General features: G+C 38.5%; 4 protein-coding genes across 4 annotated transcripts in view; 3 read left to right on the forward strand and 1 right to left on the reverse strand.

Moving 5' to 3' along the window:
- Positions 1–7729: 7729 nt before the first annotated feature.
- LOC132543686 (mucin-2-like) lies at positions 7730–28670 on the forward strand. The gene is made up of 8 exons (XM_060207202.1): positions 7730–7772; positions 8236–8311; positions 10076–10557; positions 23012–23230; positions 25595–25828; positions 26036–26476; positions 27308–27396; positions 28584–28670. Exons 1-8 carry the CDS (start codon positions 7730–7732, stop codon positions 28668–28670), a joined length of 1671 nt encoding a protein of 556 aa, XP_060063185.1.
- Positions 28671–28915: 245 nt separating this feature from the next.
- Positions 28916–35303, forward strand: LOC132543694 (uncharacterized). The gene is made up of 14 exons (XM_060207213.1): positions 28916–28965; positions 29380–29558; positions 29934–30006; positions 30264–30280; positions 30751–30780; positions 31090–31187; positions 31785–31846; positions 32276–32445; positions 32790–32895; positions 33012–33028; positions 33265–33391; positions 34476–34642; positions 34799–34860; positions 35244–35303. The coding sequence occupies exons 1-14, from the start codon at positions 28916–28918 to the stop codon at positions 35301–35303; spliced, it is 1218 nt and encodes a 405-aa protein (XP_060063196.1).
- A 7899-nt stretch (positions 35304–43202) lies between these two features.
- Positions 43203–55280, reverse strand: LOC132543695 (mucin-2-like). The gene is made up of 17 exons (XM_060207214.1): positions 55259–55280; positions 54650–54739; positions 51812–53824; positions 50728–51187; positions 49895–50592; positions 49553–49858; positions 49342–49356; positions 48903–49018; positions 48600–48658; positions 47468–47637; positions 46809–46914; positions 46291–46307; positions 45858–45993; positions 45425–45603; positions 44877–44947; positions 44403–44453; positions 43203–43295 (listed from the first exon to the last, which is right to left on the reverse strand). Exons 1-17 carry the CDS (start codon positions 55278–55280, stop codon positions 43203–43205), a joined length of 4602 nt encoding a protein of 1533 aa, XP_060063197.1.
- Positions 55281–58772: 3492 nt separating this feature from the next.
- Positions 58773–72089, forward strand: part of LOC132543696 (carbohydrate sulfotransferase 15-like) — a 26399-nt gene continuing 13082 nt past the window's right edge. The window contains exon 1 of the mRNA XM_060207215.1: positions 58773–58897. Within this exon, the coding sequence (XP_060063198.1) occupies positions 58773–58897 (125 nt within the window). The remainder of the gene's footprint in view (positions 58898–72089) is intronic.

The raw sequence follows: 72089 nt of genomic DNA on the forward strand, positions 1-72089 counted from the left end.
TACTTTTCTCTGTAAGGAATCAGTTAATTACTTTTCTCTGTAAGGAATCTGTAGACTAATTTTCTCTGTAAGGAACAGGTAGATTACTTTTCTCTGTAAGGAATCTGTAGATTACTTTTCTCTGTAAGGAATCAGTAGATTACTTCTCTCTGTAAGGAATCAGTAGATTACTTTTCTCTGTAAGGAACAGGTAGATTACTTTTCTCTGTAAGGAACAGGTAGATTACTTTTCTCTGTAAGGAACAGGTAGATTACTTTTCTCTGTAAGGAATCAGTAGATTACTTTTCTCTGTAAGGAATCAGTAGATTACTTTTCTCTGTAAGGAACAGGTAGATTACTTTTCTCTGTAAGGAACAGGTAGATTACTTTTCTCTGTAAGGAATCAGTAGATTACTTTTCTCTGTAAGGAATCAGTAGATTACTTTTCTCTGTAAGGAATCAGTAGATTACTTTTCTTTGTAAGTAATCAGTAGATTGCTTCTCTTTGTAAGGAATCAGTAGATTACTTTTCTCTGTAAGGAAACAGGTAGATTACTTTTCTCTGTAAGGAATCAGTAGATTACTTTTCTCTGTAAGGAACAGGTAGATTACTTTTCTCTGTAAGGAATCAGTAGATTACTTTTCTCTGTAAGGAATCAGTAGATTACTTTTCTCTGTAAGGAATCAGGTAGATTACTTCTCTCTGTAAGGAACAGTAGATTACTTTCTCTCTGTAAGGAATCAGGTAGTAGATTACTTCTCTCTGTAAGGAATCAGTAGATTACTTTTCTTGTGAATCAGTAGATTAATCTCTGTAAGGTAGTAGATTACTTTTCTCTGTAAGGAATCAGTAGATTACTTTTCTCTGTAAGGAATCAGTAGATTACTTTTCTCTGTAAGGAATCAGTAGATTACTTTTCTCTGTAAGGAAACAGGTAGATTATTACAGGTAGATTTTTCTCTGTAAGGAATCAGGTAGATTACTTTTCTCTGTAAGGAATCAGTAGATTACTTTTCTCTGTAAGGAATCAGTAGATTACTTTTCTCAGTAGATTACTTTTCTCTGTAAGGAATCAGTAGATTACTTTTCTCTGTAAGGAATCAGTAGATTACTTTTCTCTGTAAGGAACAGGTAGATTACTTTTCTCTGTAAGGAATCAGTAGATTACTTTTCTCTGTAAGGAACAGGTAGATTACTTTTCTCTGTAAGGAATCAGTAGATTACTTTTCTCTGTAAGGAACAGGTAGATTACTTTTCTCTGTAAGGAATCAGTAGATTACTTTTCTCTGTAAGGAACAGGTAGATTACTTTTCTCTGTAAGGAACAGGTAGATTACTTTTCTCTGTAAGGAACAGGTAGATTACTTTTCTCTGTAAGAAAACAGGTAGATTACTTTTCTCTGTAAGGAATCAGTAGATTACTTTTCTCTGTAAGGAATCAGTAGATTATCGCTTTCAAGGAATTTAATCGGAGATTGAAGACAACCAACTTCTAAAAGTATTAAAGAGTCCGTTTTCCATTCTGATCTCACAGAGTTACCTGCCTTCGTTTCGCGTTGTCTGTATAGATGATAGAGCGATAAGCTTGACAGCCGATAGGGACCATGAATGGTCGTTTCTAGACGAAGACCCACGTCGGACAGTATTTCTTATGAAAACTGTGAAGATGGCCAGTTTTCTTCCTCCTGGAACCAATCAAATTATTTCGCTTGTGCTTTCAACGTTACAATGACTTGTTCAAGGAATGCAGAGAGCTAAAGTGATCTTAACCCCTGAAGTACCAAGAATACCGCGGAGCTAGAGATGATGGACGGAGTGGTAGATAGGTAGGTGAACTTGATAAACACTTGACTATTACAAAACACAAAAATAACATTAAAACTAACATTAAAGATGATACATGTAGTTGGAAAATGAGATTAGCTCGGGTTGACCTTATAAAGCAAATAAACATTAGACCGACAAGGAAATTTGTTAGCCATCTTGATAGTACCTCAATTTGACAAAACTTAAGTATTCATACCGATAGTAATGACAAAACTTTTTCACAAAGTCGAAACATTGGGAACACGCAATAGAAAATACACAACTGGAAAGCAAGTATTTTTCTATGCTGAAAATGAATGTTCATGACAGGAAAATAAAATCTATTGCATCCATTCATCACGATTATCTGCCACAAACAACATATTTTCAATCAGAAATTACGTAATTCTCGCTTATTCCCCACTGTATCGCATCTTCACGTTAGATGAGTCGAATTGCCTCCAATACATATTAATTACCATAAACTTGCACTGCCATTCATCTTTATTTGAAAGAAGACGAGAATTATAGCGTTTCTTTATATTAAACGTGGCTTGATATTAAACGGAGTGAATCCAATGGTCTTAAATGTTAATGTGGACAACAACAGCTCTAGCAACTGTAAAGACTTCCATTCATATAATGACTATTGGGCAAGGATATACTATTGATAAAAATGTATTATTACAACAGATCAGTAAGATTTTGCTATAAATTCATACATGATACAATGGGGACAAACTAAACATGCTGAATCAGTAATATGCTTTATAATGAACCAGTTAGAACAATTTGCATACATGTCTATACTAATGCCTGGTGATTATTTGAGTTATAAACAAACTTTGAATTATCTTTTATTTCATTCAGGGACGTATCAGTTCTGAATACAAACAATGGTTATAGTTTGTCGTTTTTATTTAGTTACATGTATCTCATTAACAGCCAACAGTATGGCGTTTAGGAGAGGATTATGCTTGAAAAGCTAAATTAATTGAACCTTGTCACACAGTTATCAGTGTAGATTATCTCCCCTTGGCTACCATGTTAGATATATGCCTTTCGATATGCTGTTTGTAAAGTATGGATTACTGTGTATATTTTGAGTCCATTCTACCTTGATGAACATTTGTAATTCAAAAGAAAAGTTGCAACTTAAAAGATATTAAAAGTAACATTTGTATATTTATTCAACTAATATCAATTTGATACCGAGTCGGATGCAATATTGAGCCCTGGCTTCGGATTACTAGGGACGTTAGGGTTGGGTAGGGGTGGCTTAAATCCTATCGGATCTGTCTACGGATAAAATACAATCTAATACATGTAAGAGTTCCCTCCCCTGACACAGTCGTGACATTTCTACTACCAAGATCTCTTTTCGTTTGTTCTTAACCTTGTTAGCATTTGAGAATGTGACATTGCTGATCTGGAAAGATCACACCAGATGTACCCAACATTGCGGCGGTCGTCGATGAGTCATAAGACGTTTACCGTTCCGGAACACCTTTACTTATTTATTATTATTTCATATCATAATTTTTGTATAGGATCTCATTTTTTTGTTCATGTTTAAACTCGATTAATTGGTTTTGAGTTTGGATTAAAGTTTTGTTAAATTACGATAATTTCCTGATTATATTATAATGCTTTGATTGATTTAAACATAGTTTACTATATCAGTAGCTGATAAATGAATCAGAGACAAGTTCTAGCAACTAATGAACTCTTCTTCATAAATAAAATTACAAATAATTAATATACTGCACGTTACACATATTCATGCTATAAATATGAAGATAAGTTATTCGTAGACGTAAAATTGTAAGTTTAAATGATTTCGTCAAAATGAGGAAAATATTAGATGATAGGATGGAAAGAAAAGAAAAAGAGATAGTATAGATGTAGATGTTGTATGAATTTTATATCAATTCAGTGCCGACTACAAACAGTTAATAATTAGGTAGTGTTAAAACGCTTTGTTTTATGAACTTTTGAACTAACAATATTACAATTAGTTACATATGAGTAAACATCACTGTCGCCCCATAAGATTATTATTTGTCTCTGCTCGTTTGCTATGTACAAAAGTATTGTGTCCCTTTTCATTGATTTCTTCTAGAATTTTTTTCTTTGGTTAATTTTATCGTTAGAACAATGCTTGTTTCACTTGTTCCAATCACCATTTGTTCTTTTAGCTAGATTTGAATTCATTGGTGAGCCACGAGTCACTCATTTGTATTGTATTTGACGTTTCCTGAAATATTTACTGTTTTGATATATCTGATGTCGAAGAAAACATCATATTGAGCCAAATGTAACTTTTTAATACTTTTTAAGAATTTTTATTTTTGGTTCGGGCTTAATTCAACTTTTAAATCAATTAAAAAACACTTACTATTCTTTTAAAGACCTATGTGCCCAATTTCTTCTTTTAGTCACATTTTCTTTTTGTTTTATGAAAGAATTTGAATAGAACCGTCACTGCAGGTAGTTTAAAGAACTAGCGTGCTACCGAGAAAGTTCTATTTTATCGTAGTTTGCATTTTCATTGCTGTTAACAGTAGGGACATAATTTAAGATGACATTTAAATTCATAGTCTGGTGTTTATTCTTTGAATACCATGACGTCTGTCGGGAAGAAAGAAAACACACCTAGACGTTCGACCATGCGTATCGGTTGGGTGTAACGCTTCACCATAACATTGCGAATGAAAGCATCATACCTGGATTCTGTTGGTTGTTTATACTTTGGCATCATAGAACACCCAGATGTTACGCATGGCTAGACGCCATGTCACGCCTACTCTCAAATCGGACATCTAACTTAGCATGAGCTACCAAACTTTAAACATAATTAAAGAAAATGTGTTAGGTGAACACTTTCGAGTTGCGTGTGTAGTTAGTAACAGCTTTGGGTTGATACAGAGTTGAACACGCGGATTATAGACTCCATCGTTGAAACGACATGTGTTGTTAAAGTTTTTCGAAGTTTTGTTTCAAAACAAAAATTCTGTTGCTGGAACAAAACAAAAACTCTGTTGCTGGAACATATACTCAACAAGAAGGTAAGTTAACGGTTTCAAATTGCACTATTCCATCTTTTTTAATGTCCATTTCAAGACCTTTCAAAAAACCATCTTATATGCCGTGCTGTTTTCAGGAATGTCTTGGACTGAAGAAGCTTTGTTACATTATTCATAGAAAACCATTTTGATTTTGACTTTAAGAAAACCCTAAAAACAGCGAAATGGTTTATTTTTTAAATACATAATAGTATTTCTATTGAAAATCTATAATGAGGCTTTCGCTTGCTTGTCAAAACAAGGTATGAATGCCCTGACTTACCTGATTCCTGAACACGTTCGGGTATTTCACTTTGTATGAAAACGGCAATATGCTGATTAATACGTACACGCAACATCACCAGACTGATATTCTACAGAGTAATGCTTTGCTGAATTTCACAAAACCGGGTCAAAATTGAATCGGACATTAAATGTTCAAATTCGGGGAAATACATTGTTTTTTCTAAACAGTTCATAATGCCTGAAAGCCAAAAGTACCAAACATACACAAAATATACAACTTGTATATACATCTACACTTTGATTGTCTTATGGATTTAAAAGCTTTGTCAATGGTAAATTAGAACATTTATGTGAAATTACGGATGAGGTAAAGCATTAGCACCACGCGCTAGGCTGTTGGTGTAAAACAGGTCAAAATTTTGCGAAATTGTCCGACATTTGCGATATGAAGCACTATTTTCGGACTATTAGCTCCTCGTCATAGTGTCCAATTTTTCGATCAGCTAAATCTTGTTAACTTTTATGAGCCTCGATATAGTTTCAGTTATTAGATAGACTTGTATTCTGCTGTGAAGTCATGTTATTCTAAACAGTATAGGGTTAGAGGGACCAACTTATGGGGCTGCTGCACCTCCCCGTCTAAATTTCGACTTTTTTTGATGATCACTTAGGATTTTCCTTAGTAGCCTCCTAAGCTTCAAACTTTAAGGCCTTAGCATCAATGGCAAGTCCTAAAAGGACGAAACAGCTGTATGATGCAGTTTAATTCATTGTTTGGCTCTACTGTATCTCTATCTAAATGGTGAAAATGTGCTTTTCTCTTGTGTGTCTTTTGTACAACTTTACTATATCAATGTGACCAGTCTCCACTGTAACATTTTTATATAAGTGGAATTTACATGTTGAAAATGTCTATATATAGGTGTCGTTCATATTGTCCGTAAGTGCCATCTGAATGACATTATATGCTCATATCTATCGTTTTCAATGTTTAACATCCCTGCATCCCCGACCTTTGATTTTTACATATCTCATTCGATTCGATATTTAAAGATTCTGTTCCCAATATAACGAGTTTTATCAACTGACGGACAAACTAATACTACGCGGTTTCAAAAGATGCAGGTTGATGAAAATCATGGATAAGTTTTGGGGTCGTCATATTTATTTCATTGCGAAATATTTCTTTAAACGATATGAAACTGGACATGTTTGATGCTCGTTAGTTTGCCTGTTGGTTTGAGAACGTGACACTACTTACTTGGACTGATCAAAATTTACATGGCGGTTTTCAGAAGTCTCCGTGTAAATCTTTCTTTTGTTCATATTTTGCGTTGGTTTTATTGTATTTGAGTTTAGATTATAATTATGTTGAGATGTTGGTATTTTCTTGGTTGTTTTGACCGAACTTTACAAGGTGGGTGACGTCGATGGATCAGAAGACGCTTACTCTTTGTATCTTTTGCAAGAGAGTTTATGTAAATCTTTGTTTTATATTTTGTTCTAGATTTATGGAATTTGAGTTTGAATCGTTTTTATGGTCACATTTTCCTTGGGGTTTTGTTTTACGGAAAGTCAACATCAATTTGTTTAGAGTAAGTAGTTGTAATATTCCTACTCCGTTGGCAGTTTATGATCTTGTAAAACACTGGTTAGGTTACATGGTAACGATGACCTACAACAATCCATATTAGATTATTGAATTAACGGATATAACTGACAAACGAAACAAATACCAAAGTTATCAACCTTTCATTGAAACAAAAATGTTACAATAAGATTAGTTCCCATCTCAGTTGTTACCAACCGAGTGCACTAAACACAATATCGCACATCAAATTATGACGCTTGTATCAGACAACCCGTGTCAATAAAATCGTGTGAACGTGAACCATGAGTCTGATTTCTTCTGCAGTGCATACAAATAACTGTCGATGTACAGTAAGCGTCTCGCACAACATTAACTTGTAGATATTAGGATTATATTTACAAGTTGTAAAGACCTATGTCACAGTGAATGTGGAGTCTTTGTCGATCGACAGTTATTTAGTTTAGCGTCTCAGCAGGCTTCACAGCAATAACAAACAACAGGTATAAAAATCCGTACATAACAAAACCGCCGGAAGTGAAGAGCGAGTATTATCATGGAGATAGAATTATAAAATATTTATCTGTCAGCTACGATACTTGTCGTCATCTGAAAGAAAGATAAATTTATCTATTTCTTCTGAAAATTCTGATCGGTAGATCGATCTATTTCGTACGAAATATACTGTAATAGGAAACTACGTGTAAAACTCCTTATGAAGAACCATAAACAGGAGTTTTGGTTTTATCATCACCGTTGGGAATTATGATAGAACTTCAAGAATTAGTTTTTCTCTGTGTATTCAGATGCCTCTCTGCATTTAACATGAATAATGAACGTAAACAATTTACGAGAATTTCTTTTCGTTTAAGCGAAACTTAATTATGAATCACACGGGTTTAGTCCGTGATTGAAGTATACATTTATCGGGGATGTTTTAGTTATCCTGGGGCAATTATTCCTCATATTGGGTTCAAAGATAAAGTTATATAAACGTCCCGGTTTAAAAAATAGTCTCAATTTTCTGATCCGATTTATAAAGCTATGAGGGACGGAAAGCCCATGGCGCGATCTGGCCAATATGCAGGCAATTGTCTTTCCTAACGGACCTATTTTAAACAAGTGTGATAAATTTATTTACAGTACATAAATAAGATATCGAGTTATCTAGTACTGAAATTTATCTAATACTGTGTATATTGTGACACACTATCTGATCCGTATAAATATATAGCATGCGATGGAGCTTTCAAGTCAGGTTTTACAATTAAAACGTCCAGACAAGAGAACGTTGGGTCGCCCATCATGGAGTATCGAGGATGCTCATAGCATGACGGATTAAGTCTTCCAACTGCGCGTCCATTACACCATAAACTGGTCATTCAATTGTTAAAATATCTATGTTTCATGCTTAGTGCCCACCCTCCAGTGTGCCCATTTACATAATCTGATGTAGTCGTTATTTAGCGTCTCATTAGGATAGCATCTTGTATTACTGTTTAATTGACATTTAAATTACATTAAACTGTTTTACATTGATATTATTTCAGATCCCAGCGATCTGGCTTCAATTACTCTTTTTCGGAGTACCTTGGACAAAAGAAGACAAAATACCAAGGAAGATCTGTAAGTCATACTGAAAACGTGCACCTCCCCATCTAGATTGACATTATTTGTAGGGTTCAAAGTTAAGGTCCGTAGCATCACTGACGAAACAGTTGCAAGATGAAATCTAAAGTTTGTATTTAAAACTGCTGTTTACTTCTGTGTCTTTTGTAAAATATTACCATCGTAACAAGTATTCCCACCAAAATTAAAACCAACTAAAGCAAACAAGTTACTACGCGTAAAAATTAAAACTGTATTCCGACATCATAAAATGCATGACCATATGCATAATTCTAGTACTGTTGAAAAGATCATAAATTTGTTTGTAGTTAAAAACACAAGGAGTGTCATTTAAGTGTTGTCGTTTAAAGTTATGTGTCTGTGTAAAATATTATGAAAAGTGATATGAAGCGTTGAAATGCGCTATTTTAGAGGGTAATGATTCACGCAATTTTTATCATACTTCTTGGATGAATGTACGAGGAATATCACTCGGTGATACTTCGGATTTTACAGAAACGATGTCATTAAAGGCACTAAGGTTACATTTCTCGGTATGGTGGCGTTTTATGACCAGTTACTTGTATAGTAAACCCTTATAGCGTTAAGGTCACAGAACCAGCGTCGGTCATTTTAGGATTTCGTTCATGTTCTGATTAAAATTCACACAGCGGTGTAAATATTCATAAATTGAGGATTTCCCTACTTGATCTAGGTTCGCCACGGTAAACTGCTCGTGCATTCATTAGTTCATATAAGACAGAAACATGGTAGAGTTTTTTTAATCAGGTGCGATATGTTTAAGGTTTAATCAACTGACATCGGAGCATACAGTGATACCTGATTCCAATTTACATATATACTAATAATATTATCTAATTTAAAGGACACCTTAAATATTGTTACACTGGTGGAAATAAAGGCCAGGTCAGAAAATCTACAAGTCGTGTCAAAGTCATTAAAATTACCTCGTGCTCGTTAATTGCTTGTCGCTCAGCATTGGATCGGATACAACAATCGAATTAGCAAATTTTACTGCAATGTGACCAGGTCGTGTGTTATGCTACGGAGTACAGTTTATGTATGATATTTCAGTGTGACGGCACTATATCACGATGTGCGTTAGTGGACTCGTCATCTGGACATCTCCTTAAAATGACTCTCGCTGTTATGTGAGAGTGAATTCCACAAACAAACAAATGGAGATCATTACGTAGTATTGATATTACCTCACGTCATCCAGAAACATATCACATGTCCAAAGATAAATGTGCCAATATTTCAGTAAACATCATGTAATTTAACCAATGTAACGACACGAACTAGAGTTTTCGGTGAATTTTAAGTGTGCGGTATCTAGATGTAGGCATGTTTAAACAAAATGGTTATCATTTTACCCTACACATAAACTCTGCAATATTAATACAACAATGTAATGTTTGGTAATGTTTGCTTTGGCGGGCATGTTTTCTTTGAAATTCTACCAGATCCTTCTTAGGTAATTTGATAAACACTTTTGCAGAGTGATAAATAAACATACCGAATTTTCGTATGTTTTGTTCACATAAATCACATGGAAATTAGATTCAGTTGACAAAATTGTCACGTATTAGAAATACAACCAAGGAGAAAAAATGCTAGGTAAAGTTCGGAGTGTCAGAAGGCGTTATGTAATAAACGTGTATTCAGCTGTCGTGTCGTATTTCTTATCACCTTGGATAGTGTTCGGATGTTAATGTCCCCAATACGACTATAGTCATAGGAAGATTGATGTCTTGTTAGGTTAAACGATACATCTTCACTGGACTGTTATGAGGATAGCAAATCAATTATACCCCAACCGCACAGTCATCACCTCTACCTCACTCCCATCTCATCCATCCCTTCTCCCGTCACCCCTACCCCTACTCCCGTCACCCCCACCCCTACTCCCGTCACCCCCACCCCTACTCCCGTCACCCACACCCCTACTCCCGTCACCCCCACCCCTACTCCCGTCACCCCTACCCCTACTCCCGTCACCCCTACCCCTACTCCCATCACCCCCACCCACTCCCGTCTCCTCCATCCCTACTCCCGTCACCCCTACCCCTACTCCCGTCACCCACACCCCTACTTCCGTCACCCACACCCCTACTTCCGTCACCCCCACCCTACTCCCGTCACCCCTACCCCTACTCCCATCACCCCCACCCCTACTTCCATCACCCCTACCCCTACTTCCATCACCCCACCCACCCTATCACCCCACCCTACTCTCCAGCGTAAGAATACACACAGTAAAAGCCTCATACACATACACTATGTAACATATAATTCAGGACTTAGGATGTATGTTTCTAACTTAACAAGGGTTGCAAAGTAAAATAGAAAACAAAAACTAAAAGCAAAACACAACAACAGAAATATTAGTTTCCCTAAGGTACCTGTAAGTCTAGTATCAGAAATCTTTCTCATCGCCGGTATTTGGTAAACTACCGTTTAGCAGCAGAAACTTCATAAATACGACCTTTATCCGAATTTCTATCAGTAACGTTACGTTTAATTCATCTTCAAAATCGACACTCAAAATTCCTCTTTTGTATTTTTGCGAGTTATTTTGTGTACAATGTACATGTTTGCAAGAAATGTTATGTGACTCGCCGTTTACCGGAGAGATTACGACGACAGTGTTTTAACTATTACACGGTAACTCTGGTAAAATTCATCGACATCTACATCCGTGCTCTGTATCTCCTCCATTAGGTAAATATGTCGGAAGCCCCGTGTAAGTGATTAATACAGTTCGCTCAACCACGAGAATCGCGAGGCTATCATAACACGCAACGTGTAGGACTTATCCGAGGGAGTTCCCAGGAAGATTTAGCTTGTTCCGCCCTTTATCCATCAGAGGGCAAGATGGCTTCCACGGGTTACTCCTGTTCTGTAAACTAACAGTCCAGACTTCACCACACCCAACGTAAACAAAAATTGTGTACTTAACATGGTTACCTTGAAAATGAACCAAAGGCCAGATTGACACAGAGATAATTCAACAACTTCTATTATTATTACTAAATCTGGCAAATCAAACGACAACATATCCTACAGATAACTACTGTATACACGTTCGTTAATGGAGAAAAGGTTTATTTCATTTCCAATATATAATAGTGTATACATTTCTTGGTCAAAGATCTTTTTACAAGAATGGAATTATCTTTTGTTAAAGTCTTACTTTTCTTTTCAGTAAACACATTTTTTAATTTGTTTAAATCATCGATCCTTTTTAGATTTTATTACAACAACTATTTACGCGTACTTGTAAACATTTAAATGTCATTTTACAGTAGGTTGGCGATACTATTCAAACAGTTTTACTACTTATTTCCGGGGAAAACTGACGTAAGAATGAAATAAAAAATCACGTCTGCATATTTTCTGTAAATTGATTAATATAAACTTATGGACCCTACTGTAGGATAACATATTTGTTTACCTTTGAAGCATTTATCTTCCATTTAAAATTCAGTTTTAAACCCCACCTTATCGCGTCACCTAAACACACTGAACAAGTAATAAATTCCGTCGCCTGTGCAATTGTTTCACAACAACTAAGCGCTTGGTCGAATATCTTTACGACAGAACGCGCCACACCCACCACGCCCATTGCGACAACAGTGTACTCCGATTTTAGTTTACCTGTATGGAAAAGACGATAGTCTGATCTCAAAGTTAAAAACAGAAACCTTCTTTTACTGTCCTTTTTTGACTGTCTGTTACTGTAATTGGTGATGTTACAACTTGTCTGATGTAATACATAAGACTAAGACTTGATGTACTGGAGCTGACTGTAACGTTCGTCATGTCATTCCATTATTATTGTACTTATCCAACGACACTGCTCACAAGAACAGAAAACTCTAGTACGAAAAAAAGACGGAATATTTTAACTCAGTCAAAACATACTCTAAAATAAACTTTTCACGGCCAGTGACGTCAGCCAGTCCTGTTTTTTAAGAAGGAATCGATCAAAAGATTATTACACTTACAAAAAAAAGTCTAGATATTTAGTTTTAAATCAGCTAGTTAATGTTTTGTTCTTTCGTCCTTCTAGAACTCGTCAGTGATACAAAGGGTTGGGTTGACATGACCTTGAACTCTGTGGATCCTCAAAAAGTGTCATACGTTTTACTGTAAAAAAAACAATGGATTGGCTACTGTTCTTAAGAATTTCTGCATTGGTTTCGATTTCTCCCTTTTTACACTTAATTTTTCCAAATATTATTGATGTATTTTAAAAATGATTTGTTATAGAAGCTGATGATAAAATAAGTAATGTACTAATTAATATTTATCTCATATCTACGTATCAGTGACAGAGGTCCACATTGGATTAATCTATTCTTCACCCGTATATAACATTAGAATTATATTACCGAAGATTTCTTCAAGCATTGAATCTGAAATGAGTATATACACGGTAGATCATGTCAATAAATATCTCCTGTATGCTCTATCATGGCTGACTGGCTTACAAGGCCACACCCAACTTAATTATTATCTATACAAAATTTTACCCATACTGTCAATAACTCAAACAAATTTTGTATCGGTAACACCAAACAGTGCGAATTTTGTTAATAATCATGAAAAGTCCCCTACGTGGTTTATCAAAGTTTATTCAAATTACAATTGAAGATCTTCATGTGAATTTAACACAATTTCCCTTACGGATAGTCTTACCTTTGAGGCCTTTAAAAAGGCTACGTTAGTATTCATCTTTATCACTAACAGCTGGTCCTGTACTTACCAAACTTGACCAAGCAAACAAACAACAAATAATTACACCAGTATATAAAATAAAAACATAACATACATTAATAGTACTCTTGGGGTGCAGGGCCGACTGAGAACATCTTTCACTGATGAAATATTCAATGTCTTTTTTCTATATTAAGGTCCTGTGGGGTTCCTAGGCCATTCCTGTCATTTATGATAAGGAGACTGAACCTTCAAGCTTCCGGTCTTATTTACATCCCTTTCACTTTGTCTCTTTCTTACTTAAGTAAAATCTGATCCGCAATGTCCTAACATCTACCTCAATCACTGATCCTTTCAACATTTGATGCATGTAATATTTATCAATTATACCAACTCATTTACTGAAAATCAATCGCGCGTAACCACTGAATCTCTCACTAATCTAATATTGAAATTTCTTTTTATTGAAAAAAACCCCAACGAATACACAAACATTGATATTGGATCAGCGGAATCAAATCCCAAAACGAGATAATGTTAGCATGGTTACCATCAGTGATGTTACCATGATTACAATTAGTGATGTTACTAGGGTTACCATCATTGTCATTATAATGGTTACCATAAGTGACGTTTACGACAGTTACCATCAATGATGTTACTATGGTTACCATTATTGAAGTTTAACATGGTTACTTGCAGTGATGTAACTATGGTTACCATTAGTGATGCTTAACATGGTTACTTTCAGCGATGTAACTATGGTTACCATTAGTGATGCTTAACATGGTTACTTTCAATGATGTAACTATGGTTACCATTAGTAATATTTAGTTTGTATAATAGCGATCCTGACCTCAGTGATTCCTATGAGATTGATAATAAATCAATTACATTGTATAAGCCGGCGAGGTAACACCAACAGCAATCAGATGATTTACAAGATAACATAAAAAAAGTAATATGGAATTTTGAAATGGTTTACTCCTAAAACAAACAAAACAGAGGATTGGACTGTTATTAATGTTGTTTCTTCGTACATATTAAATATTTTGCAGTGTGTTCAAATTAAGTTAAGCCAAAGCTCAGTTCCAAAATAATGTAACTTGGTAAAACATAGATCCACATAATCATCTTGCTTCTAAATTTTAAAACCTTATTTTTTTAAACCACATTCCGGAAAAGAGATTATTTTTCGGTTAGTGGACCTATTTATGTCTGAGGGACTTCAATGTCGAGTATAACACTTTTTTTTTTCAGTTGAAGAGATGACTACCCCCAGTATTCCTTTGTGTGTTCTCGTGTTGTGCTCTGTCTTTTTAAATGTCGGTAAGTTATCTCTTTCTATAGTCTTTAAAATGAAAGATGACAAAACTAAAGTATCATGGTCTTCATTTTAAATGTAACAACCCAAAGTAGTACAAGTATACCAAAACAGAAAATTTACGAACAAATCTTCGAACCCCATTTTTGACATATGAAAATTTTCAATTTATCTCTTGGTTCATAAACATGTGAAATCACTACAACTACTGATGCAGCTACAACCACTACTGATACTGTAACTACCACTACTGACACAGCCACTACCACTACTGATGCGGCAACTACCACTACTGATGCTGTAAATACCACTACTGTTGCGGCAACTACCACTACTGATACCGTAATTACCACTACTGATGCAGCAACTACCACTACTGATACCGTAATTACCACTACTGATGCAGCAACTACCACTACTGATGCAGCAACTACCACTACTGATGCAGCAACTACCACTACTGACGCAGCCACTACCACTACTGATGCGGCAACTACCACTATTGATACTGTAACTACCACTACTGTTCCGGCAACTACCACTACTGACGCAGCCACTACCACTACTGATGCAACCACTACCACTACTGACGCAGCCACTACCACTACAGATGCGGCAACTACCACTACTGATGCTGTAACTACCACTACTGTTGCAGCAACTACCATTACTGAGGCAGCCACTACCACTACTGGTGCAGCTACTTCCACTACTAACGCAGCCACTACCACTACTGACGCAGACACTACCACTACTGACGCAGCCACTACCACTACTGATTGGGCAACTACCACTACTGATATTGTAACTACCACTACTGTTGAGGCAACTACCACTACTTACGCAGCCACTACCACTACTGATGCAACCACTACCACTACTGACGCAGACACTACCACTACTGACGCAGCCACTACCACTACAGATGCGGCAACTACCACTACTGATGCTGTAACTACCACTACTGTTGCGACAACTTCCACTACTAACGCAGCCACTACCACTACTGACGCAGACACTACCACTACTGACGCAGCCACTACCACTACTGATGCGGCAACTACCACTACTGATGCTGTAACTACCACTACTGTTGCGGCAACTACCACTACAATTGAAGCAACTACCACTACTGACGCAGCCACTACCACTACTGATGCAACCACTACCACTACTGACGCAGGCACTACCACTACTGACGCAGCCACTACCACTAATGTTGCCGCAACTACCACTACTGATGTAGCCACTACCACTACTGATGCTGTAACTACCACTACTGATGCAGCTACTTCCCACTACCACTAACGCAGCCACTACCACTACTGACGCAGACACTACCACTACTGACGCAGCCACTACCACTACTGATTGGGCAACTACCACTACTGATATTGTAACTACCACTACTGTTGAGGCAACTACCACTACTGACGCAGCCACTACCACTACTGATGCAACCACTACCACTACTGACGCAGCCACTACCACTACTGACGCAGCCACTACCAGTACTGTTGCGGAAACTACCACTATTGATGCGATCACTACCACTACTGACGCAGCCACTACCACTACTGACGCAGACACTACCACTACTGACGCAGCCACTACCACTACTGATGCGGCAACTACCACTACTGATGCAGCTACTACCACTACTGACGCAGCCACTACCACTACTGATGCAACCACTACCACTACTGCCGCAGCCACTACCACTACTGACGCAGCCACTACCACTAATGTTGCCGCAACTACCACTACTGATGTAGCCACTACCACTACTGATGCTGTAACTACCACTACTGATGCAGCTACTTCCACTACTAACGCAGCCACTACCACTACTGACGCAGACACTACCACTACTGACGCAGCCACTACCACTACTGATTGGGCAACTACCACTACTGATGCTGTAACTACCACTACTGTTGCGGCAACTACCACTACTGACGTAGCCACTACCACTACTGATGCAACCACTACCACTACTGACGCAGCCACTACCACTACTGACGCAGCCACTACTACTACTGTTGCGGCGACTACCACTACTGACGCAGCCACTACCACTACTGATGGGGCAACTACCACTACTGATGTTGTAACTACCACTACTGTTGTGGCAACTACCACTACTGACGCAGCCACTACCACTACTGATGCAGCCACTACCACTATTGATGCAGCCACTACCACTACTGACGCAGCCACTTCCACTATTGACGTAGCCACTACCACTACTGATGCAACCACTACCACTACTGACGCAGCCACTACCACTACTGATGCAACTACTACCACTACTGACGCAGCCACTACCACTACTGATGCAGCCACTACCACTACTGTAACTACCACTACTGTTGCAGCAACTACCACTACTGACGCAGCCACTACCACTACTGATGCAACCACTACCACTACTGATGCAGCTACTACCACTACTGATGCTGTAGCTACCACTACTGTTGCAGCAACTACCACTACTGACGCAGCAACTACCACTACTGACGTAGCCACTACCACTACTGATGCAACCACTACCACTACTGACGCAGCCACTACCACTACTGATGCGGAAACTACAACTTCTGTCGCGGCAACTACCACTACTGACGCAGCCACTACCACTACTGATGCAACCATTACCACTACTGACGCAGCCACTACCAGTACTGTTGCGGAAACTACCACTATTGATGCAGCCACTACCACTACTCTTGCAGTAACTATCACTACTGAGGCAGCAACTACCACTACTGATGCAGCCACTACTACTGCTACTGATGCAGCCACTACTACTACTGATGCAGCCACTACCACTACTGACGCAGCCACTACCACTACTGATGCAGCAACTACCAGTACTCTTGCAGCAACTACAACTACTGATGCAGCAACCACCACTACACTTGCAGCCACTACCACTACTGACGCAGCCACTACCACTACTGTTGCCGCAACTACCACTACTGATGTGGCAACTACCACTACTGACGCAGCCACTACCACTACTGATGCAGCCACTACCACTACTGACGTAGCCACTACCACTACTGATGCGGCAACTACCACTACTGATGCAGCAACTACCACTACTGATGTTCCGACCACCACTACTCTTCCAGCAACTACCACTACTGATGCAGCCACTACCACTACTATAGCAGCAACTACCACTACTGATGCAGTCACTACCACTACAGATGCGGCAACTACCACTACTGATGCAGCAACTACCAGTACTGCGCAGCCACTACCACTACTGATGCAACCACTGACAGCCACTACCACTACTGATGTACCAGCCACTACCACTACTGATGCAGCCACTACCACTACTATTGCAGCAACTACCACTACTGATGCAGTAACTACACTACTGATGCAGTAACTACCACTACTGATGCAGAAACCACCACTACTGATGCAGCAACTACCAACTACCACTACTGATGCAGTAACTACCACTACTGTTGCAGCACTACCACTACTGACGCAGCCACTACCACTACTGATGCAGTACTACCACTACTATAACTGATCCAGCAACTACCACTACTGATGCAGCCACTACCACTACTATTGCAGCAACTACCACTACTGATGCTGTAACCACCACTACTGATGCTCCAACCACAACTACACTTGAAGCAACTACGACTACTGATGCAGCTACTACCACTGCAAATGCAATAACTACCACTACTGATGCAGCCACTACCACTACAGATGCGGCAACTACCACTACTGATGCAGCAACTACCAGTACTCTTGCAGCAACTACCACTACTTTTGCAGCAACTACCACTACTCTTGCAGCAACTACCACTACTGCCACTACCACTACTGATGCGGCAACTACCACTACTGATGCTGCAACTACCACTACTGATGCTGCAACTACCACTACTGATGCAGCAACTACCACTACTGATGCAGCTACTACCACTACTGACGCAGCCACTACCACTACTGATGCAGCCATTACCACTACTGACGCAGCCACTACCAGTACTGTTGCGGCAACTAGCACTACTGACACAGCCACTACCACTACAGATGCGGAAACTACAACTACTGATGCTGTAACTACGACTACTGATCCATCAACTACCACTACTGATGCAGCCACTACCACTACTGATGCGGCAACTACCACTATTGATGCGATCACTACCACTACTGACGCAGCCACTACCACTACAGATGCGGCAACTACAACTACTGATGCTGTAACTACCACTACTGATGCAGCAACTACCACTACTGATGCAGCAACTACCACTACTGACTACCACTACTGAGCAACTACCACTACTGATGCAGCACTACCACTACTGATGCAGCAACTACCACTACTGATGCAGCAACTACCTGACAGCATCTACTACTACTGATGCAGCAACTACCACTACTGATGCTCCGACCACCACTACTCTTCCAGCAACTACCACTACTGATGCAGCCACTACCACTACTGATGCAGCAACTACCACAACTGATGCAGCACTACTGATGCAGCAACTACCACAACTGATGCAGCAACTACCACAACTGATGCAGCAACTACCACTACTGATGCAGCAACTACCACTACTGATGCAGCAACTACCACAACTGATGCAGCAACTACCACTACTGATGCAGCAACTACCACTACTGATGCAGCAACTACCACTACTGATGCAGCAACTACCACTACTGATGCAGCCACTACACTACTGCAGCAACTACCACTACTGATGCAGCAACTACCACTACTGATGCAGCAACTACCACTACTGATGCAGCAACTACCACTACTGATGCAGCAACTACCACTACTGATGCAGCAACTACCACTACTGATGCAGCAACTACCACAACTGATGCAGCAACTACCACTACTGATGCAGCAACTACCACTACTGATGCAGCAACTACCACTACTGATGCAGCAACTACCACTACTGATGCAGCAACTACCACTACTGATGCAGCAACTACCACTACTGATGCAGCAACTACCACTACTGATGCAGCAACTACCACTACTGATGCAGCAACTACCACTACTGATGCAGCAACTACCACTACTGATGCAGCAACTACCACTACTGATGCAGCAACTACCACAACTGATGCAGCAACTACCACTACTGATGCAGCACCACTACTGTTGCCACTACTACTGATGCAGCAACTACCACTACTGATGCAGCTGATGCAGCAACTACCACTACTGATGCAGCAACTACCACTACTGATGCAGCAACTACCACTACTGATGCAGCAACTACCACTACTGATGCAGCAACTACCACAACTGATGCAGCAACTACCACTACTGATGCAGCAACTACGACTACTGATGCAGCAACTACCACAACTGATGCAGCAACTACCACAACTGATGCAGCAACTACCACTACTGATGCAGCAACTACCACTACTGATGCAGCAACTACCACTACTGATGCAGCAACTACCACTACTGATGCTGCAACTACCACTACTGATGCAGCAACTACCACTACTGATGCAGCAACTACCACTACTGATGCAGCAACTACCACTACTGATGCAGCAACTACCACTACTGATGCAGCAACTACCACTACTGATGCAGCAACTACCACTACTGATGCAGCAACTACCACTACTGATGCAGCAACTACCACTACTGATGCAGCAACTACCACAACTGATGCAGCAACTACCACTACTGATGCAGCAACTACCACTACTGATGCAGCAACTACCACTACTGATGCAGCAACTACCACTACTGATGCAGCAACTACCACTACTGATGCAGCAACTACCACTACTGATGCAGCAACTACCACTACTGATGCAGCAACTACCACTACTGATGCAGCAACTACCACTACTGATGCAGCAACTACCACAACTGATGCAGCAACTACCACTACTGATGCAGCAACTACCACAACTGATGCAGCAACTACCACTACTGATGCAGCAACTACCACAACTGATGCAGCAACTACCACTACTGATGCAGCAACTACCACAACTGATGCAGCAACTACCACAACTGATGCAGCAACTACCACTACTGATGCAGCAACTACCACTACTGATGCAGCAACTACCACTACTGATGCAGCAACTACCACTACTGATGCAGCAACTACCACAACTGATGCAGCAACTACGACTACTGATGCAGCAACTACCACAACTGATGCAGCAACTACCACTACTGATGCAGCAACTACCACTACTGATGCAGCAACTACCACTACTGATGCAGCAACTACCACAACTGATGCAGCAACTACCACTACTGATGCAGCAACTACCACTACTGATGCAGCAACTACCACTACTGATGCAGCAACTACCACTACTGATGCAGCAACTACCACTACTGATGCAGCAACTACCACAACTGATGCAGCAACTACCACTACTGATGCAGCAACTACGACTACTGATGCAGCAACTACCACTACTGATGCAGCAACTGCAGCAACTACCACTACTGATGCAGCAACTACTGATGCAGCACTACTGATGCAGCAACTACCACACCTGATGCAGCAACTACCACTACTGATGCAGCAACTACCACTACTGATGCAGCAACTACCACTACTGATGCAGCATCTACGACTACTGATGCAGCATCTACTACTACTGATGCAGCAACTACCACTACTGATGCAGCAACTACCACTACTGATGCAGCAACTACCACTACTGATGCAGCAACTACCACTACTGATGCAGCAACTACCACAACTGATGCAGCAACTACCACTACTGATGCAGCAACTACCACTACTGATGCAGCAACTACCACTACTGATGCAGCAACTACCACTACTGATGCAGCAACTACCACTACTGATGCAGCAACTACCACTACTGATGCAGCAACTACCACTACTGATGCAGCAACTACCACTACTGATGCAGCAACTACCACTACTGATGCAGCAACTACCACAACAGATGCAGCAACTACCACTACTGATGCAGCAACTACCACAACTGATGCAGCAACTACCACTACTGATGCAGCAACTACCACTACTGATGCAGCAACTACCACTACTACACAACTGATGCAGCAACTACCACTACTGATGCAGCAACTAGCACAACTGATGCAGCAACTACCACTACTGATGCAGCAACTACCACTACTGATGCAGCAACTACCACTACTGATGCAGCAACTACCACTACTGATGCAGCAACTACCACTACTGATGCAGCAACTACCACTACTGATGCAGCAACTACCACTACTGATGCAGCAACTACCACTACTGATGCAGCAACTACCACTACACTGATGCAGCAACTACCACTACTGATGCAGCAACTACTGATGCAGCAACTACTACTGATGCAGCAACTACCACTACTGATGCAGCAACTACCACTACTGATGCAGCAACTACCACTACTGATGCAGCAACTACCACTACTGATGCAGCAACTACCACTACTGATGCAGCAACTACCACTACTGATGCAGCAACTACACAGATGCAGCAACTACCACAACTTGCAGCAACTACCACTACTGATGCAGCAACTACCAGTACTCTTGCAGCAACTACCACTACTTTTGCAGCAACTACCACTACTCTTGCAGCAACTACCACTACTGAAGCAGCAACTACCACTACTGATGCAGCAACTACCACTACTGATGCAGCAACTACCACTACTGATGCAGCAACTACCACTACTGATGCAGCAACTACCACTACTGATGCAGCAACTACCACTACTGATGCAGCAACTACCACTACTGATGCAGCAACTACCACTACTGATGCAGCAACTACCACTACTGATGCAGCAACTACCACTACTGATGCAGCAACTACCACTACTGATGCAGCAACTAACAACTGATGCAGCAACTACCACTACTGATGCAGCAACTACGACTACTGATGCAGCAACTACCACTACTGATGCAGCAACTACCACAACTGATGCAGCAACTACCACTACTGATGCAGCAACTACCACTACTGATGCAGCAACTACCACTACTGATGCAGCAACTACCACAACTGATGCAGCAACTACCACTACTGACGCAGCCACCACCACTACTGATGCTGTAACTGCCACTACTGATGCTGTAACCACCACTACTGATGCAGCAACTACCACTACTGATGCAGCAACTACCACTACTGATGCAGCAACTACCACTACTGATGCAGCAACTACCACTACTCTTGCAGCAACTACCACTACTGATGCAGCAACTACCACTACTGATGCAGCAACTACCACTACTGATGCAGCCACTACCACTACTGATGCAACCACTACCAATACTGACGCAGCCACTACCACTACTGACGCAGCCACTACCACTACTGACGCAGACACTACCACTACTTACGCAGCCACTACCACTACTGATGCAGCAACTACCAGTACTCTTGCAGCAACTACCACTGCTGATGCAGCCACTACCACTACTGATGCAACCACTACCAATACTGTCGCAGCCACTACCACTACTGACGCAGCCACTACCACTACTGATGCAGCAACTACCAGTACTCTTGCAGCAACTACAACTACTGATGCAGCAACCACCACTACAGATGCAACAACAATAAAACATTCACAAACTACCACTACTGATGCAGCAACTACCAGTATTCTTGAAGCAACTACCACTACTGATACAGCAACAACCACTACTGATGCAGCAACTACCAGTACTCTTGCAGCAACTACCGCTACTAATGCAGCAACTACCACTACTGATGCAGCAACTACCAGTACTCTTGCAGCAACTACCACTACTGATGCAGCAACTACCAGTACACTTGCAGCAACTACCACTACTGTTGCAGCAACTACCAGTACACTTGCAGCAACTACCACTACTGATGCAGCAACTACCACTACTGATGCAGCCACTACCACTACTGATGCAGCAACTACCAGTACACTTGCAGCAACTACCACTACTGATGCAGCAACTACCAGTACACTTGCAGCAACTACCACTACTGATGCAGCAACTACCAGTACACTTGCAGCAACTACCACTACTGATGCAGCAACTACCAGTACTCTTGCAGCAACTACCACTACTGATGCAGCCACTACCACTACTGATGAAGCAACTACCACTACTGATGCAGCCACTACCACTACTGATGCAGCAACTACCAGTACACTTGCAGCAACTACCACTACTGATGCAGCAACTACAAGTACTCTTCCAGCAACTACCACTACTGATGCAGCAACTACCAGTACTCTTGCAGCAACTACCATTACTGATGCAGCAACCACCACTACTGATGCTCCAACCACAACTACACTTGCAGCAACTACCACTACTGATGCAGCAACTACCACTACTGATGCAGCAACAACCAGTACTCTTGCAGCAACTACCACTACTGATGCAGCAACTACCAGTACTCTTGAAGCAACTACCACTACTGATGCAGCAACTACCACTACTAATGCAGCAACTACCACTAATGATGCAGCAACTACCAGTACTCTTGAAGCAACTACCACTACTGATGCAGCAACCACCACTACTGATGCTCCAACCACCACTACACTTGCAGCAACTACCACTACTAATGCAGCAACTACCAGTACTCTTGCATTAACTACCACAACTGATGCAGCAACTACCACTACTGATGCTCCGACCACCACTACTCTTCCAGCAACTACCACTACTGATGCAGCAACTACCACTACTGAAGCAGCAACTACCACTACTGATGCAGCAACTACCACTACTGATACTCCAACCACCACTACACTTGCAGCAACTACCACTACTCTTGCAGCAACTACCACTACTGATGCAGCAACTACCAGTACTCTTGCAGCAACTACCACTACTGATGCAGCAACTACCAGTACTCTTGCAGCAACAACCACTACTGCTGCAGCAACTACCAGTACTCTTGCAGCAACTACCACTACTGATGCAGCAACTACCAGTACTCTTGCATTAACTTCCACAACTGATGCAGCAACTACCACTACTGATGCTCCGACCACCACTACTGATGCAGCCACTACCACTACTATTGCAGCAACTACCACTACTGATGCAGTAACCACCACTACTGATGCTCCAACCACAACTACACTTGCAGCAACTACCACTACTGATGCAGCAATTACCACTACTGATGCAGCAACTACCAGTACTCTTGCAGCAACTACCACTACTCTTGCATCAACTACCACTCCTGATGCAGCAACTACCACTACTGAAGCTTCAACCACCACTACTGATGCTCCAACCACCACTACACTTGCAGCAACTACCACTACTGATGCAGCAACTACCACTACTGATGCAGAAACTACCACTACTAATGCAGCAACTACCACCACTGATGCAGCAACTACCACTACTGATGCAGAAACTACCACTACTAATGCAGCAACTACCACCACTGATGCAGCAACTACCACTACTGATGCAGCAACTACCACTACTGATGCAGCAACTACCACTACTGATGCAGCAACTACCACTACTGATGCAGCAACCACCACTTCTGATGCAGCAACTACCAGTACTCTTCCAGCAACTACCACTACTGATGCATCAACCACCACTAATGATGCTCCAACCACCACTACACTTGCAGTAACTACCACTACTGATGCAGAAACTACCACTACTGATGCAGCAACTACCACTATTAATCCAGCAACTACCACCACTGATGCAGCAACTACCAGTACTCTTGCAGCAACTACCACTACTGATGCAGCAACCACCACTAATGATGCTCCAACCACCACTACACTTGCAGTAACTACCACTACTAATGCAGCAACCACCACTACTGATGCTCTAACCTCAACTACACTTGCAGCAACCACCACTACTGATGCAGCAACTACCACTACTGATGCAGCAACTACCACTACTCTTGCAGCAACTACCACTACTGATGCAGCAACTACCACTACTGACGCAGCCACTACCACTACTGATGCAGCAACTACCAGTACTCTTGCAGCAACTACAACTACTGATGCAGCAACCACCACTACAGATGCTCCAACCACCACTACACTTGCAGCCACTACCACTACTGATGCAGCAACTACCAGTACTCTTGCAGCAACTACCACTACTTTTGCAGCAACTACCACTACTAATGCAGCAACTACCACCACTGATGCAGCAACTACCACTACTGATGCAGCAACCACCACTTCTGATGCAGCAACTACCAGTACTCTTCCAGCAACTACCACTACTGATGCAGCAACCACCACTAATGATGCTCCAACCACAACTACACTTGCAGCAACTACCACAACTGATGCAGCAACTACCACTACTGACGCAGCCACCACCACTACTGATGCTGTAACTGCCACTACTGATGCTGTAACCACCACTACTGATGCTCCAACCACAACTACACTTGCAGCAACTACCACTACTGCTGCAGCAGGTACCAGTACTCTTGCAGCAACTACCACTACTCTTGCAGCAACTACCACTACTCTTGCAGCAACTACCACTACTGATGGAGCAACTACCAGTACTCTTGCAAGACCTACCACTACTGATGCAGCAACTACCACTACTGATGCAGCAAATACCAGTACTCTTGCAGCAACTACCACTACTCTTGCAGCAACTACCACTACTGATGCAGCAACTACCAGTACTCTTGCAGCAACTACCACTACTGATGCAGCAACCACCACTACTGATGCTCCAACCACCACTACATTTGCAGCAACTACCACCACTGATGTAGCAACTACCAGTACTTTTGCAGCAACTACCACTACTGATGCAGCAACCAGCACTACTGATGCTCCAACCACCGCTACACTTACAGCAACTACCACTACTGATGCAGCAACTACCAGTACTCTTGCAGCAACTACCACTACTGATGCAGCAACTACCAGTACTCTTGCAGCAACTACCACTACTCTTGCATCAGCTACCACTGCTGATGCAGCAACTACCATTACTCTTGCAGCAACTACCACTACTAATGCAGCAACTAACACCACTGATGCTGCAACTACTGTTGCTGTCACTTCCACTACTGATGCAGCTACTACCACTACTGTTACATCTAGAGGTAAGTATACTTTGACATGCCTTTGTAAAAAGAAGGAAACCACTCCTATGTCACATCCCAATATAACAAACATAACACTTCTATATCACATCCAACTCCAACAAACCTACCACTCCTATGTCACATCCCACTATAACAAACATAACACTGCTATATCACATCCTACTCCAACAAACCTACCACTGCTATATCACATCCCACTCCAACAAACTTAACACTGCTATATCACATCCTACTCCAACAAAACTTAGTACTGCTTTATCTCTTACCACTCTGATACACCTACTAAGTAGCACTACTACTTCTACCACTTCTATACCACTACCACATTTAACAGGCCTAACACTTCAACAGCCCCTTCCAATCTAACAACATTTACCGAAACAATAACACCATCTCTCCATTAACTTCATTACCTAGCATCCAACCGCCTTCCTATCCTTTTTGTAGTTCGAACCACTGTATCAACGCATAATTCCGAACTCTATCAGCATTCCGAGCACTTCCCACTCATCAGCGTCTCCTTGTCCACCAGTAATGTTTGCCGTTACTGTTACAACTCCTTTGCTAAGTCTACATCCAGAAAAGACTACTAGGATAATCTTCCTTGTTTAATGAATCCAATAAGTCTCATCGTCACGGTGAATAAATAGAAACCTATTTGAATGTTGATGTACTTTTCTATTTCAAAACATCTTGAGGATTTTGAACTTCTATCATTGTTTTATTTTGTTGTTTTTGATCAAATGCATCGAAACATTTATACCGCAATTTAAAAAAAATAATTATAAATCATTATAGCTGCACTACTAATGATTTGTTTTGTTTCAGCTGTCATAATAATCACGTTTGTGTTTAGAGGACCTTTTACAACAGACGACTGTGATAATGGTAATCTGAGTGTACGCATAGAGGCTGCGGTAAGTCAATTTCAGCATTTGCTAAAATTGGATCCTATGATAACTATACTTATTTAAACTATTCAAACTGTTTAGACATGCACATTCCCCCCTAAACTATTCAAACTGTTTAGACATACACATTTCCCCCCTAAACTATTCAAACTGTTTAGACATGCACATTCCCCCATAAACTATTCAAACTGTTTAGACATGCACATTCCCCCCATAAACTATTCAAACTGTTTAGACATGCACATTTCCCCCCTAAACTATTCAAGCTGTTTAGACATGCACATTCCCCCCATAAACTATTCAAACTGTTTAGACATGCACATTCCCCCCATAAACTATTCAAACTGTTTAGACATACACATTTCCCCCCTAAACTATTCAAACTGTTTAGACATGCACATTTCCCCCCTAAACTATTCAAACTGTTTAGACATGCACATTTCCCCCCTAAAATATTCAAACTGTTTAGACATGCACATTTCCCCCCTAAACTATTCAAACTGTTTAGACATGCACATTTCTCCCCTAAACTATTCAAACTGTTTAGACATACACATTTCCCCCCTAAACTATTCAAACTGTTTAGACATGCACATTCCCCCATAAACTATTCAAACTGTTTAGACATGCACATTTCTCCCCTAAACTATTCAAACTGTTTAGACATACACATTCCCCCATAAACTATTCAAACTGTTTAGACATGCACATTTCTCCCCTAAAATATTCAAACTGTTTAGACATGCACATTTCCCCCCTAAACTATTCAAACTGTTTAGACATGCACATTTCCCCCCTAAACTATTCAAACTGTTTAGACATGCACATTTCCCCCCTAAACTATTCAAACTGTTTAGACATGCACATTTCCCCCCTAAACTATTCAAACTGTTTAGACATACACATTTCCCCCCTAAACTATTCAAACTGTTTAGACATGCACATTCCCCCCATAAACTATTCAAACTGTTTAGACATGCACATTTCCCCCCTAAACTATTCAAACTGTTTAGACATGCACATTTCCCCCCTAAACTATTCCGCAGCAATATATTTTTGCAAACCTTACATTTATTGATTAATGCCTAAAATAATAGACATCATCGTCTTTAAATTTCGCTACTGTTTTGATACGAGAAGAAGTGCTTGCGAATTATCATTTAGCTTATCAATACATACGGACATGTTTTCAGCGAAGAGTTTTGCACACTTTCATATCTGCGAAGTTATGTACGAAAATTGGAATGAAAGACTTTACGATGTATCATGAGGTCGCCTAAATTTTAATCGATCTTGCGATGTTTGAATAATTGATGATTGTACAGGATGTAAAATTGAGCATAAAACCACATTACCATTAAAAATCTCGAGATTATTTAATTGATGTTCTTTCCCATTTTGGATCATGTAACGGGAATTTCTCTGCTTGTTACAAGCCCTTCAATAACAACGTTTTTGATAAAATATACGATGGCATGTTTATAACTAAATATATGCATTTTTAATTTTGTAGATCCGGCGGACTATGTTTGCAAGGATACTCAGATTAATTTTCATTCGGTTTCGACAATGCAGGTAAGTAATCTCAACTGAACGATAAAGTCATGTTGTATTGTAGAGATCGTGGTTTTTGAGAGGTTATATTTTTCTCGATTTTCGAATACATAGAAATTATGAAAATTAGAGAAAAACATTCAAAATAAAAAAATATGATAGCAACATTGAAAATAAAGCGGGGAAAACAAAAGAATAGTTGAAAATAAAAATAGAAATATTGAAAATGAAACAAGCAGAGAAATAAAAATGCTTTATGATTTGAGAATTTGTTAAAACCGCGAAAATTATGGTGTTTACAGTAAGAGCGTCTCACAGTGTCTTGTATCAGGTTAACTATTGTTACTCAAAAAAACTACATGTCTTGGTATGTCAATCCTCTTGATGGTTTTGATATGTTTACACGACCGTAATGCTTTATTGTTTTCCCCTCAGTCTGGCCAGCTTGTTCGTCACATTGGAATCAACGGTTCCTGACACTCCGGTAGCTTACCAAGAGTTCACGGAGTTTCTTTACGACCTATTTAACGGCATCACCAACATCACCGTTGGAACAACTGTCTTGCCTCTTAGGGAGATCAATGTGTTGAACCCCTCAGACGAATCATTGCAATGTTAGTATCGTGTTAATCCTTCAATGCTGTTTTCTTTAATTATGAACCGGCAGTAATAAAGGAAATATTATAACGACATATTTGTAGCTAAATAATTTGGTGAAATTTTTTATCGTAAACATGACAACAGCAATGATCATTGTTTTTGTAAAGACTCTAGATACACAGGGCAGATGCTTTAACAAGTATGTATTATTTTCGCATTAACGTACATATCTTTGATTATCAAATTCCTATGAAGACTAACTTTTCTTTTAATGAGAACATATTTTTTAAAATATCATGTCAGACTATAACAACAATTTATCATTGTTTCTGTTCTTTGCATTGATCCATCCAGAATACAGCAATAAAACCTTTTACTGTTTTATTTAGTAAACATAACAGCCTCCACGAGTCTCTGCACAATGTTCGAGAGCCTACACTCTAACAACAATTACACATGTCCGTAAGTACTACATTATTTTTCGATGATGTCATCAACCGTCCAAGATATCACTTCTTCGAAAAAAAAACATCAATTTTGCATTAAAGAATTTGGGTAAATGATCAAATTTTGAATCATTAAAAAATTAAAAAGATTTAGATAATGAAAGCGTAGCTTATAATGGTTCATTTGACTCGGTAGATATTTATTTGGTTGTCGGAATATTTAGATACATTTAAAAAAAAACATTAATCTTATTTTCCTTTTATGTTTTGCAGATTTAACGAAACTTTACGTAAGTGTTTTTGTATTTCTTCAAACTTTAATATTTAAATCAAGTTTACCTTTTTCCTATCATTGAATTCTTTTTGTTGATATTGAATAACATGAAGACTATAAGAAACTTGTAACAAAAATATGCTGGAAGAATACCATTGCAATATATCACGCGTTATAGTATGTCACCATTTTGAACTTGATTTTCCCTTCTACTGGCCAGAAATTATCATGAAATGTCAGCATTAAGCATATGCACATATATCATTACAAACATGCACCACTTTTTCACCATCATGAAAACTTTACTGAAAACATTCGAAATTCTTCAGCTATCTCGATATGATAGGTTCCCATTCCCGTTTTACTTGATCATGACTTCTATGGCTTCACAGTAATATGTTTTCCATAACGTCGATTTGATTCAATTCTTGTTTATTTATGTTCTTGGATGCGAACTTTCTTTTAATATAGTTATGTATGTTGTAGCCTCGCCGTTAATTCCTGCCTGCTTCAACGGTAAGTTTGCTATCTATTCTTTTCATTATTGTCCTATATCTTATGTTATTTCAGAAGTAGTTGAATCAAAAGGATAAGTTAACTATTTCGCACTAGCACTTATACAGACTGGACAGCTATCTAATAAGTATTCATGGATAAAGATATATTAAAATTTTAACTTTTTATCTTTTTTAATCATTTATGTTTGAGACTATTCCAATAAAATTCAGATGATGTATTTCATTCAAAATCAATATTTTTGTAAACATGTATATCTCAGATAAAATTATATAAACACTGATTTTGTTTGATTTGGTTACAATACAGCAGTAGCGCCTGATACAAGTACGCACGACATCAACATCATCTTCAATAGTTCAGAGACTGTACTAACATCTACACTGCAATTAGCTGTGTTGTATACGGTATGTAACAGAATGAAAACAATAATTTATACAGAAATATACGGTATCCCTATTGTTAATATCGTAACATGCTATAATAATCTAATTGACTTTTCGACATAATTGATAGCGTAACAGCTATCTGGCATTTCTGTGTTGATACTCTCGTGACATGATACCAAAATCAAATTGATTTAATACTAATTAATAACTAACCCAACAACTAATACCTATTCTACGACATATTTTGGTTATATATTATATTTATCATCATATACATAGGGTACGATTGAATTTATGTGAGGGAAAGAAAGTCAATTTCGAAAATTTGACCTCCTGGCTCCAGACGCTGAATAAATCTTCATTTTCTGAATATATGGAAATCCAACCTGAAGTCTTAGAAAAGAAATGAACTCCATGCAATGGAAATGCAGTCATGCTTTGAGGATGCTTTATTAATATAAGCAACAACTTTATCTTTAGAAAACGACTCGCGTAAAGGAAATGTAATTCTGTTATCATTATCATTATATCTTTCTTATTACTGTTACGTGTATAAATATGTTGCGATCATGAACTTACATTTTGCTATAAATTGCTTTTACATTTATGTTTCAGCTCCAAGACTATTTCAACAACAACACTGAGGGGTGTGCAAATTTGACAATAACAAACATATCGTAAGTGCAAAAACAATATATAAAAATATTTCTTGTGGTTGAGAGCACCAACTTTTCTGAAATAACAATTAAAATTGATAAGGAGGTGTCAGGTATGATGTTGATACATTATGATACGTTTTAATTGGTTTAATCATTGACACGGTAAGGAATATACACACGTTCTTAGATTATCATATATTCAAAACTTACAAAATCTATGGAATAATGTCGCTTGTGCACCTTCAAATTAAGATTTTGTCCTCTTCGATTTGCCTCTGTCGTCTCTAAGGTTTGATATTATTGACGAGTCAGTATGAACCAGGTGTAAGCTGCAGTTAACCGCTACTGTATCTAAAGTTTAGATTTACATTTAAAGGTGGTGATGCCTTGCTTGTGTATCTATCTATAATCTCTTAATTTGTCTACGATATTTTGACTTATTTTCAGTGTCTCCGACCTTTCTGTCCATCTATCTATGATGGTAAAATCTGGAGATATTACACAAACATCACTGGCCAGTGCGCTACTGAATCTCGCGAGGCTGAACGAGATACTGAATATACGTGGCAATCCAACACCTGTACGTCAAATTCGAATTATCAAACCGGATGGATCAGGTAGGTGGACCAACAAATTATTTTAAAGATGTTTATCTCTGATATTATAGTTTATATTATGTTATGAAATAAAAGATAAATTCTGTGCACGTAACATGCACTCAGCATTACACGAACATTAACACAAGGATCGCCTACACCGACATGAATACTATATACACCTCAGTGTGCTAATTTTACTTTTATAGCAAAATGTTATTTTACTAATTTGTGTTTTTAGTGTGTTGATTATCAAACAGAATAACTTGATTATTTTTATTCATTCTCCTGTATTTTCAATATATTTATATGTTGGTTTTTTCAATTTATCACACAATGTAGATATACATTTTCTATTCTTTTAGTGTTGACTGTAAACCCGGCAAGCAACCTCTGCACTGTCTTTGAACAAGTAAAATCTTGCGAAAGTAACTTTGTGTGTATTAACAGGAACAACAAAGCATCTTGTTTGTAAGTATATACATTGCCATGATCATTTCATTCTTTAATGTATAAGATCGACTTTGATCTTGACAAAGAATCCATAATACCATACTTAATCTCTTTTTTTTTATATTTTTCCACAGAATGTCTGATACAGGAGGTACGTATTTAGCATCATTCTAAACTCAATTTTATAAGAAAAATGCCAGATGTTTTTAGTACCTATTTATTTAATATATGGGACCACTATCTATTGCACTTCACTCATTTAAATACATTTGATCTAAGATTAACATCAATTTCAATGTTCGGATCCTGTCGTGTTATACTTTCGTCGCGTGTAGAATATAACATTTGTTTGTTATCACTATATTACGTTATTTTACCCCCACACAGACGATCTTGCCGTGATTATCGGCCTTGGTGTAGGTGTTCCTGTAATCTTACTTGTGATGGCACTGCTAACATTGATGATAATATACGCGAGACGACTGAAGAAAAGAAGATATCGTCGATATCAAAGGTTTGGTTTTTTTTAATCCATCATGATTGTGATTTTATTACATACTTACCTGTTGGCTGTGTAATAACAATATTACGTAAATTACAATATTATCAAACGTGTAATAATACCTGGCGTGAGTTTGCTTGTTAGAAGGTTCTGGATGTTTCCATTATGACGTCATAAAGTCATGGTGTCATATGCATTTTGTCGTTACCAAAGAAATGGATGTGGAATACAAATATCGCTTATGTAGATTTTATATCAGCGGAAAAAAATGTTTCGTTTCCATTTTTATCAAATTTATGAATCTTGGTTAGATATGTGAGAATCTTCATAAATCTCACATAATAGAGATTTACATAAAATCCTACATGTGATGAACACCAACCTACTTCTATTCAAAGTAGGGACGAATTTACATTCATTTTGATTTATCAACATTTCATGTAAGTAAAAACTTTAGCCATCTTTTGTGATATATGTTGGCAATTTAAGGCGTGATGAGCCGGGTTGAGATTATCGCTCAAGCATTACATCCCGTTCTGGAATCCCTGAAACAAAATGACAGAATATCTCTGAATTCATTGATTTACTGTATTTGATTGGTTACTTGAATACTGTTTTATTCCTGAACTATTTTTTTATGACTACGATGACAATCGCATCACTTACTCCTCTAATATATTATCACCACAATTAAGACACTTAGGTAAAGAGCAAAGCTGACTTAAACAAAGACATGTTTCTTACCGTTTGCAAAATAATAGCTGATGAGATAAAGAGGATCTTACTTTCGTGTAAGATATATGATATTGAAGTTTAGTGATCAGATTCGCTGTTTATTAAGTTTGAAAATTCATGTTAAACCCGCGTAGACGGAGTCTGTTTTCTTCTTTCTGTTTTTAGAGACATTTAAGACCTATTTATTGATCTGCTCAGTTTATTGTATTTCATATCACCTAATAAGATATGACTGTCCATAGCAATGCGACACAAGTTGATGCCCCTTTACTATACAATCAGAGAAATTGAAATTATAAGTAACTAATCATGGCACATGTCTTATTGAATTATCTCCCTTGCATTGTCGTTATTTGAACAGATCACCAGAGTACAGTGTGTTCACCACGGCTATCATACCGAAGTTCCATAGCGTGGGACGACAACCGTACCAGCATCCGGACCAATGGATGGACACGGAGTCTCTGTCCAGTGTCTCCAGCTCACCTAAGTCAACACGTAGGCTTGATGATGACACGTATCCAAAAGGTAAGTTTACATGGATTTAGGAATAGAGACAGTCAGTAACATGACGATTTCTTTGATTTTAACCGTTTAGAGTCGAATGATTTTAAATATTGTTTATGTTTAAGGTTTTGTCCATAAAAACACATTTAAAGTAGTGCACGCCATTGTTAATTTCAGGTCCAGCCTCTTCTCCATTTTATTTGTCATCCTGGGATATCGTACACAACACTGGTGACGAGGTTGGTAGAATTAATATAACAAAAGTTCGACGTGATATGTATTGGAATTCGTGATATATATCTGTACGAAATCCAAGGGTTTCACCTTCGATGTACATATCTCATCTATTCTATGATAAAATAGGGAAACCACTTGCATCAGGTAACTCGTCTCATTCATGGCTATATTTGTCTATATATATAATATTTATACAGATATTACCTGATAAAATACCTCAGATCCTTGAATCTATAGTCTACTCATTGTAACAATAGCTAAAGCATTGTCAACTCGTATCTGAATTCTAACTTATTTTCTGCATGTCTTGTGTCTTGTATCCTTTCCATCATGTTTGATGACCGGTTTACCTAAACACTAATTTGAAACATCATTTTGTTTACAGTTTAAGATCCGTCGCCCAAAGATACGACAAACACCTGATGAAGTTTATGTACGTTCTTAAATCATGATAAACAATAATTGATGAATAAATTCACCATACATAAAATCCAATAAACCTATATTGTTTTAAATAAAAATAATCTCTTTCTGTGTGGAACATCAATTGTAGATTTGATACATCCTGTTCGCATGTTTATACACACATAAATATATATAATTCCTTTTTTGTTTATATAAGTAAATAAGGATTTACGTATGAAACTTTTCTAATACATGATATCGATTTATATATCATCTAAGTCAATATTAATATAATTACAGGATTTATAACTTAATTGAAATCATACACCCGCGTCCATGTATGTAAATGTTTCGATAGGAAGTCGTGAAATTAATTTTTATTGTCTTTTATTGCAGTGATCTGGAGATGATGTACGTTGACATTTCGGGACAAAGCAACTCTAGTTTTGAATTAAGCATTAATTAGCTCATTAATTAAAGAAGATGGTTTTACTGTATATTTATTCAATACTTACCTATGGTGCTGTAACATTCACGCGATATTTATATTGGTATTTCAGTGAATGTTTTTTAAGGTTTTTAAAATTTAGGTAATTACTTGTGGTGTTGTGCAATATGTATAGCTATATTTATATATTACTTATAAAAATGCAATGGGTACTATATGAATTATATTACAATGGTGTTAGGTCCCAAACATACTATGCTATGAAATTTAAACTTCAAAGAATATATAATTAAATCCACCATGATGTATGAAATATTTCCTAAGGAAGTTGTAATATAGATGCTTTCGGGTGATTGCCATATGAAGATGATGCCAGTGAATGATGTGTCAATGTATGTTCACGCGATGATGTCATTTATTATGATAGTTATCAATACTGGGATGTTGCTAGAATTGTATAACCTTTACATGTACAGTTCATTCATAAATAAATGTGCCATATAGGGTTACAGATGGATATAAGGGTAACTCTATAAAGTTTCATACAACAAACGGAATGTAGAGTAATAACGTTGTTATACCATAACACTCCAAATAAAGCAGAGATGTCCCAAATACTCCACAAGATGTAGGATAAACACTGCGAAATCCTATATACTCCAGAATGTACTGGGTTACAACTAAGAGGGGCAATATAACTCACAATGTTTTTGGTTTTCACTGTGGAGTACCAAATAACCCACACGATGTAGGGGAACCACTGTGGAGTACTTTATAACCCAAACAATGTAGGGTAAACACTGTGGAGTCCCACATATTCCATACAAGGACTAACACTATGATGTTCCATATAACACACATTAAGTTTCGTTAACAATGTGAAATTCCATGTAACCCACCCTTTATTATATTTAGATATTGTGGGACTCTAAATACCTCATTAGATGAAGGGCTTCCATTGTAGGGTTCAATATACCCCAGATTATACAATGTTAACCCTGTGAGGATCCATATAAACCCAGCATGATGAAAGGTTATACTTCGGGGTTGTATATATTTCGCACCTCACTGGAATTACCCTCTGGGGTTCTATGTAACCCCGACTTATTGGGCTCAAACTCTCATGATACAGCGCATGAAAGGTTAATAATGTTGAGATGTATATACATCACAGTACATGAGGTATATACCGTTGGGGTTCAATATATCCCATACGATGTAGTATAAACATTGCAGTCTTTTACATACATATATGGAATGAACTACCCACCTGGTGTAATATAGATAGTTTGGAGTCCGATATGACCTACACAATATTGGTGAAAACGCTGTAGAGGTCTTCTTTTTCGATTAAACCAACTTTGTAGAACGAAGTTTAAACTGGAAGACTTTGTATCTAATGAGTTAAAGATAATGACAAATATGTAGGTTGATATTTGTATGTGAGAAAATTATATGGATACTTCCTGTAACAATTACCATGGAACGTTGTAAAAAAGAACTGTCTTATGTATCTACCATGTAGTTATAGTTAAATTAACAAATCACATGGAGATTTGTCAACGTTAACCCTTCTGTTAAGGCTACCACCTATAATAATGGCAATGAACATTGTGATATTCTGGGTAGTTACAGAATTAAGCTTTTATATGAAACCCAAAGCTAGTCAAACGGCGATGTTTTCTAAGAGGGAAACAATAGGGATGATTATCATTACGTGTTGAAAACAAACAGTAGGTGATGATATAGATATTTATTAAAAGAATTTGCTATAAATATTTATTGCATGTGGTCTTTCTTATTCCAATTTAATTGAGTGGTCAGAGCTGGTTCTCTGTAAAAAACATTTTATACTTCTTTTAATGGTATGCTTCTAATATGGAAATATCATTTAAGAAAGGCAAGCGTATATCTGTTGTAATAATGGAGAGTCTCTGTGTATTTTGTATCCGGTATATGTCACCATATTCTTGCGTTTGTTCATAATTTTGTAAAATGTTGACAAGTGCCTTCTTCTCTTTAAGATGAATCCTAATATCAACATGTAAAACTACGTTGATTTTTATTTCATTTTTGAGAAACATTCTTTTTAATTAGTCTGATGGGTTACGTTTCAAGTAACCAAAGTTATGAAATATGATGACATATATTTTTATGTTTTTTTCTGTTTTGAACGGTTTATGTTGATGTAAACAATCAATTATTACTTAAACAATCAATATGTAATCAGTTAATTATGATTCAGCGTTGATGCAATGTATAAAGTTAACACGGAATTTGTAACACATGGTCAATTTCAAATACTTTCGAATATAAATTTATTTTTTATTATTTGTCTGTGAAATAAAAAAACAAACAAACAGGAATATTTAACGTGGTGAAAATATTCACTAAAGAATTCAATGTACGTGTTAATTTAGCTTATACACGGATAGGAGCACGCAGGAATCAGTCAACTTTTATGTATTAAATTTAAAACTACATCAATTTATTCAACGTAAATACACGTATCAGTAAATTTTAGGACGTGGACTTTTTCATACATTGTTGATTTACATCGTAGATTTCACTTGGTAGATATTTTTCATAGAAACTCAAGATTGCCTTTGCAGAATGTTGGAAATAAGTCATTGTTGAAAACAATCATTTGTCTCTTGAGGACTATCTATGACATAAAGAAAAGTGATCTGTAGCGAAATAAAATAAGGTGTACATATTATATGTGTCATTTGTTTGTCATTTGTTTGTGTCCTATTGGATCTAAAAAGTATAAGTGTCATATTTATCATTTAATAGTTAGTTGTCTTTGGTGTAAAAATCGTCTTTGATATCGTTGGTATAATTGACGTCGTCGTTGTCGTTAGCGTAATTGTCGTTGTTGTCGTTGGTATAAATGACGTCGCTGATTTTGATGTAACTGTCAGTATTTGTCCTTGTTATTTTCATGGTCGTCGTCGTCGTCGTTTTGGATGTTTCTTTACCCAATTAGATACAATAGTATCCATTTATTTTCTGGAAGATAATATATGTATAAGCTTTTTCTTGCTCTTTCTGAATACCAGTCTTCATAAACAAGGGTTGGACTATAACTTGCCGGATACACCATGAAGGGAAGGGCATGACGTAATCAGTAAATTTCTTGTTCAAATGTCTGTTATCTCTCTAAGTATAAACAACCCCGCCCATGATTTCGCATAATTTATAGGCGTTGCTGTTTTCATATCACACATGCATTTACTACTCGATTGATTTAAAAAGTAAGATGACGAATAACTTTCAATTACCAACACAACAAAGGTACCAGATTTGTTCGTATCACCATGACATAGTAATAATACAAAATAAGAAAAAAATAATAAATGGTGCAAAAATGATTATATTTCACAGAGATTGAGCTTGAAAGCTATAAAGTTATATCATACTTTAATATAGTCTGATTTATTTCCACTTAAGACGTCGCTGATGCAATTTCTGTAGATGTCCAAAATGTTTCATGTTTCTCTACGTATTAAATAATGAATTAATCAATGTACTTTATTTTGAAAGCATAATGATAGATAAAAATGTAGATAATGTGGAAAAACTTGTCTATCCGTGCAATCTAACAACAGCTTTAAGATTTGTGCAGTCTCCGATGATAGAAGATTAATGGAGCGAGAGGAAGCTGCATTGAAAACGCCTACATTTAAAGGTCAATGGTTCCTCAGCTATACAGGAAGACACAAATACTATGTTGGTTTTGTTTGTCTATTTGTAAAGGCATAAACTCGATTTTCAACCTCAGTATATATATGTGTATTCTGAATCAGAAGAAAGGACCTTTGTTGTCTTCGTCTTCGTGTGATCATTTAATCATATACGTTAGTGTGAACATTCTTGTAAGAAAAATCAGATGAAAAAGTTGACATTGTTAGTACATGAGACTCTGGAAATTGCAAATTATAGCAAAATGTATATCCTCTTTATTTCTCAAAATACTGCATTTTTAAGTCATCGTAATCGATAGCATAAGCGGTATTCGTATACATAGGTCCATGTCATGTCTAAATACTGATGAATTGTAAAATATATACCAGGAGAAATCATAGCTTATAGTACTCACTGGAACATGACATTAATCTGAAAATCACTTTCCACGGGCGAAAGAGTAAATCGTCTGATATTTTACAATACGTGTTTTGCAATGATTATCGTTTAAAGACTGTCTTTATGGCTGATTATATTCACTTCGAAGATATACATTGCACTGGTTAAACTTTATGAGAGTCATTTATACCTTATTTACATATTTTGTCTCTGGTGTTTAGAATAAATGTAACGAGAAGAAGTTGCATTGAAGACGCCTACACATAAAGATTAATGGTTCCCTAGGCATTCAGGAAGGCACATATAATATGTTGGTTCTGGATGTCGTCGTTACAATCCTTTGTATATATGTATATATTTGATAGGTTCTGGTCTTCGCACTACAATGTAACTATATCCCTGGTTTGATTTGTACTTTATGAGAAACTGACATAAAACTTTAAAGGTTGAGCTTCTCAATATCCCTATCTTTCACAGTTGCTAGACCATACAAACTTGGCAGGTCATTTTTCCTCGATCGTGATATTAACTCAACACCTCTAGATTTACGTGACATGTATGTTATTGTGCCTGTTGATAAGACGTCCAATAACATTATCCTTGTCTGCGAACATTATAACATTTTCCTGTATATAAAAATAACTGGGCTTCCTTGATAACGAAAGAATCCCCACCTATATATTATGCAGTCTTCCAAAACACAAAATACTAGCCAAACATGCTTCGGTATTGCAATCATTTAGATTGCCTATTAATGATAAGGATACGGACCTCCCCCGTATATACTGGATCCCTAAGTTTTTTGGTTTTGACACTGTGATATACATTTATTTCTCGATATCTAATTAACGATTCTGTAGTTTGATTATATTTGACTTTACATTTAAAGTTTTCCGATTAAACGGAAATATGTAATGACATTTGAAAAAATTTGTTGTTGCGTTGAATTTGAGGTATACCGTTTTCTTCATATATTTTCTTATATATATATTTATATAAGTTACCTTCTTTTGTCAATGCCGTGGTATACAAAGCCCTATTGTTTTGTTTAGGTCATAGATATACTATCGTTGTGTGTTAACAGTGTGGTGTCTTTATGTACTATTTGATATGACATTGATGTCCTCAAGTGCTGATGCAATGATAGTTTTTTATTTTGTGTCCTCAGATGCATTATATTTTGTACTAGTGGTATGTTGAAGCTGTAAAACATTTTTCGTGACTATCGTATATTGTGAGTATTTACAGGGTAACATACTTCGTTATGCTGTGTTAACAGTATAGAGATACGTTCAAACTTTTATTTAGTTAATATCTTATAATTGCCGTCACTACAAGCATTTATTGGCTTCCTCTGAGTTCCCTTCAGTTTTTGTCTCACATTCGACATAAAGTTGCGAAAGCGAGAGTATGGGGTAACTTTCAGGTGGTGTCGGCGTGGTCGTGAACATTTCACTTTTGCATTAAGACCAAATTAAACCAAAATTCGGTATACAATTACATCATATAGCGCAAACCTCAACACATTCAACACGCAAAAAAACACATCCAAAAAATAACAATATGGCAACATAATTCGAACTCAAATACCATAAAACTATGGCAAAATATAAAGAAAAGAAAGATTTACATGGATAATCCTGAAAAAGTGCATGGAGAATAAAACCGTAATGTCACGTTCTTAAATGAGAACAAGGTATACAACAACGGTATCAACAGGCAAACTAAGCAGCATCACACACGTCCAGCGTCATGTCACACAAAGCAATAGTACATTTTTCAATAAGATCACTATGGCAACCATAAAACGTCCCCATATTTTCATCAACCTACATCTTTTAAAGGAAAAACAACACCAAACCAAACGAACAAACAAATAAATCCCTACTTTCACCTACAATCTATTTTACTGTCATGTCATAATCTACAATATTTCTAAATAAAAAAAAAGAAAAGAAAAGAAAAAAGGGACCCCTTGACCTTGCCCAAACATTGACCTAACAACCATGAAACTAAAACATAAGCGTGTGAAGTTCGAAAATAATCCCTTCATGTATAAAGAGGCTGTAACGCTGACAAATTTTCACATATGTAGGAAAGGACTGACGGACGGACGGACGGAGAGGAGAAATACCGCAATACACTCCGTTTCACAGTTTTGGGACCAAAGTAAACAGCCAATGCGGCGTGTTTCGCAGTAATTCTAACATTCCAAATACAAGGAACTGGTTTTAGTTATGTAAATAAGTAAAAGAAATCGCTTTCAATTGAAAAAAATATATTATCTCTTTATTAAAACATGATAAGATGATATAAAATATATAAAAAGATATTCATGTTTGCTGATATTTCATACTTAACCTAAAACAATAGTTTTATTACTAGATTATATCCATATCATAACACTCATTTGTAACACACTCACACTCATGTAATCACATTCACATCATTTACATCCATACACTTAACACTATTTAATGTGTATCACATATACTGGCCGATACCACACAATTTTAGAATTTCGGGACACTTTGTCTCCGAAGTGACTTCACGTCAGAAAATATATTCAGGTGCAAAAGTTCAGCACAAATATACGAGAAATCATAACAGAAGTAATGTATCTCTATTTCTTAGCACTGTTATTTGATATTATTATCAAAATACGCATTTTTTACCAAGTAATAATGATTTCCTATGTTGAAGCTAGGTTATCCTTCACTTCTGTGTTTACGTTGAAATCTTATCACACATTTAGCAGCAAATTAATAATTTGCTTGATTTCTGTTTATATCAATTTAATTACAAAGATGAATTTTACAGTTTTACAGTATATGCCCTCCTCAAACTTTTACACCATTGATATTCATAGAATATTAATAGCTTAATTGTCACACATCACACTTGCATAGATAACATAAATATTATGTTAAACATTCAACAAGTAGATTGAACTACTGCACACATTGAACACGTAATTTCACTTCTCCTAAAAACTCCCTAAAAACGTCCTTTCGGTTGTATTCACTAAGTCGATGCGACTTCATTCACTCCAAACCCGTCCAATAAAATTAACATATGCAATAATATGAATTCTGTTTTTTTTTTTTTTTTTTTTTTGTATTTCGAAATGAAAGTTAACACAAATATGCAAACAATGCTGGATCAATGATAAGGGAAATGTGCGTTTGGCGTTTGAGTATATCTACCTGATTTTTAACACATACTTAACATTTACTGAACATCCCTCCTAATGAACGTATAAAAGGTCACCAAACTCGGTCAATATTGTATTATATATATATGTAAATATTAAATACATATGTATATTGATAAATCCTATCTACTAGTACTGGCATTAGGAACACACTATATACAATACTGATTTTAATGTGAAAAATGAAATGACTATTTGTTATCACACATTGAGGTTTTGATTGGCAGTAGTGAAACTATGGCCGATTTGGGTGGCTGAAGTGAAACTAGAGCCGGTTTGATTGGCTGTAGGTAAACGTGTGTCGATTTGATTATGCAAATAAAACATACAACATAAACAAACAATCAATTGGTCGAAAATGAAATATCAATTGTACTACAATACAGCTTTCTCGATGAAATATCTTTTATAATTTAAGGTAAATGTCATGAGAATTAATGAGTTTAAAGGTAGTTTGAAGTACAAACAAACAACTAACAATAACACAATGCTGGTACTGTAGTGAAATGAGGAGTGAATAGATTTTCATCTAATTGTATGTTTAACAATATGAACACAATACATTTCATATTCACTTAAACAACTTCTTTTCTGTACAAAATATGCAAGACATGATAAAAGTTCTTCAGAAATATACATGAGACATATTTCTATTTCAACAAATAAATGTAGGTCAATATATTATGCATATGGGTTCCAGCCCAGGATAAGATGTACATGTAAACCTTTAAGTACCGAGGACTAAAGAAAACGGCACGGACAGCACAGACCATCCCTTCTTGAGCACGAAAAATCACTTCTTATAAAGCAACCAGTTTATCCCTTTTTCAGCACGAAATATTCTTTTCTCATAAGTTGTGTTCTTGCTTAGAAGAGTCTGTCTTGTTACAAGAAGATTTTTTCCTGTGAACTGGACGTGATTTTGCGTCAGTACTTGTTCACGTCCCTGCCATCTTACAGTAGCGACACTTGAAACAGTCGAAACAGACCTCTGAGCGTCCACTGGGAAATGTCCATAGTATATTTGGCAAGCCTTTACATTCTATAAACAGTGATATTTATGTTTTCTGTAAAGAGAAAAAATAATAAGAAAGGTTATGAAAATATCAAGCCTTTGTAAATATAGGTTAATGTTCAACAACACAAGTTTAAACATTTAATACCAAAAGTTGGACATTCTTATCACAACCAATGTTAATTCAATTACCGATTCTAATGATTCCAATGAATCGGGGTAAAATATCTCCAACACAAAGCCTTAACAATGGTATTATCAAATCAGGAACGATAGATATCTTATGTTGTCGTAATACCACGTCATACGATATTCACGATAGTACTGCTGGCCTAGCACAATGGATGTTAATCAACTGATTGTTTGTATTACTTACCACATACATAGGATTAGGCGATAACTCCGTATTAGGTCTCTGTATTTTATACTGAAATATACAACACAGGTATTATAAACATGAATATATCGCCCTAGAAAGGCGAACTCGATATCGATATATTGAAAGCTGTCAACAGATTTGACTGAAAGAAAGAGTAACACATTTACAAGGTCACCAATTAATGCCTTATTTATTTGATGTAAACAATTTTCATTATTAAATTATCTTCATCAAGATAATTTGAGGATGATACAGATGTCTTATGGTTAGATATAACAAGTTAAAATACGAACCTGTACTTTTATTTAAACTGCGCGACATTAAAAAGAATTAAAACCTAAAAAATATATATTTGCAAAGTTCTGTTTTGAAAATCTCGCATTCTTTTTAATAGCTTATGTTACTTAAGATGAAAATTCCTATGAGGCGGATATAGTTAGAAGGCGTGATGATGACGTCTTCATGGCTTACCTTTTGTTTAGGGTCTACATATTGGTACATAAAATCCCAGGAGAAATTTGAAGTGTCTGGATTATCGTACGCTGTAAAATGTAAAGAAAACAATTACTACACATCTGTGTAATCAAAACATAGCAGTCATACCACTTTCAGTAATAGGAGTTATACTGTAAAATGTTTAATTTTCATTTTTTTTATTATATTGTGGGTGTGTGTGTGGGGAGGGGGGGAGTTGGGGGATTCCGTAATTTCGGTGGTACTCGTCATAATCAACAAAGACATGTCCACAAACTGTTAAAGTGTAATTAGATCTCTTTGAGCTATATCTATCCACGAACGCGAAAACATTTTCTGAAAAGTGTCGAAGCGATCCCCAAGAGAATGCATTATTTCACAATATTAAAATGTATGAGAACTAAGACTGTTGCATTCAATTAATAGCAGTAATAAATCCGAAACTTTACTGTACCAAATTTAAACGCTTTATAAGTAAAATTTGATTTTTTTTTTCAAAAAGAGCACATAATAAAAAAAAAAAGTCAGTTTCTTGTTTAGCTCACCATAAAAATCTCTGCCCTGGTACAAATCAGCTTCTCGTCTGGTTCGTTTTTTGTTGTCGGAAGATTCTGAGTCGGAGTCTGGGTCCTGCCAGCCTCCGGGATGATAGTAGGCAGGTCGCCCCCAGGTGTTGAACTTAGGAGCGATACCAGAAGGATAGTGCATACCAGCATCGAGAGTTCTGGAAAAAAAACAATGTTGATGTTATTTTAATCAAATGATTATACAAACATTTACATAACAGTGTGCTGCCTCTGACGTCCGAGCAATTATACCAAGGTCATCGACAAGCTGTATTTCAATACAATTGATTAAGTAATTGTGACCATTTTAGAAATCAGATAAAGATCTGACGACAATGACGTTGAAATAACAGTCGGTAGATTGTTGAGCACTGTGAAGCTTGTGTATGTGTGTGTGTTTTTCACTGCCTACCTGTCTAAGCTCTCCAGGTCTTTGCTACCTCTGCGACCAGAACGTTTGGCGTATATACACACGATAACACCGATAAGAATCGCAAGGAATGCGACAGGTATTCCTACTCCAAGCCCTACAACTAGGTCAAATCCATCTGAAATAGACACAAATACATTTCAACGACAGTTATTTAATTAACTGCTTATAAGAATGTAAACCTTAAAAGTTTGTTATATGAATTCAAAATTATAACTTTATATTATGATCCTGTAGTTGTATTTCATTGAATAACTTTTTGCTTTCAGTATCAAATTGGTTTAATTACCCTGCACGTGCTTCGATCACAGTGCTTACTTTAAAAGGAATTTAAATGTAAGTTTTGATTTGGTTAAGATTTCAATAAAGACTTCAATTTCGCGGGATATTTTAGTTTAAGTCGAATAACACTTACCAGATGTCTCTGATAATCTGTAATTAGTGAAAGAAACAAAATTAGTTTGCTATGTAAATATAATATTATGTAATGGATACATATCTTATGACATATTGAATGGTATCATTACGGAATAATGACAATAGGATATGATCGGTGATTATATCACTGGCACGTGCATGAAAAGATGGAAGTGTATCTAGGTAGCGTCATGAAAACATAAACAGGCAGTGTAAAACAACAGTCAATGTTTGGCAATGTTTGGAAATGTTTGGCATTATCTGGGAACGTTTGGAGTTTTTTGGCAATTTTAGGCAATGTGTGGCATTGTTTGGCAATGTTTGGCAATGTTAGGCATTCTAGAGTACATGTAAGTACATGTACATATTATCTGAATAAAATCATTTTCTATTTGAGAGAGTAATTCGAAATCAGAATAACACAAGACATGATTCTGAATAATTGCATTCCAACTGGTTTTGAAATCCCTTACAGATAACCTTGTGGGTGTCAAATTCACACAAACCAGTACTTACACACACTGTGCGTTTCCGTTGACTGTCTGACACAAGTAACCGCTGGAACAGGTGAACGTTCGGGAGAAAACCGTACATTTGTCAGTCCCCGCTGTGATAGTAATGTCTGTAAACAAATGAAACGTGTCAATATGTCCTCCTTTTTTCGGGGAAAATCGTAATGTCGTTTTATGTAATTTTGTTAAGTTTCACTCTTATTATATTAATGTAATCATTGTAATAAATACTGAGACACATATCAACCAAGTTAAACTTCATAAGAAATTACACAATCGTACTATAGTTATCGAGATACACCAGCATTGAGACAAAATGCAGGCTGGATGGCTTCTTATTATGACACAAACAGGTTTCTTCATTCAACGATCAGCGGTATTCAACCTAATGTCGATGGCATTATACAATGATTGCGTTAACTATGGTCTAATATCATTTATAGTTGATATGAATGTCATGTCAGTTTTTTATGGCTATAGATGTTAAATGCCATAGATATGTATCAATATTCTTTTAGAAAGTGGATTCGAAAGAAACATTTTGATTTTTTGTTTTTGTTTGTTTCTTTGTTTTTAAGTTTGGACTTATGCATGGGTATATATCCATAAGGTTCTCCCTATAACTGGCAATGGCTAACGTCATAAAAATGTTGAAATACATACCTGATGACCCAGGCTGCGAAAGGGTGACGGTGGACGCTGCAACAGTTTGACCACTCAGCTGGAAGGTGTTTTTTTGACTTCCGATATCTGATACAGCATTAGTTACGCCGGTAGCCGCCGCCTCTGTGTTTTCTGTGACAACCTCGTGCCTCACAATCAAACTTCCAGACCTGTTAAAAAGTTGTTCATTGATTTAGGTATTTAATAAATGTTATACCTAGTGTACAATGACTTATCTGTGTACAATTAGACATCAGTTATACCTAGTGTACAATGACTTATCTGTGTACAATTGGACATCGGTTATACCTAGTGTACAATGACTTATCTGTGTACAATTGGACATCGGTTATACCTAGTGTACAATGACTTATCTGTGTACAATTAGACATCAGTTATACCTAGTGTACAATGACTTATCTGTGTACAATTAGACATCAGTTATACCTAGTGTACAATGACTTAACTGTGTACAATTGGACATCGGTTATACCTAGTGTACAATGACTTATCTGTGTACAATTGGACATCGGTTATACCTAGTGTACAATGACTTATCTGTGTACAATTAGACATCAGTTATACCTAGTGTACAATGACTTATCTGTGTACAATTAGACATCAGTTATACCTAGTGTACAATGACTTATCTTTGTACAATTGGACATCAGTTATACCTAGTGTACAATGACTTATCTTTGTACAATTAGACATCAGTTATACCTAGTGTACAATGACTTATCTTTGTACAATTGGACATCAGTTATACCTAGTGTACAATGACTTATCTTTGTACAATTGGGCATCGGTTATACCTAGTGTACAATGACTTGTCTTTGTACAATTAGACATCAGTTATACCTAGTGTACTATGACTTATCTTTGTACAATTGGACATCAGTTATACCTAGTGTACAATGACTTAGTGTACAATTGGACATCAGTTATACCTAGTGTACAATGACTTATCTTTGTACAATTGGACATCAGTTATACCTAGTGTACAATGACTTATCCGTGTACAATTGGACATCAGTTATACCTAGTGGACATACAGCCTTTGTGTTATACTACAAATAATGCGAAAAGAAATTTTTTATAACATATTTGTGTATAAAATACGGTTACTTACGTAATTTGTATGATTACCACGCGTATAAAGCCTTGAATATTCGCGTATTGCAATGTCAGCTGTAAAATAAAGAAATAAAATGGCAATAATGTCAAATGTTCAGCGAAATTACATTGTTTAATACATTAATGCTGAGACAAGAAGGTGTTACTATACTTTGGTACTAAAGCGAACTCCACTAAATATGGTTTCAAAAACGTAACTGATACTATTGTAATGGAATCAGACGTACTTTTCTTATTTAATCATTCAGAACTCTCTTAATAAAGAGACAACTGATATACAGGTAGTGGCGCCACCTACCACAGATAGGAGTTCCGACTTCAGTGCATTGTATTCAGTTGAGGACGTGTCACTCAGGTTAACGGTTGTAGTGACAGGAAACGTCACAATTATAAGTGTCGCTCGCTGAGTGTTGGCTGTAACAAAGATATGACCAGTGATACAGAGAGTCTGAGTTTGTCGGAAAAACAACAGCACTGTACAGGTATAAACCGATTTTATACTTAATATGATATATTTGGGAGAATGCTTGGTAAATAATAATTTTAACTACTTAATGTATCAAAATGAAAAACGATATTTTATGATTTAAAAAAAATGGAAATTGAAAAATTAGTTATAAGTATGACATATTTTAGATAAATATAATTCTCCGCTACATACTGCTTTTAAGAGCACACAGAACAGAAAAATACAGAAATAGCTTAAGAAAGGAAAACTAACCAAATACAATACTTACGATTTACCGGAGGGACTGTAACAGAAAAGGGTAAGGAATTAAGGAAAACATATAACTAAAAACCGGCGGTATATACGTAGACTTGAAAACGGAGATTAAGTATGTTTCTATGACAATACTAGAAAGCCATCTGAGATACAACTTTACACTTTTGTATATGGTGTCAATTTTACATCATTGAAAATAGTAATTAACCTATCAATTGTATTACCTGTAGTAGTGGTTGCTGCTGTAGTAGTCGCGGCCACAGTAGTGGTCGTGGCTGAAGGTGTTGTGACCAGCGGTGTTGTGGCTGGTGGTGTTGTTGCTTCAGCCGTGGTGGCAGCTGCTGTTGTCGTTGCTTCAGCCGTGGTGGCAGCTGCTGTGGTCGTTGCTTCAGCCGTGGTGGCAGCTGCTGTTGTCGTTGCTTCAGCCGTGGTGGCAGCTGCTGTTGTCGTTGCTTCAGCCGTGGTGGCAGCTGCTGTTGTCGTTGCTTCAGCCGTGGTGGCAGCTGCTGTTGTTGCTTCAGCCGTGGTGGCTACTGCTGTTGTCGTTGTTTCAGCCGTGGTGGCACCGGCTGTTGTCGTTGCTTCAGCCGTGGTGGCAGCTGCTATTGTCGTTGTTTCAGCCGTGGTGGCAGCTGCTGTTGTCGTTGCTTCAGCCGTGGTGGCAGCTGCTGTTGTCGTTGCTTCAGCCGTGGTGGCAGCTGCTGTTGTCGTTGCTTCAGCCGTGGTGGCAGCTGCTGTTGTCGTTGCTTCAGCCGTGGTGGCAGCTGCTGTTGTCGTTGCTTCAGCCGTGGTGGCAGCTGCTGTTGTCGTTGCTTCAGCCGTGGTGGCAGCTGCTGTTGTCGTTGCTTCAGTTGTGGTGGCAGCTGCTGCTGTTGTCACTTCAGCCGTGGTAGCAGCTGCTGTTGTCGTTGCTTCAGCTGTGGTGGCAGCTGCTGTTGTCGTTGCTTCAGTCGTGGTGGCAGCTGCTGTTGTCGTTGCTTCAGCCGTGGTGGCAGCTGCTGTTGTCGTTGCTTCAGTCGTGGTGGCAGCTGCTGTTGTCGTTGCTTCAGCCGTGGTGGCAGCTGCTGTTGTCGTTGCTTCAGTTGTGGTGGCAGCTGCTGCTGTTGTCACTTCAGCCGTGGTAGCAGCTGCTGTTGTCGTTGCTTCAGCTGTAGTGGTAGCTGCTGTTGCCGTTGCTTCAGCTGTAGTGGCAGCTGCTGTTGTCGTTGCTTCAGCCGTGGTGGCAGCTGCTGTTGTCGTTGCTTCAGCTGTGGTGGCAGATGCTGTTGTCGTTGCTTCAGCCGTGGTGGCAGACGCTGTAGTTGTTGTTTCAGCCGTGGTGGCAGCTACTGTTGTCGTTACTTCAGCTGTGGTGGTAGCTGCTGTAGTCGTTACATCAGCCGTGGTGGCAGTTTCTGATGTCGTTGCTTCAGCAGTGGTAATAGCTGTTGTCGTTGCTTCAGTTGTGGTGGCAGCTGCTGTTGTCGTCACTTCAACCGTGGTGGCGGAGGCTGTTGTCGTTGCTTCAGCAGTGGTAGCAGCTGCTGTTGTCGTTGCTTCAGCCGTACTTACAGCAGCAGTGGTCGTTATTTCAGCCGTTGTGGCAGCTGCTGTTGTCGTTGTTTCAGCTGTGGTGGCAGCTGCTGTGGTCGTTACATCAGCCGTAGTGGCAGCTGCTGTTGTCGTTGCTTCAGCTGTAGTGGTAGCTGCTGTTGTCGTTGCTTCAGCAGTGGTAGCTGATGCCGTTGTTGTTGCTTCAGCCGTGGTGGCCGCTGCTGTTGTCGTTGCTTCAGCTGTGGTGGCAGCTGCTGTTGTCGTTGCTTCAGCCGTCGTAGCAGATGTCGTTGTTGCTTCAGCTGTGGTGGCAGCTGCTGTTGTCGTTACGTCAGCCGTGGAAGCAGCTGCTGTTGTCGTTACTTCAGCTGTGGTGGCAGCTGCTGTGGTCGTTACTTCAGCTGTGGTGGCAGCTGCTGTTGTTGTTACTTCAGCCGTGGTGGCAGCTGCCGTTGTCGTAACTTCAGCCGTGGTGGCAGCTGCTGTTGTCGTTACTTCAGCTGTGGTGGCAGCTACTGTGCTCGTTACTTCAGCCGTGGTGACAGCTACTGTGCTCGTTACTTCAGCCGTGGTAGCAGCTGCTGTTGTCACTTCAGCCGTTGTGGCAGCTGCCGTTGTCGTTACTTCAGCTGTGGTAGCAGCTGCTGTTGTCACTTCAGCCGTTGTGGCAGCTGCTGTTGTCGTTACTTCAGCCGTGGTGGCAGCTACTGTGCTTGTTACTTCAGCCGTGGTGGCAGATACTGTAGTCGTTACTTCAGCTGTGGTGGCAGCAGCTGTTGTGGTTACATCAGCCGTGGTGGCAGTTTCTGTGGTCGTTACTTCAGCTGTGGTGGCAGCAGCAGTGGTGGTTACATCAGCTGTGGTGGCAGCTGCTGTGGTCGTTACATCAGCCGTGGTGGCAGCAGCAGTGGTTGTTACATCAGCCGTGGTGGCAGCTGCTGTGGTCGTTACTTCAGCTGTGGTGGCAGCTGCTGTGGTCGTCACTTCAGCCGTAGTAGCAGCTGCTGTTGTCGTTGCTTCAGCCGTGGTGGCAGCTGCTGTTGTCGTTGCTTCAGCCGTCGTAGCAGCTGCTGTGGTCGTTATTTCAGCTGTGGTGGCAGCTGCTGTTGTCGTTACTTCAGCTGTGGTGGCAGCTGCGGTGGTCGTTACTTCAGCTGTGGTAGCAGCTGCTGTGGTCGTCACTTCAGCTGTGGTGGCAGCCGCTGTTGTCGTCTCTTCAGCAGTGGTAGCAGCTGCTGTTGTCGTTACTTCAGCCGTCGTGGCAGCTGCGGTGGTCGTTACTTCAGCTGTGGTGGCAGCTGCTGTGGTCGTTACTTCAGCCGTGGAAGCAGCTGCTGTGGTCGTCACTTCAGCTGTGGTGGCAGCAGCTGTTGTCATTGCTTCAACTGTGGTGGCAGCTACTGTGGTCGTCACTTCAGCTGTGGTAGCAGCTGCTGTTGTCGTTGCTTCAGCCGTGGTGGCAGCTGCTGTTGTCGTTGCTTCAGCTGTGGTGGCAGCAGCTGTTGTCGTTGCTTCAACTGTGGTGGCAGCTGCTGTGGTCGTTACTTCAGCTGTGGTAGCAGCTGCTGTTGTCGTTACTTCCATTGTGGTGGCAGCAGCAGTGGTGGTTACCTCAGCCGTGGTGGCAGCTGCTGTTGTCGTTGCTTCAGCTGTGGTGGCAGCTGCTGTGGTCGTTACTTCAGCCGTCGTAGCAGCTGCTGTTGTCGTTACTTCAGCCGTGGTGACAGCTGCTGTGGTCGTTACTTCAGCTGTGGTGGCAGCTGCTGTGGTCGTTACTTCAGCCGTGGTAGCAGCTGCTGTTGTCGTTGCTTCAGCCGTGGTGGCAGCTGCTGTTGTCGTTGCTTCAGCCGTGGTGGCAGCTGCTGTTGTCGTAACTTCCGCTGTGGTGGCAGCAGCAGTGGTGGTTACTTCAGCCGTGGTGGCAGCTGCTGTTGTCGTTGCTTCAGCTGTGGTGGCAGCTGCTGTGGTCGTTACTTCAGCTGTTGTGGCAGCTGCTGTGGTCGTCACTTCAGCAGTGGTAGCAGCTGCTGTGGTCGTCACTTCAGCAGTGGTAGCAGCTGCTGTTGTCGTTGCTTCAGCTGTGGTGGCAGCTGCTGTTGTCGTTACTTCAGCCGTGGTGGCAGCTGCTGTTGTCGTTGCTTCAGCCGTGGTGGCAGCTGCTGTTGTCGTTGCTTCAGCTGTGGTGGCAGCTGCTGTGGTCGTTACTTCAGCTGTGGTGGCGGCTGTTGTGGTCGTCACTTCAGCAGTGGTAGCAGCTGCTGTGGTCGTCACTTCAGCAGTGGTAGCAGCTGCTGTTGTCGTTACTTCAGCCGTGGTGGCAGCTGCGGTGGTCGTTACTTCAGCTGTGGTGGCAGCTGCTGTGGTCGTCACTTCAGCAGTGGTAGCAGCTGCTGTTGTCGTTGCTTCAGCCGTGGTGGCAGCTGCTGTGGTCGTTACTTCAGCTGTGGTGGCAGCTGCTGTTGTCGTTACTTCAGCCGTGGTTGCAGCCGCTGTGGTCGTCACTTCAGTTGTGGTGGCAGCAGCTGTTGTCGTCACTTCAGTTGTGGTGGCAGCAGCTGTGGTCGTTACTTCAGCTGTGGTAGCAGCTGCTGTTGTCGTTGCTTCAGCCGTGGTGGCAGCTGCTGTTGTCGTTGCTTCAGCCGTGGTGGCAGCTGCTGTTGTCGTAACTTCCGCTGTGGTGGCAGCAGCAGTGGTGGTTACTTCAGCCGTCGTGGCAGCTGCCGTTGTCGTTGCTTCAGCTGTGGTGGCAGCTGCTGTGGTCGTTACTTCAGCTGTGGTGGCAGCTGCTGTTGTCGTTGCTTCAGCCGTGGTGGCAGCTGCTGTTGTCGTTGCTTCAGCCGTTGTGGCAGCTGCTGTTGTCGTAACTTCCGCTGTGGTGGCAGCAGCAGTGGTGGTTACTTCAGCCGTCGTGGCAGCTGCTGTTGTCGTTGCTTCAGCTGTGGTGGCAGCTGCTGTTGTCGTTACTTCAGCTGTGGTGGCAGCTGCTGTTGTCGTTGCTTCAACTGTGGTGGCGGCTGCTGTTGTCGTTGCTTCAGCCGTGGTGGCAGCTGCTGTGGTCGTTACTTCAGCTGTGGTGGCAGCTGCTGTTGTCGTTGCTTCAGCTGTGGTGGCACCTGATGTGGTCGTCACTTCAGCCGTGGTAGCAGCTGCTGTTGTCGTTGCTTCAGCCGTGGTAGCAGCTGCTGTGGTCGTTACTTCAGCTGTGGTGACAACTGCTGTTGTCGTTGCTTCAGCCGTCGTAGCAGCTGCTGTGGTCGTTACTTCAATCGTGGTGGCAGCTGCTGTTGTTGTCACTTCAGCTGTGGTGGCAGCTGCTGTTGTCGTTACATCAGTCGTGGTAGCAGCTGCGGTGGTCGTTACTTCAGCTGTGGTGGCAGCTGCTGTTGTCGTTGCTTCAACCGTGGTGGCAGCAGCAGTGGTGGTTACTTCAGCCGTGGTGGCAGCTGCTGTGGTCGTTACTTCAGCTGTGGTAGCAGCTGCTGTGGTCGTCACTTCCGCTGTTGTGGCAGCAGCTGTGGTCGTCACTTCAGCTGTGGTGGCAGCTGCCGTTGTTGTCACTTCAGCCGTGGTGGCAGCTGCTGTTGTCGTTACTTCAGCTGTGGTGGCAGCTGCTGTGGTCGTTACATCAGTCGTGGTTGCAGCTGCTGTGGTCGTTACATCAGCAGTAGTAGCAGCTGCTGTTGTCGTTACATCAGCTGTGGTGGCAGCTGCTGTTGTCGTTACTTCAGCTGTGGTGGCTGCTGCTGTGGTCGTCGTCTGAGGTACTGTTGAAGCTGGTGTTGTAGAGCTCTGAGTATACTGTAGCATCATACCAGCTATCAAAAAGGCCATCGCCCAAACAGTTCGTGTCCGTCGAATTTCCATTTCAAGACAAGGTTCTGGAAAGAAAGATGGAAAATATTACTTAGTTATCCACATACCGCTTCCTTCTTCTGATACACAATACTGATCATTTTGTACGTTCATAGTACGTCACATCTACAGGTAATCCCCTGAAGAATATATACGACTGGTTTAACCAAAGAATGTAAACCACTGGTTTAACCAGAGAATGTAAACCAGTGGTTTAACCAAAGAATGTAAACCACTGGTTTAACCAAAGAATGCACAACACTGGTTTAACCAAAGAATGCATAACACTGGTTTAACCAAAGAATGCATAACACTGGTTTAACCAAAGAATGCACAACACTGGTTTAACCAAAGAATGCATAACACTGGTTTAACCAAAGAATGTAAACCACTGGTTTAACCAAAGAATGTAAACCACTGGTTTAACCAAAGAATGCACAACACTGGTTTAACCAAAGAATGCATAACACTGGTTTAACCAAAGAATATATACCACTGGTTTAACCAAAGAATGTATACGGCTGCTTTCACCAAAGAATGTATACCACTGGTTTCACCCATCCACATACCAGCGCCAACCCAGTGGAGCTGTACCGACAAGACTGTAATGCCCTTTATTACACGACTGACCTATCAGGTCAAAGAACATGAACAGTGCGTCACACACCGGTATAGCTTATTCTAAATATCAGCCGTAAATGCATCTATAGCATGTGATGAAATTGTGAACATTTGAATACTTTCATTTTTCTCGATTAAGCGATCTGTATTTGTTTTAACTGACCGTCCTACTGTGTTTCGGAACCCGTTTTGTCAATACCATAGACAAATTGTGTCGTTTATGAAAAAAAGTTTTGTTGACAATTTGTCCGAATTTTAATACTAACGACAAACAAATCAGTACATGGGAAGAGCGAACAGTCTTTCACTGTTCTATGTCAATATATTAAACACAATCAACTCAATATTTTCATTCTAAAGAAGAAGTATCGATACATTCTGTTATACCAGCCCAAGTAGACCAAATATCTACAAACTTTACAATGAAAAATAAAATATTAACGTACGTTCACGCATCACAATGTTACAAAATAATGTATTGTACTGTATAAGCTACCCACAACACTAGCAATCAATACTTAATGAATATCAAGCCTCAATAGAATAAATCACTGTTAAATATTCATATATACATGTGGTGTATGTAGATTACAGGTGCGCCGTACCTACGTCAGGGGTGAACTGGTGTGGTTTTACATTTAACACCTGTGTAAGAAAGTATCGTGTCAGAGACGTTTTATTAAGTCATTGTATTCCCGACATAGACGCACGGCTACACACCGTGAATTTAATCCGCCCTAGTGACTGAATACACTCGTTGCATAATCTTTGTCTAAAATACGCTCTACCTTTATACATATATATTTACGTCATTCCACTTTCGTGTTAAGACTTTATTTAACTTTAACGCCCAATCAACAACCATCTATTTTACTTTTGACAAAATTTAGCAATACCTGTTTATTCAGGACATCATATTATTGTTTTGAAAAAACAGAAAAGTTGTTAAAAAAAAAACAAAAACAAAAAAGCGCCTTAAGAAGCAGTAGACTTACACTTATCGGCGCAAAAAATTGTATTTCAGGTGTAATAGTGTATTTTGAGCATATTATGTGATGCTAGATGACTATGGTATGTAGACCTGAATACTCTTATACCGGTAGACGATTAACATAAACCACGTGATCAGCAATAGCTACATCCAGGAAAATCACAAATACAGGTAAATCAATAATTCTTGGAAAAATAATTGTGCGCTGGATTCTGTTCAATTAAATTGTTATCGGTAACAATGTTTTATGGCCTCGTTTATTGAGTAAATGTTACATCGCCTTGACTAGAAATGTCCTACACCTTCTGACCGCGTGTGTAACCTTTGCAGCTCATACTTCCAGACAGAAGCGGTCAATAATATTGACAGGAGTAAGCCGCGCTCGAATGGAAGGTAAATATTCGATCTGTCAGCATTCGTACGGTAAATATTCAGTATTGCATGGCTCAGTGACAAAATATTTGTAAACAATTCATATCCGAATGTTTAAGGTGCAATTAATACAATAATTAATAAACATTATTTAATCTGTATGTTTGATTTTTACAAGAACTCTGACAAACCTAATTTCATTAATGCATGCAACTTTTATTTTTATTTTTATTTTCAAGTATTATTTTGAACCCCTTCTGACTCTGATGTATCTAATTCTTAATTGTTTTGACAGTTCTGTGAACACTTTTGTAAATCGGAACAAGTAATGAAATTGTCAAAATCAAAATATGCAATCAATTAATGTAAAAAATGACTTACCTGTTTTTTTACCTGTGTAATATTTACAAGATCCAAAATACTAGAGATAAAGCACACACTTCGGTTGTCGAAAATCAAATATAAATAATATTATAACTGTTTCTGAAGTATCACTGTATTAAATCCATAGTTAACAACAGGTGGTTCCAGACGTCCTTCTCTTACGGTAAGCGTTGTTCCAGTGACAGAGCTGAACCACTTTTGTCGAGATATATTAAACCTCCGATAAAGGTAGGCGGGTCCAGTTCAATTGTCATCGGCGTCTCGTGGTAGTGCATTGGTTCGCCGGCCGGGTACACCCTTACACGCTTCGGTGACGATAGGTTCGGCTCATGAATCTATACTGAACATTTCGTGAATGGAATTCAGGCAGTGGGTTTAAATGACTACAATACTACGGTATGTGTGTCGTAGTATTGTCGACCTTGTGAATTCTACACACTTACTACATATTATCTGAATACAATAAGGCGTTGAGAAGTTGTATACCACGAATGGAATTCAAACTATGTACCTCGGTCCCTTTGTCAAGAAATATAGTGATGTAGAGACCATTTCAGGAAAAAGTGGGGGTTTAAAATCTGATTTTGGAGATCCAATGAAAACAGTTGAAAGATGAATTTGAACAAAGATGTTACTGGCGTATTATCTCACGACTGTTACACACACGTATTTCGTTCCGAACTTTAGTTGAGTATATGACTGATATAAAGGAAGACTAACGATCGGAAGGATAAACAGTCGATGACAAAGCCGCGGCTGGAAAACAAACTAAAGACGAAGACATCCGATGATCACGATGGAATAAATCAAACGACGACAGAATCAGACAAACGACGACAGAATCAGACAGTTGATGACAAACGAAGGCAGCGACAATCATACGGACGACGACATTCAAACAGACAACGTCGAACGGACGGACAACGCCGAATGGAAGGTCGGACGAACGACTGTGATGCATTGGGTAAACTGGGCAACGACGGACTGACGGACAATGACGAACGGACGGACGGAAAAACGACTGTGGTGCAGTGGGTAAACTGGGCAACGACGGACGGGCGGACAATGACGGACGAATGATTTCAGTTGATTATATATGACACTGATTAGAGATATTGATATGAAACAGGAAGACAAATCAGGCAATTCATGGAGGTGTGCTTTCTTTATTTGTATAAGAATACATCTTGTTCCGGCACTGAAAGGAGGTAAACCATAATTATGTTATAATACAGAATAGATTCGTATGGTCTCAATATCGTTCTTTTTCTTTTCTAATAAGGTTCTGTGTTTGTATGTGTTTGTAAGATGAAAACACGCACAATGTATGAGAAATGGCGTTCTGATCACGATGGAAATGTTTAACAGCAAACGGTCTTCGATTAAAAGAATGAAAGACATCAATGTATGTATTCGTTTTAAAGTAATCCAGCGACAAAAGATTTACACCGTTGACAGACCAACGGAAATGTGATGTTGTTTATTACTTTATCGAGGAATCTGACAAAGTAGCTACAAATGTCAACACATTATTTCTATAGAAAGGTGAGATATACGTCTACAAATTTCTTTATCTGGTGTTTTACCTGTGGTAGTAATACACATATTGACTTAGATTTACAAACACAGTGTTGTACATTTTCATTTTAAGAAATTTGATTTACACTATACCTATTACGTACTTGTCCGAGATGGGTCGGGCTCGATTTACGGTGCGTGAACGGAGATTCTCCGCTGAGATGAAGCGGTGGTGTGTGTCAATGACCGCAGGGCTGTACTGTTCACAATTATCTATTGCTAATTACAAATGTACCAGGTGAGATTTTTTAACGCTCGTATCTTACTGACATTTATCTATATATATATAGTTTTTGAAATTCAAACATTCACATATTAAAATTGGTCGTGAGATTAAATATTTCCATGTATACTTAAAGGCAGAACCAGGTCTGAAATAGGATCCGGAATGGTTCCGGAAGGATAAGCGTTTTCAATGACGACAACCGCCATGAAGATCAGCAACTCTAAACATTACACTCTTCCCTGGAATCATTTTTCACCGGACATTTAAATTCGGTGATCATATCTTAACAAAATAATTCAATTCATTATGACCAACAGATAACAAAACTGGCGACAATATATATGATTTGGGTTTGACGTAAGGACACGCCATATATCGTGGATTTACTATATATTTTCTCCTTTTAATCTTCAATAAAAATAACTCTAAGACTGTTCCAGTATATCTTTTCCCGTTTTCCGGTAGTAAAATTAGAGATGTAAAAAATGTAGATCACTAGGGAAATTAATTTTAAAAAGACTTCGGTAAGACATCAATAATGATTAGTGATATTAGAAACCAGTAAACGGAAGTCAGGTCTTGTTAACCGATGGATAGCAGATGGTCATCGTACACTTGGAGAAATCACTTTAATATTACAGATAGTAGAACAAAGCAAATCTTTGAGAGGAACACTAATACCAAGACAGAAGTTATCGATATATCAACAACATTTTGATTCAAACTGAACATCTATAAAACGAGGGCAAGATATGACCAAAAAATAGTTTACAAGGAGATAACAAGGAACGCAGGACCAGGTGTTTCGGAAGGGTACAAACGTCTTCTGCTTCATCAAAGACACACGCCAAGTTTGCCACTAAACGCTTTTCTCGCTTTTCTCGGAAATATATTTACATGTATTCCCACTGAAGAGGGAGAAAATGACAAACACCAAACTTTCATATTACTACAAACTTTCTGATGATTTACCTGTTTAAAGATATCAGAAACCGAGAAGAATATAGGATATTGAATTATATTTTGCTGTGAACCAGTTTCTGCGGCAGAAATAAAGAATAGAAGTAAACAGTGAGCTTATTACTATAATATAGCTTAGAGTCGAAACAATGTGACACTGTTACTAATATTACTGAAATTTACGATAAAAAACTCGTTTGAAGTTGAGGAATATGCCTTACGTTTAACGTTCAATATCAAAGTGTTTTATCTGCAATCATGGAAATCTGCAGAATAAAATCCAAGTTGTTAACAAACCAACTCTAAGTGAGTGCTACCAAGTGTTGGCTTTCATCTGAGACAAAACCCCATTCTCCATCAGCGAATTATTCCAGACATCATCCTCATGTTATGCAGGTACAAAGAAAGTGTCATAAATAAGGCACCAATTTAACTGATACATACTTTAAAACCTGTTGAACCAGATATAAAACCACACAGTCATAAGGATGCTCCACCCTTACTAAAATCAGTCAGAAAAAAACAGATATTTCAAATGGTTTCCATAATTTTCCATTAAACACAAGTTATTGATTGTACAAAAGGCACACAAGTGAATAGCGCCTTTTAATACAAATTTAGGATTAGATACGAGAGGGACAAACAATGAATTAAACTGTTTCATACAGCTACTTTGTCCTTCTGGGACTCGTCAATGATGCCAAGGGCCTAGATTGTGAAGCCCAAGTGGCGACTGAGCAAAAGATTGAGTAATCGAAATAAAGTCAAAATCTAGACGGGGAGGTGTACTATAATTAAATGAATTTCGTAATTCTAACATGTACCGTCGAACCCTATTATCTCGAAGTCGGAGAGACCATGAGTTAAATGTGAAACTTTGCCGGGACCGATGAAATGCTTCGAATTAAATTATGTCTTCAAGTTATATGAGATCGAGATAACGATGTCTGACTGTAGATGATAATTCGAGATAACGATGTCTGACTGTAGATGATAATTCGAGATAACGATGTCTGACTGTAGATGATAATTCGAGATAACGATGTCTGACTGTAGATGATAATTTTAGAAGAACGTCAAGTATATGGGTTCTGAACCCTGCCACAATTCGAATGAATTATCACGTGACATCCAAAGTTAACTACACAAATGTTATTGTAATGTTTTTATATATAGAGCTAGCCTGACAATTAATTCTACAAAACCCGAGTGTGAAAGCAGAATACTTTAGCAGATATTTACAACCATAAAAGCAGTAAGCATTGTTCAGTAAACAACATAATGGGAAAATTGAAAAATATTATTGAACACAATAGTAGAGTTGAACTTTGGGATAAAATATTGAATTATTTCAAACGTTACATTTTGTATTATTATAACCACATCCAGAATTAATCGCAAAGTAGAGAAGTCTAGCCAAACCACCCGTTTGTAGGGGTAAGTGACAACAATTGAATCGATCGTGTGGATCAGGCGAGACCCCTGATTACAATTTGAATACGTAATAAGTTTAGAAGTAGACATATTTCTGGGTGTTATTTGGTCGTAAATATACTTCTGTGGTAAATAAAGACGCGTTACGCCCAAAATGTACCACTTAACACTTGAGTTGATATCCTAAGGTAATTGTTGTCTCAGTTTGTGAATAAATACACTTTTAATTGTTGGAATATTGTTTAAGTCGTTTTTAAGAGAACTCTATTTTTCGCTATTCTCGAGGATGAAATGTTAGAGACATGAACCCTGCAAGACTTGGAACATTCGAACAAGTATTCGTTAGAGATTGGAATTTGCTAATGACTCATCTCGTGTATTAACGTAGACAAAAATCTCACTCAAAATATAAGGGATTTACAGTAAGCAAACGTTAATTTATGAATTTCTAAGAAAACTTCTCCTAATCCATCTTGCGTCAAGTTTTTGGTGAAACCGAGAATTTCCAAATCATAAAAAAGCGGCGGGTTAAAATGAGGTTCCGGAAGGTCACGTGATGAACTCGGCTATCTCCGATCATAACAGCAAATGGGGGTAACACAACAGCGAGAGTCGACCAGTGTTAGTTTGAAGCTATTGATCTTTAACCATTTTTCTCAGATCGTGCTATTATTTTGCGGGTAATGTAATTTGAAGTATTACAACACCTGAAATCACGGAAAAGTAAGTCTAACCAAACAGTCACTTTAAGCTGATGTGAAAGGCTTATATCACTATCATTAAACCAAATAAGTAAAGGTTGAGAGTTCTAGGAGGTAATCAGTGTTTGCCGAATTCTATATTTTAACGTACATTATTTGCATGTATCAAAATAGTAATGAAGTATCAATTTTGAAGTAGTCTGCCGGAAGACCTGGTCTTATTCTCCTTGTCCTTTCCCAGGAGTCTCCGTGTCTGTTTTTCTTTTGTTTATATATTTGCCCTATGATTATGATGACATGTTGGTATCCTTTTAGGGAAATTAACATGTCGGATTAAAACATTATGAACTTTGTGACTATTATATACCATTATCACAGTGATCTGAAGAGAATAAGATGTTTTACGAGACCTTTTTATTAGATAATCTATATCAGCGGCGGTAAAGAGGGACACTTTCACTGACTGCGTTAACAAGACCTTTATTTTCCTATTGTAAAACCTAGGGAGATAATAATTGGGTTTGGGGTTTAAAAAAACTTGCTGTCAGTGGTATGTAAGTTATGTTAATTACAGGTTAGTTTCTCTTAATCGTCTGATGACATTTGAGGGTTAAATACGAGGTCGGGAGAGAATGTACTTATGTCCGGGTAAATTATGTGTTACTCGGTTAAAATCATTTGATGGTTAAACACGAGGTCGGAAGGGAGATGAACTTATGTCCGGGTAAATTATGTGTTACTCGGTTAAAATCATTTGATGGTTAAACACGAGGTCGGGAGGGAGATGTACTTATATCCGGTAATTTGGGTGTTACCCAGTCAAAATCATTTGAGGGTTAAACACGAGGTCGGAAGGGATATGTCCTTATATCCGGGTAATTTGAGGGTCAAACACGAGGTCGGGAGGGATATGTCCTTATATCCGGGTAATTTATGTATTACTCGGTTAGAATTATTCGATAGTTAATATAAACTTTGTTTCATTCAATATTAAGTTTATTACATCACATAACACAATACAAATGCATAAGATGAACTCGGTTAAAAGTGTTTAATGGTTATAAATTCAAATTCCGGAGGGGGTTTCCTTATGTCCTCCATGATAAATCACAGAAGATAAACTTTTCTTAATCAACCGTTTAATTCAATCTTAATTAATGATGTGACCGACAGGTTAACAAATCACTGGCCTTATCTCGGTACTATAAATTTATATTAAAAATCTTAAATATCCCTTTTTGTCATGTAACTACACGTATTATAATGGATCTGTACACGGGTTCTTTCAGCTTCATACCTATATTCAGTTGTATTTAGAAAGAGAAGCAGTTTCATCAATAATGATATCCAATGTTGACACTTTATACAATTAGACCTCGATTTCAAATCTTATCGCAAGATATCGTTCTGCATCACGTAGCTTGTCACACCAATATATTTCAGGGCGTTTGACACTGTAAATCTGCAGTAAATCACGGTTATATATTTAATACAGGGCGTATAATAGTTGAAAGTGTTTGGGTGGGTCGTATCATTTCAGGCTTATTGTGGAAATATGTTGACGTATTGGGCAGATGGTGCCCGTGACTTAGCACTCCGAAAACGATTAAAATGCTGTGCGATTTTCTTTTTTTACACATGTTGTGAAAAATACAGTGCAAAAAGTGTCATCGCCAAGGTCAAATTCAGCTTTACACGGAAGTTTAAAAGTGAAACATAGTTTTAAAAATAACGTATTACTGCACCGATAAGTTTGTGGTTAGCGTCAAAGTAGTTTAAAGTCCGTAAAGTAAAGGTTGACATAATTTGAGAGTAAAGCAATGCAAACTGAAAGCCGATTACTTAAGGAACTTTCAAATAGTATAACATAAAGTAAACAAAGTAAATAACAAACCTTTCAAGTTTTAAACACATCTAATAAAATCATATCTTCTTGTCGCGCATGTCTTTTTGTCAGTTCTTCTGTGTGCTGGCCTACAAACTAATGCACTGCATTGTAAAGTTCTCGTTTCTTTTTATTTTAACTTAGATGCACTGAAAATATATTTCTATCATTAGAATTATCGTTATCACTTAACAAGGATTTTGTGCTGCAAATGTCATAATACTTATGACGCTATCAATTAATTACGTTCTACGACTTTCTTGGTGGTGAAACACATCCGAGTTGAAATTTGCTAATCATATATGGGGAACCATTTTTGCTTCCATTCTTCAGAAACAAAACAATTAATTCTATAAATGGATTAGTAATTGTGTGTCCGTATCATTTTGAATGTTACTGAATAGTTACATTTAGTACTCGCCTTAAGGCTGAAACATGAAGTCGTTTAACAACTTCAGTATATATCCACGGTGTAATCTTGTCATTTCCGAGGAGTCTACAAACATTAAAAGACATGAAGTAGCGGATAATATTTTTCTGCACGGAAACCGGTGCCTACACAGATTAATACAATAAACTCTGGTTCATAAGCCATGTCAAGATATATATCACTCGTGGTAGCTGTCCAAATCTGTTTAAGGTCATAATTACTCGAGAAAATACTTGACAATACACATGATAGGTAAAATCCGCGGTTATTGCTATGTCAAGGGAGTCATAATGGACATTTAGTCCTATGGAGCACTTTCTGGGTAATACCAAAGAGAAAAAAATTTCCGTAAAATGACCAGTTTGACCCCTTGGGGTCAGCGACCTCTCCGGTTAATATTATAGACGTCACCAAGCAGCGAAGTGAAACCATAGCTTTTCAACTACATACACATCAACAACAGTAAACATGTAAAACACCGATCTTTTACAATTCCGTCATATCTAAATTTATTTAATTCCTTGTTTTAAGGATGATCATTCTAAAAACAAAATTAATATGAAAGTAAAAAGTTAGAGAGAAAAAACTCAAGTAAGTAAGTAACTGGGTGAAGAGGGTTTGTGGGTGTGTATAGGGGACGAGGTAAGTAACTGGGTGAAGAGGGTTTGTGGATGTGTATAGGGGACGAGGTAAGTAACTGGGTGAAGAGGGTTTGTGGGTGTGTATAGGGGACGAGGTAAGTAACTGGGTGAAGAGGGTTTGTGGGTGTGTATAGGGGACGAGGTAAGTAACTGGGTGAAGAGGGTTTGTCAATGTGTATAGGGGACGAGGTAAGTAACTGGGTGAAGAGGGTTTGTGGGTGTGTATAGGGGACTGGGTGAAGAGGGTTTGTGGATGTGAAGGTAAGTAACTGGGTGAAGAGGGTTTGTCAATGTGTATAGGGGACGAGGTAAGTAACTGGGTGAAGAGGGTTTGTGGGTGTGTATAGGGGACGAGGTAAGTAACTGGGTGAAGAGGGTTTGTCAATGTGTATAGAGGACGAGGTAAGTAACTGGGTGAAGAGGGTTTGTGGGTGTGTATAGGGGACGAGGTAAGTAACTGGGTGAAGAGGGTTTGTCAATGTGTATAGGGGACGAGGTAAGTAACTGGGTGAAGAGGGTTTGTCGATGTGTATAGGGGACGAGGTAAGTAACTGGGTGAAGAGGGTTTGTGGATGTGTATAGGGGACGAGGTAAGTAACTGGGTGAAGAGGGTTTGTGGATGTGTATAGGGGACGAGGTAAGTAACTGGGTGAAGAGGGTTTGTCAATGTGTATAGGGGACGAGGTAAGTAACTGGGTGAAGAGGGTTTGTGGGTGTGTATAGGGGACGAGGTAAGTAACTGGGTGAAGAGGGTTTGTGGATGTGTATAGGGGACGAGGTAAGTAACTGGGTGACTGGGTGAAGAGGGTTTGTGGGTGTGTATAGGGGACGAGGTAAGTAACTGGGTGAAGAGGGTTTGTGGATGTGTATAGGGGACGAGGTAAGTAACTGGGTGAAGAGGGTTTGTGGATGTGTATAGGGGACGAGGTAAGTAACTGGGTGAAGAGGGTTTGTGGATGTGTATAGGGGACGAGGTAAGTAACTGGGTGAAGAGGGTTTGTCAATGTGTATAGAGGACGAGGTAAGTAACTGGGTGAAGAGGGTTTGTGGATGTGTATAGGGGACGAGGTAAGTAACTGGGTGAAGAGGGTTTGTGGATGTGTATAGGGGACGAGGTAAGTAAAGGTATGATAATGGAGTATAGAATTACTCAGGACAGAAAGGCTTTTTATTCGGGTTATGTCTGTAGTCGATCTGAATTTTCTTTCGGTAAGAGCGTCGAACAATAAAGCATTCTTCCGCACCGATGACAATGTGATCCTACATGTTGTAAGGAAACCATCATTTCACTATCATTTTAACATAAAATAAAACCTCAATACCGTGCCATGAGTGGTTTCCCTATACAAGTAGTCGCCAGTCAATGCAGGTTTTCAGTATATAATTTCCCATATACATTTTTTCCAGTTATGTTATCTTTATTGATGTCGTACGTACTGGATTTCGTGGTGGATAAATAGTACTTCTGAAATCAACGATAATAATAATAAAAAAAACCAAGAAACTTAAAAGATAAAATATTTTTTAAAGCAAGGTATGGATTTTGAAGTATGAATATATATGTATAATAATGTTACGATATTGAGAATGAATTTCACGGTTAGAGACATGCTACTCTCTGTTCATTTTCCATTACACATTATTAATGTACAAGTTACATACATAAAAGAATTTGAAAAGAACTGAGTCCTCCAAATGTTCATCTGTGTATCAGATTCTAACCTGCCATGCGTGATAGACTTTGAATACACAATATAAAGTGTCAATATAGAAAAAAGATAAGTAACGAGAAATATTTCAACGCCAGAGGGAAAGTTCAGTATTAATAAACCCTTTTTTCTTCAAATTTTCAGTGTAAACATTTTGTTTAATTCAGTGTAATATCATCCCAAAAAGCAGGCACAGCTCATGCAGCGATAAAAGCCGTTTTTAATGCATATGAATTATAATGATAGCTCCTGTACAGAACAATATTGTTCATTGTTATGAAGAATGGTCCTTTGAAAGAACCGTTTATTAATAATGTGATATTGCCGACCACGACAACACCCAGAATGTGTCGTGTTTCAAGTTCGTATCGGACTACATATTGCTTGAATTTTTACCCTATCTGTTACATACCAGGAAATATGAGGCTTACTCTCTCGTGATTTTCGTTCTAAAATTTCACTGAAAGGAACACGATAATGACGTCATGATATTATTCTTCTAAATGATCTCATCTTTTACCTCAAATTTTCTCACTTATGTTTTCAATGTTTCAGGTTTAGTGTTGTTAAATAACGAATTTACATTTTGGTGGATTTCAAGAGTAACACTTGTATAAATTTAACACAATTTCGAAAACTTCCGAACGTCTGTTTACTATTTTTCTGCACTTGTAGTTGCCTCACTAGTCTACCTCGATTAGAAAGCTTAATTTTGCCATGCGTAGAAATTCATACATGAATATACCAGATCGATTTTACTCTCAAATGAAATTCTAATCACACCTTGATGATTTACCAATATACATATAGTGTGAATTTATTACCCTTGAACAGCAATACAGATTATATCTCGTTGAAACACATAGTCCACGTGAACTCATATTATAGACCGTTTGTATATACATACGCTATCCGGCATAGGGGGAGTAATTTGAGTGCGAGGGGAATCAGTGTTTTCCTTCCTTTTTAGTCAATGAAGTCGTAGTTAAAAAACATATTCATCTTTAAAAACAGGAAAGTTTATGGCAGATTTGACCGTGAACGAATACAAATGTTCAATTCCTACAAAATGTCTAATTTCTACAGGGTACCAAAAGTTAGTCACCTCAAACAAACTTGCAGCCGAGGAACTAAACACAGAACAATTTTCACTCCTCCACAACATTACTTGTCAATCGTGACCTTAATTTTAACACGTGAAAACGTGCAAGTAAAATCAAGTCGATTGTTGAACGCCTTCCTGAAGATGCAAAGATGGCAATCAATACTTGTGACATCCTGTCATATTCCCTTCGAATTTCCAAACTATTTTTAGTAGCATTGTTAAGCAATTAGGACAACAAAAAGACATTTTTACAGTTTGTTGACACTGCCCTAAATTCAAATAGAGTATGACTCCTGGTCATGATATATCAACACAATACCTACACTCCCCCTTATTGGTCTGGAATGTACTATAAGTAGGTCAGCTGATTATCAAGAAGCCGATTTAGTATGGGCTGGTTCTTATACAAAACAACTGGGCTAAATCGACCTCATGGAACAATGAATGGCATCCCATAAAAGGACCGAAGTACTATTATAGTATTTTCGCGTGTAAAATAATATTCGGGAGAAAATGATCACCTTGGTGACCGTGGGATATTGTGTACATACATGTACCTATATATCATACTGTTAATTGATCATGTTTATATATCTACTTATTCCATCTTATATCTGTATGGTCGATACTAAATATACATAAGACAAAATTCGATAGATAAATGCCGTTTTAATGGTATTGATTTACTTGATATGAAAACAGTGACATGTTTGTCAACGCCTGTTTCGCATTTTGCAGATCTGTGTTGCTAACATGCTTCATTTTCCCGTTCAGACCTCTACGTTTCGACACTAGGAATATAACACAAACAGTATTTGACAAATCCAATCCTATATATCGTTCGATCAACCCTTTGTCGAGACAAATGCATCACGAATTTATATATGTATATATATATATATATATATATATATATATGTAAACGATCATTATTAAGATAAAAAGACACGTGAGTCAATACGTGTAAATATCTAACTTTATCAGGCATACTGAATCTAATAAGTAATTTGTATTGACAGGAGTACAATGGTGGTGGATTCTAGTCCACGAGATTTGTCGTAACTTACAATCCGTGTTTTAATTCATTTGTATTGCGACACGCTTCACAATATACATATGTACAAGAAGATATTTCGCTTATTAAAACGATGAAATTTGATTGATATGTGGGTGCTAACATCTCCAATTATGTTTTGACATTGATTTCGACTTATTTCAAACCAATGTTGCAACGCTATTACCTAGAATAACGAAACAGCTGTAGATGTAACATCACTGACGAGTCCCAGAAGGACGAAACAGCTGTATGATGTAGCATCAGTGACAAGTCCTAGAAGGACGAAACAGCTGTATGATGTAGCATCACTGACGAGTCCTAGAAGGACGACACAGCTGTATGATGTAGCATCACTGACGAGTTCTAGAAGGATGAAACAGCTGTATGATGTAACATCACTGACGAGTCCTAGAAGGATGGAAAAGCTGTATGATGTAACATCACTGACGAGCCCTAGGAGGATGAAACAGCTGTATGATGTAGCATCACTGACAAGTCCTAGAAGGATGAAACAGCTGTATGATGTCACATCACTGACAAGTCCTAGAAGGATGGAACAGCTGTATGATGTAGCATCACTGACGAGTCCTAGAAGGACGAAACAGCTGTATGATGTAGCATCACTGACGAGTCCAAGAAGGACGAAACAGCTGTATGATGTCACATCACTGACAAGTCCTAGAAGGATGGAACAGCTGTATGATGTAGCATCACTGACGAGTCCTAGAAGGACGAAACAGCTGTATGATGTAGCATCACTGACGAGTCCAAGAAGGACGAAACAGCTGTATGATGTAGCATCACTGACGAGTCCTAGAAGGATGAAACAGTTGTTTGATGATGTTAATTTCATTTCTTGGCTATATGGCATCAAATTCTGAATTTGTATTGAAAGGCGCTATTCTCGTTCTAAAAATTTACAAACTAATAAGACAGAACATTCATTATATGGAATTCTTTGATGTATAAAATATCTTATTAAAATAGTTCAATACGTGTGTGATATTCTAAAACATGTTGCCATCACAATATTGATATATTTCAAACTTGTTACGTTATTCAGGCTGTTGGTATCAAAATGAGAACCGATAAGGAAGAATGATACTTGACTTGGGAAAAAGGAGACCATGGCCCTAAAAGCGATAGTATCTTTATAAGGAAAAGACAACGTCAAAAACGTAATCATGTTCTGTAAACACAAACATACAATTTTCAAGATGGCGTTTGATTTCTGTATGTATAATAAATAATATATTCTTTTATTGTACCTTGGATAAAGATATTACCTGCTTAGATGTACCCACCAATATTAAGTCGGAATCCCTTAAACTTAACAGTAATCGGTAGACTTACAGAAAACAAGGAGGGGAAGTGTGTTGTGTAAATGCTGGCACTACGTAACTATAAACCTACGTCTTTAATCTGATGATACAATTGCTGGTTAAATAAATAGTCGATACTACAGGCTACTCCTTGGCTGTATTGTACGACAGGTTGCGTCTTATGAAGGGCGTTGACGTGTGTCAGTGAAAAGGTCTTCAGAACTGGCCTACTTGTTACACATCTCCCACCCTACCCGTCTATTGTGATACGGTCCGGATGACACACCAGGTAGCTACCTATTACAGAATGTAGACTAGACACACGATATAAAAAGGTGATCATTCGTTGTTACACATGTTTACTCAGCATGGGATCGCCTTTTTATTGCACAGCTTTATTTTAATGTATTGATATTTTTTCGTCCCGTGTTATATTATTCTAGTTTTCAAATGTGTTATTGTCTTGCGATCGACGCATTTATACGTAAGCTCTAGTTTTGCATCAAATTCATCAATTAAAGCATCTTTGGATTGTGATTGTGTAGACATGTTATTTTAGTCTTGTTGTTTTATAACATTTGTAAATCTTGTTGTTTCTTGTTTAGTATTTTATTATCATGAATAGAGTGTGTAAGGGAAAATGATAGAAGTGTATGGTTGTCTGAAATTACGAAATAATTCAGTTTAAGGGACATTATTTTCTGTAATATAGTTTACATTATATACATATCTGCACAAACATCACCCAGAAAAGTGCATAAAAAAGTTAAACTTATGAAACAAAAGAAATACAATGAATGCTTTCTGAATATACCTCCATGAATCCCTGGTAACCACATTACACTAGGGCTGTATAATGTTTTTATCATTCCATAATCTCTTTATTCGTGTTTCAAACTTGATTAATGTAATTTCAGTATTACAGTATTTTTCTATTAACATAACGTTTTGAGTCCGTTACGAAAACTTAAACAAGAAATTGATACAATCTATAGATAAAATTTGGCTGATAAAATGCACGTGATGCTTTCTGGATCATCAACTCTATCGATAGATCTATCACTGATATCAACAATAATGACGTAAAATAGCCCTTGTTCACAGTAGCAATCATTGGTTTCTCTGAGTATTGCTCAGTATTCAGCTCATGCTATAAATATTCTTTAATATGGTTTAGTCGTTGTTAGTATAGTAATCTTTAGCTATCATAGTCTATAAAAATAAAAATATACTGTACTTTGGGACATATGGCTGTTTCTTACAATTGTATAATTAGTATTAGGTATCTTTGGATACCTGAAAAAGTGAATAGAACTTTGTGTATCCGAACGACAGCGGCCCTCTCCATTTAAATATGACTTACCGTATATATAAATTTCGGCGTTGTTAACCGTATTTTTATTACCAATATACTGTCGAACAAGTCAGCGAAGTATCTACTTGCCTATGGTTTTCTGCTGTACAATTCTACAGATACCTGACTAGATTTTGGAATGTTAATGCGACCATAGGATTGTCGTGTCTAAGGAGCATTACCATAAAGATGTAGATTTGTAAAGTTGGACACCTCTATTCATCGTGGCTAACAAAACCCGACATACATTTGATCAGTAATATATCACGCCCTGTCTATAGCTCCTATTATTTAAAGGTCACTAAAATGCGCGGGGACCTGGTGGGAACGCATATGTCCTTAACACAATGGCGAGAGATAAACCATTATTTAATAGTACATTGTACACAGCAAAGAATACCGAAAATTCGAAATGTCCAATAAGTATTTGAATACATTTTAAACAGATTCCAAACAGATTGACAATAAAAAAAAAAAAACAAACAAACAAATATATTGCAAATGTGCAGAATTTATGGGCTTACCGAAGATTGTCTTTCCTGAACGACATGCATGTCGAAGTCAAATGACGAAAGAAATCTAAGATCGTACAGAAGACACACAGAA

This window comes from Ylistrum balloti, unplaced genomic scaffold (genome assembly GCF_031769215.1).
Source record: "Ylistrum balloti isolate Yb309-2 unplaced genomic scaffold, AGI_CSIRO_Ybal_v1 Utg369762, whole genome shotgun sequence".
In the NCBI taxonomy this organism is placed as follows: domain Eukaryota; kingdom Metazoa; phylum Mollusca; class Bivalvia; order Pectinida; family Pectinidae; genus Ylistrum; species Ylistrum balloti.

What these genes read in the sequence shown, in the direction of transcription:
- LOC132543695 (XM_060207214.1), bottom strand. Translation starts at nt 55,280, where the DNA reads ATGTGGATGGGTGAAACCAGTG. An exon ending in AGCTGCCACCACAGCTGAAG is followed by an intron (nt 51,188 to 51,811) that starts TAACGACCACAG and finishes CGGCTGACGTAA; the next exon opens with CGACAACAGCAGCTGCCACC. An exon ending in ACCACTGCTGAAGCAACGAC is followed by an intron (nt 50,593 to 50,727) that starts ATCAGAAACTGC and finishes AGCAACGACAAC; the next exon opens with AGCATCTGCCACCACAGCTG.
- LOC132543694 (XM_060207213.1), top strand. Translation starts at nt 28,916, where the DNA reads ATGTTTGCAAGGATACTCAGATTAATTTTCATTCGGTTTCGACAATGC. An exon ending in ATTCGGTTTCGACAATGCAG is followed by an intron (nt 28,966 to 29,379) that starts GTAAGTAATCTC and finishes TTTTCCCCTCAG; the next exon opens with TCTGGCCAGCTTGTTCGTCA. An exon ending in AATTCCTGCCTGCTTCAACG is followed by an intron (nt 30,781 to 31,089) that starts GTAAGTTTGCTA and finishes GTTACAATACAG; the next exon opens with CAGTAGCGCCTGATACAAGT.
- LOC132543686 (XM_060207202.1), top strand. Translation starts at nt 7,730, where the DNA reads ATGAGGGACGGAAAGCCCATGGCGCGATCTGGCCAATATGCAG. An exon ending in CAAAATACCAAGGAAGATCT is followed by an intron (nt 8,312 to 10,075) that starts GTAAGTCATACT and finishes ATGTCTTGTTAG; the next exon opens with GTTAAACGATACATCTTCAC. An exon ending in ACCCCACCCTACTCTCCAGC is followed by an intron (nt 10,558 to 23,011) that starts GTAAGAATACAC and finishes CTACTGATGCAG; the next exon opens with CAACTACCAGTATTCTTGAA.